This window comes from Gossypium hirsutum, chromosome A01 (assembly GCF_007990345.1).
Source record: "Gossypium hirsutum isolate 1008001.06 chromosome A01, Gossypium_hirsutum_v2.1, whole genome shotgun sequence".
NCBI classification, from domain to species: domain Eukaryota; kingdom Viridiplantae; phylum Streptophyta; class Magnoliopsida; order Malvales; family Malvaceae; genus Gossypium; species Gossypium hirsutum.
The window spans coordinates 4,727,324-4,795,312 of NC_053424.1; the positions used below are offsets into that span (position 1 = coordinate 4,727,324).

The 67,989-nt window shown below is 33.7% G+C and overlaps 3 protein-coding genes across 3 annotated transcripts; all 3 read right to left on the bottom strand.

Moving 5' to 3' along the window:
- Positions 1–4,924: 4,924 nt before the first annotated feature.
- LOC107939115 (disease resistance protein At4g27190-like) lies at positions 4,925–17,544 on the bottom strand. The gene is made up of 5 exons (XM_016872390.2): positions 17,285–17,544; positions 15,905–17,176; positions 14,786–14,886; positions 13,242–14,675; positions 4,925–5,030 (listed from the first exon to the last, which is right to left on the bottom strand). Exons 4-5 carry the CDS (start codon positions 14,663–14,665, stop codon positions 4,967–4,969), a joined length of 1,488 nt encoding a protein of 495 aa, XP_016727879.2. The 5' UTR covers positions 14,666–14,675; positions 14,786–14,886; positions 15,905–17,176; positions 17,285–17,544; the 3' UTR covers positions 4,925–4,966.
- An 18,031-nt stretch (positions 17,545–35,575) lies between these two features.
- On the bottom strand, positions 35,576–57,999 carry LOC107939116 (disease resistance protein RUN1). The gene is made up of 11 exons (XM_041074527.1): positions 57,533–57,999; positions 56,673–56,824; positions 50,610–53,348; positions 44,584–44,646; positions 42,910–43,010; positions 41,345–42,799; positions 39,365–40,881; positions 37,799–38,808; positions 36,939–37,504; positions 36,170–36,697; positions 35,576–36,036 (listed from the first exon to the last, which is right to left on the bottom strand). The coding sequence occupies exon 7, from the start codon at positions 40,809–40,811 to the stop codon at positions 39,873–39,875; it is 939 nt and encodes a 312-aa protein (XP_040930461.1). The 5' UTR covers positions 40,812–40,881; positions 41,345–42,799; positions 42,910–43,010; positions 44,584–44,646; positions 50,610–53,348; positions 56,673–56,824; positions 57,533–57,999; the 3' UTR covers positions 35,576–36,036; positions 36,170–36,697; positions 36,939–37,504; positions 37,799–38,808; positions 39,365–39,872.
- LOC107939112 (disease resistance protein At4g27190-like) lies at positions 41,332–41,886 on the bottom strand. The gene has a single exon (XM_016872387.1). The coding sequence runs from the start codon at positions 41,884–41,886 to the stop codon at positions 41,332–41,334; it is 555 nt and encodes a 184-aa protein (XP_016727876.1).
- Positions 58,000–67,989: the final 9,990 nt, after the last annotated feature.

A 67,989-nucleotide genomic window follows, 5' to 3' on the forward strand; every position in this document is an offset into this window, starting at 1 on the left:
GCAAAAAGCCTTGGAAAAACAGGCCTAAGCCTGATGCTGCAAGGAGCAATGACCAGCCCTGCAGATATTGCAAGAAGCCTGGCCATCCAGAAGACAGATGCTGGTTTAGGCCAGATGCAGTATGCCAACACTGCAAGAAGAAGGGCCATGTTGAAAGGGTCTGCAAAAACAGAAGTAAGCCAAGGCAGAATCAATTTCAGCAGTCAAAGGTTGAAGCTCGAGTAGCTGAGGACAGTAGTGACCAAGAAGAACAGGTCTTTGCTGTTTCCTGTGTAGCTTCTGAGAAGAAATGCTCAAAAGGCTGGTTGCTGGACAGTGGTTGCACTAACCACATGTCACCAGATGCCTCCTTGTTTAAAACCTTGGACAAATGTTATAAAACCAAGGTCAAGGTTGGAAATGGTCAGTTTATAAGGGCTGAAGGAAGAGGAGAAGTGCTGATATGTACTCCCACAGGCAACAAGATCATTCCAAATGTGCTGTTGGTACCACAGATTGACAGAAACCTTCTCAGCATAGCTCAACTGCTCGAGAAAGGTTATTTTGTTGTGTTCAAGGATAAACAATGCCATATTACTGATCCAAGTGGATCAAGCCTTATGACAGTCACAATGTCTGATAAATGCTTTGAGGTTCACTGGGCAAATGACTCAAACTCAGCATACACAGCCTCTGTTGAAGACTCCAAGCTTTGGCATCAAAGGCTTGGACATGCCAACTTCAGATCAATGGCTCGATTGGCCAAAGAGGGCTTGGCAGAGAACTTCATCAGCTCAGTGGAGCATGATGATGTGTGTGAAGTTTGCCAAATGGGGAAACAGGCAAGACTGCCATTTCCTACAAATTCAACCTGGAGAGCTACTGAAAGACTGCAGCTGGTGCACTCTGATGTATGTGGCCCGATGAGGACTGAATCACTCAGCAAAAACAGGTATTTCATCCTCTTTATTGATGACCTTACAAGGTTTTGCTGGATTTTCTTTTTAAAACACAAGTCTGAGGTAGCTCAAGTGTTTGTGAAGTTTAAAAATGCTGTAGAAACAGAAACAGGTTGCAAGCTGAAATCGATAAGGACTGATAATGGCACTGAGTACACTTCAACTCAGTTTCAAGCCATTTGCAATGATGCTGGTATCAAACATCAGCTTACAAATGTCTACACACCTCAGCAGAATGGGGTAGCTGAAAGAAAGAATAGAAGTCTGATGGATATGGCCAGATGTTTGCTGTTTGAGAAGAAACTGCCCAAGACCATGTGGGCTGAGGCAGTAAACACTGCTGTTTACCTTCAGAACAGGCTTCCTACTAAAGCTCTTGCATCCGAGACACCTTTCGAGGCTTGGTCTGGTTTCAAGCCTTCCTTAGCACATCTGAAGGTGTTTGGTTGCCTGTGTTATGCACAAATACCAGCAGCAAAGAGAGACAAGCTCTCTAAAAGGGCTCAACCAGGTGTTCTAGTAGGCTATAGCTCAGTCAAGAAGGGCTACAGGGTTCTGGATCCCTTGATAAACAAAGTCCAGGTGAGCAGAGATGTCATCTTTGATGAAAAAGCCTGCTGGAATTGGGAGAAAAATGAGCCAGAAGCAGTTTCAGAAGACCTAGTGCCTAACCAAGCTGAACTTGAGCAGCTAGGACCTGAAATGGATGTTGATGATGTGCCTGTGAGAGGCACAAGGCCCCTAGATGATATTTATGAAAGGGCACAGGTTGCAATAGCAGAACCTAGCAGTTTTGAAGAGGCTGAGGCAGATGAAGGCTGGAAACTAGCTATGATCAATGAAATCAACATGATTGAAAAGAACCAGACATGAGAGCTTGTTGATAAACCTGCTGGAAAGAAGACCATTGGAGTAAAATGGGTCTATCGAGTAAAACAGAATGCAGATGGCAGTCTGAACAAGCTAAAAGCCAGGCTTGTTGTCAAAGGATTTAGCCAAAGGTATGGTCTGGACTACCTGGAGACATTTGCACCAGTAGCCAGGCTTGACACAGTTAGAATGATAGTTGCCTTGGCTGCTCAACATCAGTGGACCATTCATCAGCTTGATGTTAAGTCTGCATTTCTCAATGGCTTCCTGGAAGAAGAGATCTACATCGAGCAGCCTCAAGGATTTGTGATCACTGGCAAAGAACACATGGTGTACAGACTGAAAAAGGCTTTATATGGCCTGAAACAGGCTCCTCGAGCCTGGTATGCTCGAATTGACTCTTACTTGCTCAGTTTGGAATTTGAAAGAAGTCCTAGTGAACCAACACTGTATGTGAAGAAGAACCAAGCTCAAACTCAGCTTATTCTGTCACTCTATGTTGATGATCTATTGATAACTGGAGGAGATGGAAGAATGCTGGAAGATTTCAAAAGAAGAATGATGGAAATGTTTGAAATGTCTGATTTAGGCAAAATGAACTACTTCCTTGGAATGGAAGTGAACCAAACAGAAAAGGGAATCTTTCTTTGTCAGATTTCTTTTACTATGAAGATCCTGGACAAGTTCTCTATGAAGAACTGCAAGCCAACAAGCACACCAATGGCTGTTGGAGTGAAGCTTTCGAGGCAAGGGAGTGGTGAACCAATTTGTGAGACCATGTACAAGAGTCTCATTGGTAGTCTGTTGTATTTGACTGCCACAAGGCCCGATATCATGTTTGCTGTTAGTGTGCTATCAAGATACATGAATTGCTGCAATGATCAGCACTTTCGAGCAGCTAAAAGAGTGCTGAGATACATCAAAGGCACCATTGGTCATGGTGTATTGTTCAAAATGGCCAAAAACATGAAGCTAATAGGCTATGTTGATAGTGACTGGGCTGGATCAAGTGATGACATGAGAAGCACATCCGGATATGCATTCAGTCTTGGCTCAGGCATGTTTTGCTGGAGCTCTAAGAAACAAAGTCTGGTGGCACAATCAACAGCAGAAGCTGAATATGTTGCTGCTGCATCTGCTGTGAACCAAGCCATATGGCTTAGAAAAATCTTGACTGATTTAAACCAAAACCAAAAGGAGGCAACAGAGATTTATTGTGACAACAAATCTGCTGTTGCAATTGCAAAAAATCCCATTTTTCATGGCAGAACCAAGCACTTCAATATTAAGTTGCATGTTATAAGGGAGATGGAACAAGCTCATGAAATTGAGCTGATTCATTGCAATTCAGAAGTGCAAATTGCTGATATCTTCACAAAGCCACTCAATGTGTCTAAATTTGTTAAATTCAAAAGGGAATTAGGTGTTACTAGCATGGAAACTAAGGAGGAGTGTTAAGTTTAGTTCCCATGCAAAGGTGGCCATGCACGACATGCAAAGGTGGTCATGCTTCTGGAATCGCAGCAGGCAGTGGTGCCATGGTGTGCAGCAAGCTGAAGCTATCCATTTAGTTTTCTTAATTGAATGTTTTGTATTTAGTTAGGATCAAACTTAGTTGGTAGCTGCATTTTGATGTAATTAGGTGCTGAATGACAAGTTTAGGTAGAAGCTTTTTGTTTTTCAATCAAGTTTACCAAGTTACTAGGCAATTTAGTGGTGTTAGGTATGTTATTAGGTGATTACTTGTTTGTTTTACTTGTTGACTGATATATGTAATGGCTTAATGCCTTGTTGACTTGCTTAATGAAAGATATCAGCTCATTTTCATTCAATCTTTTTCTCTCTTTTCTGTTTTTCACTTGCTAGCTTCATCTTTCTGTTTTCTGCTTCCGAGTTTGCTTCTTCACCAAGCCTCGAGGCTTACTACTCAAGCAAGACTAGAAACACCTTGCTGCTGCCTCTTGCACCAACAGAAGCACAAAGATTTATGAGAATTGATGGTCGATGATATTTCTCCCTCATCACCTTCCAATTCTACCACTATTTGCTTTAACTCAACACAGGAGCCTATGTGAAGTGTTTCCAAGAGTACGAGACTTTGAGCAAAAGAAAGTGAAAAGAGTGATTTCAAACGTGGGCAATCTTCTATCCTCAAATGAACTAAGCTTTCAAGTCTTACATGTTGGGTTGGCAATTCCCATATGCAACTCAAATCTGGCAACCTTTCGAGATGTAAAATCTTTAAATTTGAAAGAAGTGGAGCTTCATTTTCTTCCACCTCCTCCATTTGAAATACCACTTTTAGACTCTTGCAGCCTTTAATTCTCACTTGTTTTAGGTTTTGTAAGATCATTGACACTGACACCTTCTGTTGTGTTTTGTTAGTCAAGCATTCTATATACTCATCATCGATACATGACACTTCAAGGGACTCTAAATTCCCAAGTAATTGGGAAACTGCATTGTAAGGAAACACTTCATTAACTTTCAAGGATCTTGCTTCCTCAAAACGAGAATCATGCCAGCTACTTCTACGGTTTATACATATATTGTAATTTTCTAATTCAGGAAACTCAAAGTCTAGCGGTAAATGTAGAAAAGATACCTCAAGAGATAGTCTGGTCAAAAACTTTATCTTGAGAAAGATATCGTTACTTATCTCTCTATACAGTAATCCTGATAGGTACAACTCCTCTAGGTGAGATAACCTTTGAATGACATTAGGGGGAAAGATCCATTTAAGTCCAAAATTGGTTAAATCTAATACCTTCAGATTTTCCAACCTCCCTAATTCATCTTCCAAACCCTCAAAGTTTGAACCACGCAAACTTAGAATCTCAATTGTCTTTAGGTCTCCAAGGTGCGAAAAGTCCTTAAAATTCTCCAAATGCAGAGCACGAAGTTTTTCCAGGTACTTAAGAGCATACAAGGAAATAAACCCTGTAGAACCTTCTACAATTGTAAGACTTAAAACTTTTAGTTCTCTCATTTCTTGAAAACATGTACCTTGTACATTGCAGTTCTTAAGCAATAAGATCTCAAGCTTCGAATGCATTAATCCATCAGGAAATTTTTTCTCTTCACTGTCCAACAATGAGATTGCATTACAAGATTCAGAGCTTTTCTTTCGTGACGCCAATCTAGATTTGATCACAAAATTACTTTTTTTCTGATGCAATCCATAGAGCAACATCACGAACTATGTCATGTAACTTAACGTACCTAATCAAGCCAAAATAAAAGAGAATACATTGAATAATATTTTTTTATTATACAATTTTTAGAAAATTAAAAGACAAAAAGAAAGTAGAAAAAGGAACAATAGGAAGAAAATTTAAAAAAAAACAAAATGGTGGAGGAAACTATCAAATTTAACTATAGTAGACATCTTAATCAAATTTTACATTATATAAATTATACTAGTATAATTTTTGTTACTTAGCCTTGACATTTTTTTTTCTAATTTAGCACCTTTTTCCCGATTCAGTATTTATAATTTACAATTTTTCTTAATTTGGTTCCTAGGCATTTGTTTTGGTCTAATTTAGTACTTAAACTTGGCACTATTTTTTCTGGTATTCTGGTATCTAAACTTTTTTTAGGTTCAACTAGACACCCTAACTTGTTAAATGATATATAATTTACCCTTAAGCTACAAAAATATTGTTAGTATTAGAGGAAATTTGTGTTAAAAATTATGCATTGGGTTATACTTAATAAATTAATATTGAATAAGGAAACAAGAGTTCTAAAACCCCAAAATAAAAAAATTCATTATTTAAAATTAATAAAATAAAATAAAAAAGTTAAACTAAAAGTAAATGAACTTTTAAAATATAAAAAAGAAATACGATGTCATTTGTCACATGTCGACCATACATTGATTGTTTTTGCTACCTCATAAAAAAATTATTAGTATATTGAAGCAATTTGTATAATATTTGACAAGTTCAGGTACTGAATTAGACAAAAAAAAAGGTACCAAATTAGAAAAAAATAAAGTATCAAATTGGACCCCCAAAAAGAGATTAAGTGTAACATCCTAAACAATAGAAGAATCAATTCTTAGAAAGTTAATGTAATTGGAATCCTAGTCTAGTGGCTAAAGGCTTAGTTGGAAGTATAAAGAATTAAGGTTCAAATCCTCCTAAATTAACTCTTACTTATTTTCTTATTTTTCCCATTTCCAAAAGACCCAATCCACATTGGCCACCTGCTTTAATGATTTTCTTTACAAGATGGGCTAATTTCCCAATAAGACCCCAAACCTTTGCTCAACCCAATGCTCTAAAAGACTCTTCCTAATTCAACTAAAATTTCCATTTGTAATTATAGCAAATAAAAACCATACCTTACTCTTATTTTCAAATAACCTCATAAAACCCCTTTTACAAACTTGTTCTCAAAATTTTGTTGCTGGAAATTCTTTGAATTCTTGAATCTTTACAAATAAGCCCTAATCCATCATCTTCATCAAAAGAATTGGATCTTGCATCGCTTACATGTCAATTCCTTGTCAAAATAGGTAAGTATTTCGTTCCTTATCAAGTGGGACTTCTCAATTTTTAGGAAACAACGAGATTTAACTGATTTATCAACTTGCTATTAAATCTTTAAACATTTCTATAAAAAAAACCCCTTTAAATCTTGAAAACCCATCAATAATCATCATGTTTTGTCGATCAAAAGATCCTTGTAGGTGTTTGGATCAAGCTTGGATGTGGGGTGATCACTTGAAGCCTAGGGAAAGTAAGATGGGTGATTTTTTTATGAAAATCGGGTTAAAATTTGAAACTGCTCAGGGACACACAGTACACACGACCGTGCCCCTTGTTTTCCTTTCACATACGTGCTTCGCGCACGGCTTAAAAGCTTGCATACAGCCTAGACACACAGGTGTGTGGCACCTGCACCTACACTCCTCCATTTTTCACACGACTTGAGGCCACACACACGGGTCGGACACACGGCCGTGTGGCCCTTACAAACTCAAATTTTCAATTTTGCCTTACCTTCTCTTATTTTATGCAATTTAGTCACTAAGTAGATTTTTAACGGCATCTAGAGATTTAGATTTTGCAATTGGTTCTAGATTAGGATGGTATGATATATCTACATGGATGAATGATTCTATGATTTATATGTTTATGGTAATTTGTTTATTGACATAAATTTGTGAGTGATACCATGATTGTAGTTAGAACTTGATGATTTAAGTATGACTATTTAAAACCATGACTAACAATGGCATGTCTACGATTGCCAATATGACTATTTAAAACCATGATTGACAATGACATCTCTACGATTGCCAATATTATATGATTGCTTGAGGAGTTATCATTTTAATTCTTGTATGATTATGCCAAAATAAAGATTATATGAAAATACTGAGCGAGTACCTCGCTCAATAAGATGGAACTGCTACATGATAAAATTCTGAATAGTCACTAAATAAACGAACAGTAAAGATTTGGTTGTATTGCATATACATGAGGGAATATAAAAGGTGGAAGAAACGAACGGCAGTTTATACTGCGTATATATTACAAGCTCGTTGTGTACTCACTGTTTATACAAATTCTAATCATGACTAAACAAATGGAGCATCCCCGATTTTATCTGAAAACTTTTATCTACAAGAAATTATGGATTCTCAAATCAAACGGTAGCTCATCTGCACTTATGAAAAATAGGATGAAAAGGAAGACGGACTTTGGGGAACTTCTTATTTGGAAAGCTAGCGGTCGAGGGTAGGATTTCTTAATGACATATAATATGTTGAATGAATTATGTAACGCCCTGAATAATTTATTTATGTTTCTGTAAATATCTAACACAATTGTGCATCTGCTTTAGTGGTTAAGTGTTCTGGGTGTGTGTATAAGGTCTTGGGTTTAAGTCTGATAGAATTTCGGTTGAGTTAAAATTCTGAGGGAGTTGTGAGTGGTGGGATTATGGGAGAAGAATAAGGGATCTTGTTGACATATCTTTTATTTTTTTTTCAAATTTTAATTAATTTTTCCCTTTATTCCAAATTTGACGTCGGTTTTTGCTCATTTTTGGATTTTCTGTCAATTTCTTTTTGTTCCTCCTCTTTCTGGCGTAATCTTTGGTTTTCTGTTCCTTTTGATTTTCTTTGTTCTTTATTTCTGTTATTGCGTAGGTTCGGTAAGCCACTCAATTTTATTTAATAGTATAATGATTGTTGTAGGAAATCTGAACTCTGCGATCGGTTGTGTAGGTGAAGGCAGTAAAACTGTAGTTTTCACTTCGACAGCTTAATTTTCGCGTATAGTCGTTTTGCGGTGGTAAGTGTGGAATGTTGCTCAATTTAGTTTTGGTTGTGTTCGTAAATCGTTGCTAATTGGGCATTAGGATTCTATTTTTAGCTTTTGGTGGTCTCGGGGCTATTTTCGCATTGAATCGATACTAGGTGTGTACTCCTTACGCGTGAAAATTGAGTTCGGCAAAAGCTAAAAGTACAATCTGTCAATGCCACATGAACGTGTAGTCGCTTGTGTGGTTGGTCGTACGCATGAAATGGCCATGTGACGGTGTAGGTGTGGCCGTATGGGCCACATGGGTTAGGCCAAGATGGGTGTGTGGGCCACACAGGTGTGTAGGCCCACACAGTCATGCCACACAGGCGTGTTGGTTTTGGGCCAAGCGTGTGGGCTACACGAGTAAGGCCAATCTGGGCGTGTGGGCCCATACGGGCATGTGGGCCTATATTTTTTAAATTTTTCCTAGGGTCGTACGGGTCGCTTCGACCAACTGTGAGTCTATCATAGGGTCAGTAAGGACTAACCAAATCCTAAAACTATGTGATCTACTAGTCTGATATTCTGTTCTGTACATGACACGGTTATGCATGTCTGATTAATCTGATGTCTATATATTCGATATCTGTATATGAGCATGTAAGCATGATAATTCTGATTATGTATGTCTGATTGGGATGGGATTTATATATGTGAAGGAAGTGTTCTGTATGGCGTTCATTGCCTATATTTTGGCAGTTTGGCTGCACTTTATCTGATATGTGTCGTAATGGCACGATATGGTGTGTAAGGTTGAGTGGGTGTTTTTAACCCCCCATGGTGTGATGGGATGGTCGGAGTTGGTGTGTAGAGGATGGGGGTAAGATTTTGTTTATCTGATCTGCTTATCTGTATCTGAAATAGACATGGGTTTGAATCTGTATTTGACTATTTATGAGATTTTCGTATGTTTTGCATGTCTATTTCTGTTGGGTTACACACTGAGTTTACGAATACTCACGTATGTTCTGTTCAGGTAATCCACAAACTTAGGCGGATCGGTGCAGCGGAGTCTCGCGATGACCACTAGACTATGGACTGACTCTAAGTAAAGGTTTATTTTAAAATAAGGTTTAATTCTGAGAGTTTTGTAATATTTGGACTCTCCAGATTGTTTGAATTAATTTTGGGATTTGGATTTTTCGTTTAAATACTTGAATTATGTCGGTTGCCTAAAAACTTGGTATTATTAAGAGCAAAGATTTTCCAAACTCTCGAATGGGATTATAAGGAAACAACGATTACTAAAACTTTTGTTGTAAACTGTATTTTGGCAAATAAATCTGTTAAGAAACGTTTTTGACGATAGACATAAACAAATATGAGTTTTTAAGCTGAAATGATTTAACATAACGACTCCCTTTTCAAAACTCATTCTTTGTGATATCTCTAGATTTGGCCATAACGTTTAGGCTGGGTTTGGAGTGTTACAAATTATGCTTGAACACACTATGCACCCCTATCGAATAGCGTAAAAATGATTTGTTGAACTATTAAATTATGCTACGTCAGTGAATCTTTGACTTTATAATTGTGTTGCTACCATTGATTTCGTTTGAATGATAATTGTTCTACTTAACTATAGTAAGAGAAACTAAATTATCGTATTACTAGGATTTTCATGTAAACAGGATTAATAGGATCCACATGCATGTTCGAATATTGATTGGATTTATTGTAAGATGTCTCCCATTGAGCTTGTCAAGCTTATTCTGCCTTATTTTCAATCGTTCAGATAATTCAACGGATTAAGAAGTGGAATCCACATATGGAGAATCTCAACTTGTCGTGGGCTTCAATTGAATTTTTTTTATATAAATAATTATTTTTCGTTCTTATAATCATTGTCATAATTGCTTATAGGTTTCATGATTTGAGATTTAGGATTTCACAAATTATTCATTTAGGATGCATTTTACGAGTAATTAGGAAATCTTGTAATTTGCAAGTTTACTGTTTATAAATATTTTAGGGTTATATTAATACGATTGAGTATGGCTCTTATTTATGTATTCGCCTAATATGAAGTAGGTCGAGAAATCAAAAATTTGATTCGAGATGGTTCAAGCCATGTCAGTGGTTAATGTAATCTATTGAGATCGGGTCTACTATGTAGGCCGGGTTGGGGAGGTTACATTAAGTACCAAATTAAAAAAAAAGGTGTTAAATCTAGGTGTCAAATTAAGGGGAAATGTCAAGTTTAAGTATCAAATTGAAAAAAAATATTTTAAGTATCAAATTAAAAAAATTATCAAATTCAAGTACTAAAATAAAGCTTATAAATTATTAAATCATGAAATATGTAAGGGATTAAAAGATACAAAAAGTTTCTTTTTAGCTTTAATGTTTATGAGTAAGATTTACTGAATGTAAAGTTAAAGGAGACCTCTGGGTTTATGTTTTATTTATCATTAAATGACATTTTCTGAGAATGAAACAAAACAATAAATTTATAAAAAAATCTATAATTATTTACTAAAATAAAATTCTAATATATATTTTTTTTAAAAATATTTTCATTCACCCATATTGTAGTGACAAAATCCAATCATTTATAAACAAATGATATTTTTCAAGTTCAAAAAATGGAAAGTCTAAAATTGCTTGAGTTTGGTTAAGCTTGTGAACTTTGCAAGAGAACTGTATCTAGCATGTATATATCATTCCTCCTTTTAGGTTGTGTTTGTCTTGCAACAACTTCCGGAGGATGGATTGTTTTTTTTGAAAAAAAAAATGATATTTTTTAGTATTGAAATAATTTTGTATAAAATTTTTTATTTGAATTTTTTAAAATAATTTTTTATAAATTATTTTCAGTGAAATAAAAACAACATAAATTATATTTGATACAAAATATTATAGAAACGTATTTTTTAAAAAATCAAAAATTATTTTTAATAAAATAATATTTTGTAATAAATAATGTATTATAGTAAGCATTCTTCTGTTTAAGAATCGAGATATCTGTCCAAGCCCAAAAGCGTGCTCAAAGTATAGGCTTGGGCAAAAAATAGGCATGTTTAAAATATAGGTTAGACTTGAGCTTCAACATTCAAGGCTCGATCTTGTTCAATTTTATACTTTTGTAATATGATTTTATTTATTTTTATATATTATGTAATATAAATCACATAAAATAAATAATAATATAATACTATAGATAGATTAAAAAACATGTCAAGTTGTCTATGTTTAAAATTTTACTAATAAGAAAAAAATCTAAAATATTAAATATTATGAGCAAGCTAGAATAAGCATGAGGTAGTTATTTATAAACATAGGCAAAGCAAAATTTAAATTTATATTTTTAGGCTGGTCTTGACTTGGTTAAGGCAAATATAAAGTTACTAACATCATAGATAAATTAGACTTGAACCTAGCCCGACTCAAACTATGAACACTTTTAATAATAAAAATTTAATATTAACAATATCTAATTAAATCTTATTTTGAAATTATATATTATATGGGGGAGAACAAAATATATAATGACTGAATGAAATGAAATAGGACTTAAATAGATACACATATTTATTTTATTAAAATAATCACATTTTATAATATAAAATATGTATTACTAAATATTTATAAATTGTAATATATTTATTATCAAAATATTATAAAAATTTTAATATGATATTCAAATCTATATAAAAAAAGTTACTTTTTACCACTTTACTTTTAAAGGAGTTTTTATTTAGTTATTAAACTTTGAAAGTTGATAACATGATCATTAAAATTTATATTTGTCCAAAATATTATTTTATTAATATTTGTTATTCATTGTTTATATATCCTCATATCAATTTGAGTACCAACATTTTTTTTAATTTACTAGAATAAATTAGACAATTAATCATTTTATTATTCAAGAGGTTTGGACTTAGTTACCTAACTATTAAAATTATCTATTTTAACATTCAGATTATTGAGATAATAGTTTTAGAGATTAATAATTGAATGTCGTGGTATTATCATGACACATTTTAGATGATACATACGATTATCACTTCTTCTTCTAGTGTACCGCATAAATTTTGAAATCTAAAGACAAATTATAATTTTTACATTAAGAAAACCCAACTTTAAAAAATTATAATCTAGTGAACAAATTGTTTGTTAAAATTTATATGAATAATATTTGATCCATCATTAATAATTCATTGTCAAAATGACTATTATAAAATATTTTTAAATTTTTATTTATATTAAAATGTGTTGAAATAAAATTTGAATAAGCATTGAAATTTTATGTAATTAGGAAATAAAATTTACATTATTTTATTTTACTAAATTAAAATGATATTTTATTTTAATTATACCTTTTAAATTTGAAATTTTTATGAACAAATTAGATGATCCAAACTAAAAAAAGAAAAAAGAAAAAAGAAGTAGTACTTAAAGTATTTGATATACATTTCATTAATATATTGTACATCAAATATTATTAATTTGTAATTATTTATCTTTAAAATTAATAAATTTATTAAGATATTATATGAAATTTATGAAGTATGCAACTTTTACTAATAAATTCATTTAATAGAGTTTTTAACATCTAAAAACACATAATTTCAAACTTGAAAGTTTAATAATATTTGTCAATATGTTCTTATAATTTATATTAATAGCTTTTGTAAGATTTTAAACAAAATTTATCATAAAATTAAAAGTTAAGAGGATGTAACTGTAGGTTAATGAACTACATTATAATTTTATTTTATTAACATACTTCAATAGAGGACTTTTATTAATTTAAAATTAAAATAAATTAATGAGAATTTAATATTTAAATTTTATTTATCTTGAAGTAGATTAATATATGGTGAATTCTATTTTCAGATATTAATTTTAGTGTAAATTGAAATATTACTTAGATTATATATATATATATGTATTATTTTTAAAAACTTAAAAGGTATTTTGTTGTTACTTGGAAGTTTCACACTTATATGAGTATATGAAGTTTAAGCTTAATGTTTAAAATATATATTATTTATGCAGTTGTTAGTTTGAGTTTCACACTATCAACTAAAGACGATTCTACTCCTAAATGTACAAAATTATCAACTAATGAAAAGGAATAAGCTCTAGAGTTTAAGGACCATACCTTCCACCATCTCCATCTTTTAACAGCAAGCAGGAATCTTTGAGGTAATCAACGGCTTCCAAAACTTGAATCCTCACTTCTTCAACTGAGTCAGCCTTGCCAAATAACTCCAAACTCCAAGCATATCGCACCAAATTTTCCACATCAATTGAATGATCCTCTGGATATAAAGCACACAATAAGAAGCACTTCTGGTTCGTCTCTTTCTTCAAATGCTCGTAACTTTTCTTGATACACAAGTAGGCATTTTTTTCTTCTTCTCCAATGTTACCGATTTCCACTAATCTACTGCGTTCAAGTTTCTTGCGGGCCACTTCCCATCCTTTACGGATCTTTGTACTTTTTAGAGCCGTTGCTAGCGTTACAATCGCTACCGGTAGACCCTTGCATTCTTTTGCAACTTTCTCAGCCTCCTCAAGAATATCCCTTGAAACTCTTTCATGAAGGTTAGCTTTCATTCTGAATAGTGTCCATGCTTCATTATCATCCAAAACATCAATTGGAACAAAAACTTGACATTTCATAGATTCGCATACTTTCATGAGACGTGTTGTCAAAATGATTTTACATCCCTTCCCATTTTCATTTAGCGGAATGCCTATGTCATTCAAGTGGACCTCATTCCACATATCATCAAGGATTATGAGGACTTCTTCTTTTTCCATTCGAAGCCATAATTCTTCTGCTCTCCCTTTTTTAGTTTTACTCTTGAACTCTAAGAACAAGAAATCTGCTATTTTATCTTGAATATTTTCAATGATTGATTTTTGGGACACCACAACTTCAATAACTTTACTAAAACATCCTAATTCTTTGGTTTTCTTGCCGACTTGTTTGACTAAGGTGGTTTTGCCCACCCCTCCCATCCCCCACACTCCGATCATGTTAACTTTATCGTCCTTTAATGCTTCCATGATCTTGTTGAATGCAGCAGTTGAAGATTTGGAAGACAAAATATCTTTAGATGTGAAGAATTCTAAGCCAGGAAACTCCGCACGACGGCCGATTCTTTTAAAATGGGAGTCCTCTACAAGTTTGCTTATATAAACTATCTTCTTCTCAATCTCCTTGCCTAATTGATATCGCCAACACCAATTAGGACACAAACGGAAGCATCTCTTATTTTCTTCAACTCTGCTGTCCAAATTCTGTACATCTTTCAAGGCATTTTCTACATTTGTCAGCCATTCATCTACATATTCCTCAATTACTTGAGTTTGAATCTGCAATTTTGCCTCCTTAACGTCTTCTTCAACTCGAGTTTGTTCTCTATTCAGATTGTTTTGCTGTTGGTGGAGGTCATCAATTAACTTATGGAAACGAAATAAGTAGCGAAGGCGACGTTCTATTGGCTTCACCAAATAGTCAACCATCAGTGTTCCTACGGTATTAGAAGCAGCATCCGAGAAGAACTCTCCCGCCATTGTCGTGAATCTGAATTGAAATAACAATTCTGCTAAGCTTAAGCAAAATGGTAGACAATATACAGTTCACGTGAACCACAAAAAGAAATGAAAGATGGTGACGAAAAAGTTGAAGCTTACCACTTGAGATGAAGATGAAGATATAATATAGGGAATGTTTTAAAAAAGCAGAGTTGAAAGGTGGGTCTCCTTGCTTCACACAAAATGCTCCAACTTTAAATCTGATACCAAAACAATTGAAGCTGTCAACCAAAATTTCAAAATTGCAATAAAGTGCTAATGAAATAATACATATATATATATATATAATTTTTACATTTTGTAATTTAATTTAAGAGTTTAACCTAGGTTAACGTCGCCCTACAAATAAAATTTAATAAACATAAAATACAAAATACTTTTCATAATAATAATAATGTTGATACAATATTCAACAGGGAGGAAAACAAAGAGGAAATGATGGTTCGGTGGAGGCTAATTTATCTGCAAAGAGCCAAAAAAGGCAAAAGAAATAGAGAGAAAGTTAAGGTGGGGGAATAAAAGAAAAGAAAAGAGAATGGGAGTGGGAGTGGGAGTGGGAGTGGGAGTGGGAGTGGGAGTGGGAGTGAAGAAAAAGAAAATAGGAGGTAGCTTCTTCCTTTTCCTGTTAAAAGGAGGAGACTGGAAATCAAGCTAAAGGAATAACTTGATTTTGACTACCATTTCATTTTTATTTATTTATCTTTTTACATAATACATATTATTCATGTGAAATTGATGATTTAAAATAAAAATTCTTGTGTTGAATTTTTATTGGTTGGTTTAGTAATTATTATGAGTGTTGACACTAGATACCATAATAATATACATATTAATAGTTCAGATATCACATTGAACAATTCAAAGACCACTTTAGTAAACAAAAATAAAGTACAGGGGCTTAATTGGACGTTTTGAAAGTTTAGGGGCCACACTAGAACAAACCCAAAAGTATAAGGGCTTTTTAGGATATTATCTCTTTTTTGAATTTAATGGTATCTCGTAATCATGTTTGCATATAAATCTTATTTTGGTAATGGATGGTTCAAGGGATCTCAAGTGAAGCTTTGATACATTATTTATATTTTATTTTATTAAAGCTAAATGTGATTAAACTGGAAACACAAAATATGATGCAACAAAATAAGGAATTGAGTTTAATAGCTAAAACAAAAGCAGTACTTATGAGAATAAGGAAGAGATTCGTGTCTCCAAACTTACCTCAATTCATCACTGTTTATTAGCTGCTGCTGCTATAAATGGAACTTCAACTGCAGCAAAAACACAAAGTAAAAGCTGGTTTTTTTTTTGGGGGGGGGCAAATAAAAGAAAACAAAAGAGAATGGGAGTGGAGAAAAAGAAAATAGGAGGTAGCTTCTTCCTTTTCTTGTGAAAAAGGAGACTGGAAATGAAAACTAAAGGAATTTTGAGAAATTAAAGAAGAGAAAAGACCAGATTTTAATTTTTCCTAAGAGAAAAAAAGATGGTGAGAAGGGTCGCAGTGGGAACCTTAATTAAACAGAGATGACAAAATGCTGAGCAAAGAAACAATGAATACAAAGGCCCCTCAAAATACCAGGATTCAAAGTGTAAAAAAAAAAGTACCATGTGATGTCTGAAAATTATTCCAAGATTTTCGAGATATATAAAAATTATCTCAAGATTCCTGAAAATATTTTATGAGTTAGGGTTAGAGTTGACTAAAAAAAATAAAGAGCATGAAGAGCTGTCCTCTTTGTGAAATTTGTAGGAGCTTTCCTTTGACATATATTTTCATATGAATGCCATTTTAATCCTTTTATTTTATTCTGCTAATCACATGGTTTCCTCTGATTATGGGATTTCCCACGAAGTTTTATAATCATTATGAGATTTATTATAACAAACTTTATAACGTGGGAATATTATATTATTTATACTATTTTTTTTGACGAGGGAAAATATTCGTATCTTCGAATATAATTTTAAAAAATATAAAAAAAATATTTTTCATAGATACCACTGTATAGAGGTATTCATGGCCAGGTCTAACTAAATTATTAGGCCCGTTCAATAGTCCAAGACTTAATTTGACCTAAAAAATAAGTTTAAATTTTTGTTCAGACTAAGTCAAAATTATATATAATAAACCAAGCCTAACTCAATTCATACATAGCAATCAAATAGGAATGTCATCACCTTGAGGAAGAGAATTTTCGCAAAGGAAAAACAGCTTAAGAATAAATACTTATTGATCTACAACTCTTTACTTGCTATTTTTTTTTTAAAAAAACTAAATTAATCTGTTATAAATATAAAAAATGGAAGGCTGTAACCTAAGGCAAAGTAGCCTGACGCTAGATTTCTTCAAATACTGCTATTGCAAGAACAAAAAGGTTCAATAACATTATGGGTCCGATTGAAAACAAAGCAAACAAGAGATAGAACCTTCCGTAATCAGGAATTCCACATTCAGTGCTAATTCCCGCTCCACTCAATACCACAACCTTGGTGCTGCAACATACAAATAGCAGTCAAATCTTTAAGCCATTGAAATAAATTTACATCCTTTATTGTGTGTCTACAAAAGAAACAATATGCAAAACCAAGGACAAGAATAACCTTTGGTCAATGAGTTGATATAAGTGGTTTACGTCTTCAGCACTCGGAGGATCTGCTTGGGGAACCACCTTCTTGTCTGAAGGTGGTTGTGTTTCTCTAACTGGCACCCCTGGGACTGATATCCGACACGATGTCTGTAGAGCCTTGATATAATCTTATCCTTCTTCTTGAGCTAAACAATTGCCTCAACCTGTGACCTGAAACGATGCATTTGCAAGAACATCGTAACAACTATGCAAGCCACACTTACAAATGATCAAAGTAACACGTTATGTGATGTATAAGGCTAAAAGAACACCTGCCTGTCAAAAGGCTTCGAAGCTGTTAGAAATCAAACCAATTTTTCAAAGTAAAAAATTACAACCAAAGAGTTTGTATCCAAATTGACTTCTATCTAATAGAACTTGGTTTTCAAATTGAATACAACTTTGCAAATTGGATAAAGATTATCATGTTGGAAATTTCATGAAAAATCAAGATGGTAGCAACATTGAAAAGTCTTACAAGGCAAGGCACAATGGATAAGTATTATCATATACTTAAGGGATAAGAAATCATTAAGGCTTACTATGTCTATATATATATATATGTATGTATAGTTCATGTGTGTGTGCTGAAAAAAAAGTGAGTATGAAGAAAAAAAAAGGTGTTGTAAGTATAGAAAGAAAAACTAGCAGCAGCTAGTATAGAGAGAAAAAAAATTAAAAGAGAGCTTGTATTTATTTTATTTGTGTGTAATAAAATTAGTATTTGAGTTATTTTTATTATTACGCTTCCAACAAGTGGTATCGAGCTAGGTTCGTGTTGACGTTACAATGGCAAACAATGATTCAACCGCAAATCCCGAAATTAACAAAGACAAATTATGGCAACTGGAGCATCCAGATGAAGGCTTTGCTCGGTTCTTAAAATTGTTGGGACGTTGTTGAAGAAGGATATATTGAGCTCGAAAATGCAGCTGCCGAAGCGGCTTTGACAAATGAAGAAAAAAGAGTATTGAAAGAAGCTCGTAAAAAGGATAAGAGGGCGTTGTTTTTTATTTTTTCAAGGTGTTGATGAATCAACCTTTGGAAAAATTTCAGATGCGAAGACATCAAACGAAGCATGGGGAATTTTGCAAAAATCCCTTCAAGGAGCGGAAAAGGCTAAAAAGGTACGTTTACAAACCCTTAGAGCCGAATTTGAGACGTTGAAAATGAAACCATCGGAAAGTGTTGATGATTATGTTATTCGGGTGAAAGCAGTGGTAAATGAAATGAAAAGAAATGGAGAAACACTTGATGATGTCAGAGTAATGGAAAAAATTTTGCAGTCATTGACACGCAAATTTGATTATGTGGTGGTTACCATTGAAGAGTCAAAAGATTTATCACAAATATCAATCGACGAACTTGTGGGTTCCCTCCAAGCCCATGAGCATAAAATGAAGCTAAATAATGATACTGGAAATTCGGAGCAAGTCTTGCATAGCAAGTTGTCCTTTAATGAAAGTGGAGCTAGGGATAATTTTGGACAATGAACGAGCAATCATGGAGGATACCGTAGAGGATATAGAGGTAGAAATAGAGGTGGACACGTGGACGAGGCAATCAATCATATGGTAAAGTCCCAACAAGTGACGAATATCAAACATCAAGTCGTGGACAAGGAGCTCGAGGCCGAGGTCGAGGCAAAGGTAGATTTCAACAAGGAAATAAATCTCAGGTACAATGTTATAATTGCAATAAATATGGCCATTATAGTTACAAGTGTAGATCAAATCCCAAGACGGAGGAGAGAAATCATGTAGTAGCAGCTAAAGAAGAAGAAAACGAAGAATCTAGTGTATTCATCACTGATAAAGAAAGTGAAAAATCAAGAAAAAGAATTTGGTATCTTGATAATTGCGCCAACAATCACATGTGTGGCCGAAAAGACTTATTTTCAGAGTTAGATGAGAATATTCATGGACAAGTAACGTTTGGAGATGAATCGCATACCACGGTCAAAAGCAACGGCAAAGTCACTATTACAAAAAAGAATGGAAAAAAGAAGTTAATTTCAAATGTTTATTACGTACTAGCTTTGAAAAGCAACATTATCAGCTTTAGACAGCTTTTAAAAAAAAGATATGAAGTACATATGAAGAAAAAATATTTGGTATCTTGATAATTGCACCAGCAATCACATGTGTGGCCGAAAAGACTTATTTTCAAAGTTGGATGAGAATATTCATGGACAAGTAACGTTTGGAGATGAATCGCATGCCACGGTCAAAGGCAAAGGCAAAGTCACTATTACAAAAAAGAATGGAAAAAAGAAGTTCATTTAAGATGTTTATTACGTACCAGCTTTGAAAAGCAACATTATCAGCTTTAGACAGCTTCTAAAAAAAGGATATAAAGTACATATGAAGGATTCCATGCTTGCCTTAAAAAATAAAAGTGGTGAATTAATTGCCCAAGTTGATAAGACGTGTAATCGTTTGTTTACTATTGACATTGAATCTGGAGAGGTGAAATGCATGAAGAATGCAATTAAAGATGAACCATGGTTGTGGCATTTAAGGTTCGGGCTTGGATTTTCCGGTCTGAAGCTATTGTCAAAAGAAAATATGGTGAATGAGTTGCCAGAAATTAATCCTCCTGATCAACTGTGTGAAGCCTGCATTAAAGGAAAACAACACAGACAGAGTTTTGAAACGGGAAAAACTCGATGAGCCATGAGACCATTGGAGATCGTACACTCTGATATAGCAGGTCCTTTTGATATACCATCACTTGGTAGAAACAGGTATTATGTTACTTTTATTGATGAGTTTAGTAGAAAAAGTTAGATATATCTTCTTAAAACAAAATTAGAAGCATTTGACAAGTTTATCGAGTTCAAAGCCATGGTAGAAAAACAGAGTGGACATTTCATTAAAATACTCAGAACTGATAGAGGTGGTGAGTATACTTCAAAGCTATTTGAAAGCTTCTGCAAGGAACACGGAATTATTCATCAGTTGACAACTGCGTACACGCCACAACAAAATAAAGTCGCTGAAAGAAAGAACCACACTATTCTTGATATGGTAAGAAGCATGGTTAAAGGTAAGCATTTACCAAGAACTTTCTGGGCTATTTATTTATTGAACCGGTGTTCAACAAAAGGTGTGAAATACAAGACGCCAAACGAAGCTTGGAGCAATCAAAAGCCAGGAGTCAAATATCTCAAGATTTTTGGATGCATCGCATATGCTCATGTTCCTGACCAAACGAGAAATAAGCTTGACGATAAAGGAGTAAAATGTATTTTCATTGGCTATAAAAAGAGAAGCAAGGCATAAAGGTTATACAACCCTCTCATCAAGAAAGTTATTATTTCAAGATATGTTGAATTCGATGAAACTGATTACTAGAGATGGAGCGAAGAAGAGAAGAAAATTGAAGGATTATTTTTCAGTGATGACAAAGACGATGACTTCATAATCAAGAAAAAGGCGACGATCAAAGCCCTCCTCCAAGTCCTATTGCAACAACTCCTACAACATCATCATCAGCAACCAGCAGCAATACTAACAACTCAGAGGACGCACCTGCAAGAATACGTAGTTTACGCGATATTTATGAGATTACAGAACCCATAGAAACAATACTCGATTATTCATTATTCTGTTTGATAACAGAATGTGATCCAATAATATATGAAGATGCAATCAAAGATGTTAAATTGAAGAAGGCAATGGATGAAGAAATTGCAGCAATAAAAAGAAATGACTCATAACAGCTAACAACTCAACCAGAAGGACATAGTCCAATTAGAGTTAAATGGGTGTACAAGACAAAGACTAACAAAGAAGGAAAATTGGAGAAATACAAAGCAAGACTAGTTGCAAAAGGCTACAAGGAAAGATATGGTGTAGACTATGATGAAGTATTTGCTCCAATCGCCAGAATTGATACTATAAGGCTTCTCATGGCAATTGCAGCACAAAATAAATGGAAAATTTATCAGATGGACGTGAAGTCAGCATTCCTTAATGGCTACTTGGAAGAAGAAGTCTACATTGAACAACCACCTGGATATAGCAAACAAGGACAAGAAGACAAAGTTTATAGCTTAAAGAAAGCTTTATATGGACTGAAGCAAGCCTCGATAGCATGGAACACAAGAATAGATGAATACTTTCAGAAGAACGAGTTCATGAAAAGCCCATACGAACATGCTCTATATATGAAGAAAAATGAAGTTGGTGACATCATGATCATGTGCTTATATTTGAATGATATGATTTTCACAGGAAACAATCCAGGTATGTTCAATGACTTTAAGAAAGCTATGACTAAAGAATTTGAAATGACAGATATAGGTGAAATGTCATACTTTCTTGGAGTCGAAGTGAAACAAATGAAAGATAGAACATTTGTGTCTCAAAAGAAGTATACAGAACAAATTTTAAAAAAATTCAATATGAAAGATTGCAAGCCAGTAGCCACGCCAGCAGAACCAGGTACGAAATTAAGTGAAGTTTAAGGTACTTGACTATCACGCGGCCAGACATCATATACGCAGTGGGAATAGTTAGCAGATACATGGAGAAGCCAAAAACAAGATTACTTGATTGCAGCAAAGAGAATTTTGAGATACATCAAAGGTACGATGGATCAGGGTTTATGGTGGTGATTATGGTTGGTTATTCAGATAGTGATTATGGTGGTGACTTGGATGATCGCAAAAGCACATCCGGATATTTATTCCATATTGGCTCCGCAGTATTTTCATGGTCATCGAAAAAGTAACAAACAGTAGCCCTTTCAACATGTGAAGTAGAATACATGGCTGTTGCAACATGCACGTGTCAAGCAATTTGGTTGAAGAATATTTTGGGTGAATTATCTATTATACAAGAAGGTCCAATTACAATTTATGTTGACAACAAGTCCATAATATCTCTTGCAAAGAATCCAGTGTCTCATGGTCGAAGCAAGCATATCGATACAAAGTATCATTTTATTTGAGAGCAAGTGAAAAATAAAAATGTGGAGTTAGTTTACTGCAGAACAGAAGATCAACTGGCGGCCATTTTTACGAAGCCATTGAAAGCGGACATATTCCATAAACTCAAAGAAAAGCTTGGAATGAAAAGTTCGATTTGAGGGGGAGTGTTAGAAATCAAACCAACTTTTCAAAGTAAAAAATTACAACCAAAGAGTTTGTATCCAAATTGGCTTCTACCTCATACAACTTGGTTTTCAAATTGAATACAACTTTGTAAATTGGATAAAGATTATCATGTTGGAAATTTCATGAAAAATCAAGATGGTAGAAACATTGAAAAGTCTTATAAGGCAAGGCATGTACAATGGATAAGTATTATCATATACTTAAGGGATAAGAAATCATTAAGGCTTACTATGTGTATATATATGTATGTATAGTTCATGTGTGTGTGCTGAAAAAAGAGTGAGTTTGAGAGAAAAAAAAGGTGTTGTAAGTATAGAAAGAAAAACTAGCAGCAGCTAGTATAGAGAGAAAAAAAAAAATTAAAAGAGAGCTTGTATTGTATTTTATTTGTGTGTAATAAAATTAGTATTTGAGTTATTTTTATTATTATGCTTCCAACATAAGCGCCTCTGGTCTACTTGTAGAAGCCTGCATACTGAACATAGGCACTTTACGCTTAAAAGCTCCTATCAAAAATAGAAAACAACCATAATAGCAGAGGACCGCATCAAATGCAAGTTCAAAAGTGCAGGTTTGTATGCTGAGAATGGTCACTTGATGAAAAATGAAGAGTAAAAAGTAATATGAATTCAACACCTAGCTTTATCAGAATAGGATAAAAGGAAACATATATTCAATTAGGTAGACAAAAAAAAATGCAGCTATATCTGAAAACATGATCCATTTATAGACACCTCTACTGTGGATACAGCATTTAAAATATTCTAGAACAAAATATATGAACTGTGGAAGTATGGTGCATATATACCGAACAAATCAGTGGGACGGCGACCGCAATAACTGAAGGCTGGAAAACAAAAAAACAGAGAGTTGAAAGAAAAAAAAAGTTCAAAAATGGTGGAAATTTTTGCGGTTGAGAATGGACTCAAAGGAGACCCAAGGCTTCGAGCTATATCAAACGCAATAAGGGTTGTTACCTTTGGGTTCTCTGTTAAGAAGCAACAGTGGTGGTCAGTTAACGATGATGGACCGGTGGGTGCATAGTGGACCAGTGGTGATTGGAGTGGCGGAGGGTGGCTGAGGAAATCGGGAAAAGAGAAAGAAAGAAAATGAAAATGTGACCTATTTATCAATATGATTCGTGCCGGTCGGGTCGAGCCAGGCCTGGTCAAAAATATCATATATAAGGCTCAGTCTGTTTTAAAAATGAGTTTTATTTTTGTTCAAATTCATTTTTCGAGTTTATATTTTTGTTTAAATCTCTTACTTTTTGGACAAGCTTTCAAATCGAGTTCACCGTAATTACATTGAACCACACAACTAAAATGAAAAGACAAAAAATAATATAATTTTTAGATTTTTAATTTGGTAACTAGGTTCACTTTGTTATTTATATATATATTTATCTATTTTGATTCTTAAATTTGAAAACGAGATTCATTTAGGTGCTTAAATTTAGATTTATCAAGATTTGATGATATGATCAGTGTTATTAGAATATGATTGGATTGGACGAACAAAGATTAATTGATATAACAATTCGAACAGGGACGAAGCTAGAATAATTTTTTAGGGGGCTGAATAAAATTTTAAATTTTTATAGTCTATATCTTTATAATTTTTAAAGGTTTAAATTGAATTTTTATAATTTTAGGGGGTCAAATTATAATTTTACCTTTACTAATTTAAAAATTTTAAAAAAAAATCTAAAGGGCCTAAATAACAATTTTCAATTTTAGGGGGGTTGGCATGGATTCACCTCTTGGTTCAAACAAAATAGTTGAATTGATTGACTCATAAATTGCTTGGATTTGGTAAAAATTAAATACTGGGTCAAAGATTGATAGTTGAACAAGTTGAACCGATTTATTGTAGGAGGAAATCTCTCTACACCTCTATTTATTGTAAGAGGGTCCAATGGATTATGAGAACTGAATGATAGTGGTTGATTAGGTATGTTCTTAGAGAAGACAATTTAATTGTTGATTGTTTGGCTAACTTGAGTTTAAGATGGAAGATAGGCCTACTAGTTTACGATGACGTCTCTAATGAAGCATTAAGAATTCTACATCAAGATAAAGCTAGTGGTGCTTTTGATCAATTTAATTTAATGTAATTCCTTTATTTGTCTTATCACAAAAAAAAAAGTTTAGACTGAATCCGCAACTTACAAATAGTGCAATGACTAATACTCAGGTGCCACCCCTATTTCTCGAGGTAGTTTAAATTTATTTTATATAAATTTGATGGTTAGAATATGCCATAAATTTTTATATTCTTCAAAATTTTGAAATTTATTGAAATAAAAATAGAGGGGATAAGTTCCTTAAAATAAAAGTGTATTGATTTGATTTCAATTTTTTAAAAATACAAGGATTTATAACATATTTTAAAAATAATTAATTACATAAAATAATTAATTATTTAAATAATTAATATTAAATTATTTTATATATTATAAATTATGTGGCAACCACTTAGTTAGTGAAGGACAACATTATATAAAAAATATAAAATCAAATTTTCAATAATACTTATTCATTATAATTATGATAAATAATAAGTAGTTTTGGTTCATTAGTTAATTTTTTAATTCTTTCAAAAAAATTATAGACCCTAATTTGTGTCTTTTTAGTGTGTTCATTATTTTACAATATCATAATGTATTTTATATTTATATAAATTTTAATAAGTTAATAATTCGTATTGTATTCATTCCCAATTCATTATTTTTCGAATTATTACCTCTAGTATAATATTTAAATATATTTAAAATCTTTATTAAAAATTATTTTTTATAATGATAGTGAAAAATAAATATTTTTATATATTTAAAAAAAATTAAAAGAGAGAGAGAGAGAGGACTGGGGTGTTTAAAACTAACCCTTTCAATGGGTTAGTTTTGATATATAGGTATATATTTTATTGAAAGGAAATATTTCATTAATAACTCAAAAAAAAAAATAAAGCAATGATTGAAAAGAGAAAAAAGGACAGCTAAAATTCCAAGCTAAGAGGTTTGTCCCATGCGCTTAATCTTAAGTCCCATCTCTTTAATTGATTCATTATATGAGATATTCATAAGTAGAATAGGAAAAATATAATTTAGGAATTTCCCACTCACAATAATTTATATAACAAGGTAACTCTAACAAGAGTATAAGTTACATTTTTAGTACTTCTAAGAGTTTAAATGAAGTACAAAAACTGAAAATAAGATTAAATCTAGAGATAATCTTGCAACCTAGCATTCCGAATTTAGATCCATCATCGTTTCGACTGTACTTAAATTAAGGCCTCTTTGACTGCGTATAATTCAACAACTTTTGGAGCCATCATTTGATTATCACGATCCTCTACATCACAGACTATACCAAACCAGCCTACAACTTTCTCCTCATTAAATAATGTGGCATTAATATTGCACTTCAGCACCCATCCCATAGGCGGCTTTGACCAGCAACACTAGAAACTGCTCCAGGCTCTTGAATTTTATCAAAAGTTCGTTAATGATTCCAATCTTACATAAAGAGTCAGAAAAAGCAAGGATATGAGCAGTTGAAGCATTTTTCTATTGTCATGCAAAAAGGTTCCTATGGAACCAAAGACTCCACATAATGCTTAAAGCTCAACCTAATAATTTGCCATCCAGTAGCAATCACAAATAAATCTGTTATTGTTAAAATGCCATATTTGATGATTCAAGGGTCCATTAAACTGATTTTGATGATTTTTTTTTACTATTTAAACATTTTTCTATTGATTTAGTTAACATTAATGTCTTGTTTGATTACGGGTATAATAACATGAAGAAAATGTTTATTTATTATATATGTATCACAATAGTTAGACCTAAAATAAAAAGAAAATAGTTACTACAAATTTAAATTTAAATTAAGTTAAAAAGATGAATAATAACCTTTATAAAAAAATAAGACTTTTTCAAAATAAAAGAAAATTTTTCCTTCTAAAAAGGGGAAAGAAGAATAAAGTACTGATATAATAACTGTTGTATCATATGAAAGGGTCGATTGTTTATTATTCCTAATATTAATACTAAGAAGCTTTCTACCGGAAGAACTCAGCAAAGCCCAACACCTAAATACTAGGAAGCAATTAGCTATTTGCCCATATTGACAGAAGAACATTACAATAGTAACTCATCCAATTTATAATTTCAGACCAAGGCTAAATGCTCATGCAGTCAGACATCTTCTTATGGGCTTACCACATATCCATGTACGGTAGTATAGCATAAAAACAGTGTTCTTCAGAGCCATATGAATGGGTATAGCATAAATGCTTGACGATGGACTAGGATCTAATACATTAATACCAACGACATATTGTTAGTAATATATAATGAATCAAAATTGATATTGTGTGAAAATATCAAAGATAATGCACATATGTACCATCTGATTGCATCTGCAACCAATCTTGTGTGCATCCGTGTTAAGATACAGAAATTAAGGAGTAAAATGTATTCTTGATCATTAGAGAGAAGCACCAACAGAGTATTTAATACCAAAAGTGAGTAACTATCTGTTAACAGACTCATAACAATTAACTCAACTTCAACTAACTATTTTGACTTGTTTATACAATTAATATTTCTTTCATTTCATAACATGGCCCATGCTTCTCGACTTTCACTGCTTCTGCTCGTCGTCCCCTCCTGAGCAAATAACTCTAAGTTTGCTTCTGAATTTATCAAACAAACCAACTGACAAGGGCTTGGTCAGAATATTAGCAATCTGTTCCTGTCCAGATATATGGCTGACTTGAAGTGATCTATTTGCCACCTTTTCCCTGACAAAAAATAAGTCTAATTCCACGTGTTTGAACTTGGAATGGAGAACTGGATTGCTTGCAATAGCAACCGCGACTAAACTATCACACCAAACCAGTGCTGTATGAATTGAGATTCCGAGTTCCGACAGCAACGACTAAATCCAGATCATCTCTGCAGTGACATTCGCGAGGCTGCAATATTCAACTTCAGCTGTGGATCGTGATACTACTTGTTGCTTCCGAGAGCTCCAAGAAATTGGATTTCCACCAAGAAACACACAAAAACCTGATGTGGACCGGCGATCATCAATATCAGACCCCCAACTTGCATCAGAATACCCTTCAAGAAGAAGTTTTGAGCTTCAAGTAAACTGTAAGCCATAGTCTAGAGTTCCTTGTAAGTAGCGGAGAATTCGTTTGACAGCTTTGAAGTGAGCATCTAAGGGTTTATGCATATACTGACAAACCTTGTTGACAGAAAAGGCAATGTCAGGTCTTGTTATGACCACATACTATAAGGCTCCCACAATGCTTCTGAATAAGTGTTCACCCGTCGTTGGCTCTCCATGTAACACCCCCTACCCGTATCTATTGCCGGAATAGGTACGAGGCATTACCGGAGTTTACTGAATATTTTCAGATAATTCTGAGTCATTTATTATTCATATTTTGAAAATAATCATAACGTCTCTCTATTGGGCCCTCGAAGCCCCAAACATACATTAAAAACCAATTAGAATTAAATCGGGATCATAAAAAAAATTTCGCAAAATCTTAAATTTTATTTTTATGTCACACTTGAGTTTAATAATTGTCTTTACTTACATAATTTCCTTGTATCAACATATCAAATATAATCATATGTACATGTCATGAAACATATCATTCTCTTACCGTTTCTTCATAAGTATATATCAATCATTTCATTATATCAATATTTCATGTTCCATCATTTACATATATTTTATGCATATTTATTCCGATAAAGTTTATATCAAACTTAACGTAAATTATATTCCATGAGCTTATTCTTATTTCGTTTATCTATCTTCATAATTATTTCATACAACTATTTTGTACATATATTTCCATATGACCAGTTCTTGTAAACATTTCACACAACCATTTCATATAACCATTCATCATCTGATACATATTACCTGAATATCAATTGTTTAATAGATGTCATCGCGTCTCCCATCCATGGTCTTATTTATCTTTGACATGATGCCATAGTGTCTTTCAACTATGGTCTTACTCATTTTCTGTCATGTTGCCATGGTATCTTTCAACCATGGTCTTATTCATTTCATGTCACGCTGCCATGGTATCTTTCAACCATGGTCTTATTCATTTCCCGTCATGTTGCCATGGCATCTTTCAAGCATGGTCTTATTCATTTCCCGTCATGTTGCCATGGTATCTTTCAACCATGGTCTTACACATTTCATATCAGGTTGCCATGGTATCTTTCAACCATGGTCTTACACATTTCATATCAGAGAGCACACTCCCGCGAACCTCATCCTTACAGTGAGATTACCAGTCCAGGCTAAATCCCCCGTAATATAAACTCATAGAGTATTGTCGGGATTACCAGTCCAGGCTAAATCCCCTGCAACAACAATTACTCTAATGAGCTTGGATCTGAATTAGCAGTCCAGGCTAAATTCAGACCCTGATTCGGATTATCCGTCCGGGCTAAATCCATTTACACGTATTCTTCGGGAGGACTATATCAGGATAGGATCACCCATCCGGGCTAGATCCTTTTTACCGTCAATTCCTTTTCAGAGATCTATCGATTTTTCCTTTCATTCAACCGGGATTTCTTCCCCTTTTTATCAAATATGTTAACGTTTCATCAATTTTCAAACAATGAACATTCAAATCATATTCATATCAAAAAAATACATTTCAAGCATTTAATAATATAATTCAAGTTATACAAACTTACCTAGCGAAATTGCATAAATATCAAGATTCAGGGACATTTTGGTAATTTACCATTTTTCCAATTTTCACCCGATCTTAAATTGACAATTTCATTCAATTCATTAATTTAGATAATAAAACAATTCATTCCCTTCAATTTGGTTATTTTAACATTTTTACAAGATTACCCCCTGAAGTTTTACTTTTATTGAATTTAGTCCTTAAGCCTAAAACATGCAAATTAGTCATGCTAGTTGAATATTCATATATGTTTTCCTCCTCCTCCTCTCCATTCCACATCCTTAATGTATATAACACATTTGTAAGTAACATTATCTATAATCTTTATTATTTACTTTTATGAATATTCAAGCTATCCATCTGTGTCACGGTCACTAAATTATTTATATATGGAGCTTTAGAACTCCAAATTAAGATCCGATAATTTTCCCTAAAACTATACTCATATATCTTTTTACCATAAAATTTTCAGAATTTTTGGTTTAGTCAATAGGCACAGTTTATTCTTTAAAATTACCCATGTTCTGCTGTTTGACAGTTGTGACCCTTCTTCACTAAAAATTAATTATCTCCTCATACATAATTCGAATGATGTTCCCATTTATTTCTATTGAAATTAGACTCATTCAAGATTCTAAAAATATAAATTTAAGCCCATAATTATTTTATCCAATTTTTTATGATTTTTCAAAGTCAGAACAGGGAACCCAAAATCATTCTGACCTTATCTCACAAAATTTATTATATCTCATGATTTAAAATTCCATTGCTTACATAATTTCTTTTATAATAAACTAGACTCAATAATATTTAATCTCATATTTTATTCATCCTATAATTCGATTTGTACAATTTTTGGTGATTTTTCAAAGTTAGACTACTGCTACTGTCCAGAACTGTTTTAGTGCAAGATATTAATTACCATGTTTATAACACCCTTATTTTCTTTTTCTACACTATTTCTTTTTCTACACTATTTCTCATCACTTTCTCTTATTTTCTCTTCACTAACATGACAAGAACATAAGACCATATATAAGAAAACTCTAAATCAACTTCAATTCCATGCTTTTTCAACAATATTAAACTTAAAAATATATTGAAACTAGATGTTCTTACCTTTTCTTATTGACTTCAATCTTTAACTTGATTTTTCTCTCTCCTCCAGCTTCAACTTCTTGAATCCAACTTGATATTCTTGCTCCCCATCATCTCCTTGCTATATTTCTCTCTTGATGGCTATGGAAATTCTTTCAATTTTTAGGTGAAAATAATGAATTTTTGGTGGAATGACTAAATTGTAAAGAAAGAAAACTTATTTTCTTCTTCTTCTCTTCCGTTGGTTTGCATGGGAAAGGAAAGATGATGATAATTCTTCATCTTTCCTTCCTTTTATACTAAATAAATAATAATATAATAATAAATATCTCATAAAAATATTAATAAATTAATATTTATCTAATTAATTAATTTAAAATATCATCAACATAATCATTACATTCTAGAATTCTCTCTCTTACTAATTGACCATTTTTCCCTTCATGATCTTTTAGAATTCCATCCTTGAGTCATCACTTAATTTGGTAAAATTGCCATTTAGTCCCTCATAATTTTTCACCTATTTAATTTGGTCCTAATTCATCAATTTTTCTTCGTTTCTAGATCATTCCACCCTTAAAATATTTACACCATTAGTCCTTCAACTTTTTTATATTTACACTTCAACCCCTTAAATTTTAAGTATTTATTCTTGTGCAACAATACTTTTCTCATCTTTGCAATTTAGTCCTTTCTTGAATTAATATATCATAATATTATTCCCAATATTGACATAACTCAAAATTTCCCTTTTTGTCACTTTATTTCCTTATTTTACTATATCACGGATAATATTTTACTGTAAAATTTTTCGGGGTATTACACTCCATCATGAACGGATAATCTGGATGTGGTCACCATTAGCGTAGGAGAGGCCTTCGACTGATCCATGGACGCTCACTGAAGTAAATCCATGATGTACTTCCTTTGGTTCAAAAAAATTCACTCGGAGTATGAGTCACCTCAATGCCAAGAAAATAATGCAACGGACCTAAATCCTTCAAAGAAAAATTTTCATCAAGAGCCTTGACAAATTGATCAATGCCACAAGAGTCCGGGCCAGTGACTATGATGTCATCAACGTAGACTAAGACATAGATAAACCGAGACCCTATCCGTCGAATGAAAAGAGAACTGTCAGCCTTGGATGCGACAAACTGAGATGCCAGCAAGAAATCTCGCAGTTATGAAACCAAGCACGAGGTGCCTGTTTAAGGCCATAAAGCACCTTGTGCAGCTTGCAGACAAGCTGTTGACCGTCAGGGTGGTGTTGCTCAAAACCAGGCGGCTGTTGCATGTAAATTTCCTCATGTAAATCCCCATTCAAGAAGGCATTGTTGATGTCGACTTGACGGAGAGACCATCCTCTAGACACGGCAAGAGCCAAAACTACACGGATCGTCGTTGGCTTGACCACAGGGCTGAAAGTCTCTAAGAAATCGACACCTGCCTCTTGTAAATAACCCTTAACAACTAACCTCCCCTTGTAGCAGGCTACCGAACCATCTCTATGTCGTTTAACCTTGAAAATTCATTTGCAGCCAACAGCACGACGGCCTTCAAGTAATAGGACAAGATCCCATATGTTTTTAGCTAATAAGGCCCCATATTCAGCTTGTACAGTTGCAGTCCAGGCAGGACTTTTGAAAGCCTCAGCAATGGTGGACAGCTCTTTTTCATTCAAGGTAGAGCAAAACAGTTTTGGCTTAAAGATGCCATTCTTCGACCGACTTCGTATTGGGTGACTGTTAACAGAAAAAGGTGGCTGTGCAACAGTATCACCTGAAGCACTGGTTGGAGAAAAAGATGGTTGTGCAACAATATCACCGGGAGCATGGGATGGAGATGAGCTGGTCAGTGATACTGACTCCCGTGGCGAAGGTAATGGACTAGGAAAATGAGAAACAACAGGTGGCTGTGTGGAGGAGTCAAGAGAAGTAGAATTCAGCGAGGCCACCACTGGAACTGGAGAGTTTTGATGATGAAAATGGACAGGAGACCCAGCTATTGGCAGAGAAAAACCAGCCTGGAATGGAAAACTTGTTTCATCAAACAGAACATGACGGGAAACAAAAATGCGACCATCCTCAGCAAGACATTTGTAACCCTTCTGGTGAGACCCAAAATCGAGGAAAACACATGTCTGTGACCGAAACTGAAGCTTATGCTGCTGAAAAGGCCTCAAGTATAGAAAACAGGCACTCCTAAACACCTTCAGCTAAGAGTAGTCAGGGTTAGTCTTATATAGTTTCTCATAAGGAGTCTGATGATGCAAAACTGGCATTGGTAATCTGTTGATAATATGAACTACATGAGAAAATGCAAACGACCAGTATTCCAACAGTATTGATGCCCGAGCTAGCAAAGTGAGACCCATATCAACTATATGACGATGTCTTCTTTCAGCGACCCCGTTTTGTTCTGAGGTATATGGACAAGTGAGACGATACTGAACACCCAATTGAGAGAGAGTAGCGGATAAGGCACGATACTTACCCCCTCCATCTGTCTGTAGAATTTTGATAGACGCCCCAAATTGTACTTGAACCATCTTGTGAAAGTGAAGAAAACAACGAGCTACTTCTGACTTAGATTTAAGAAAATATAACCTTGTGTATCAGCTATACATATCCAAAGAAGAAACGTAGTATGAAAACCCATTTGATGACACATGGGAGGGACCCCAAACATCTAATGCCACTAATTCAAAAGGGACTGAATACACTGTTTGTGAGGAACTAAAAGGTAACTTGCGAAATTTTCCCATCTTGCAAGGTGTACACATAAACTGTAAACTATTACGTTTGAAAGAAACATTACAAGAATTCAAAACATGAGCAAGAGTATTAGAACAGGGATGGCCAAGTCTATCGTGCCAAAGTTCAACAGATGAAAGAGTCTGAATATTGCACACAAGAGGAGACCCAGAGCTTGAAGCAGATTTATTAAAAGTAGCTTGAAGCAAGTTTATTGAAAGTAGGTCGAGAGAAGTCGAACCTATACAAACCATCATGCATGTCGCCCTCCAAGAGAATCTTCCCTGTTCGAATGTTCTTCACAAAACACAAAAAAGGATGAAATTCGAAAAATACTGCATTATCTCTTTCAAACTACCCTACTGACATCAAATTTTTACAAACTGCAAGAACATGGAGAACATGTTTGAGGTGTAACAGGCGAGAACCAGCAGTAAAGGTGGAAAAGCCTATATTATCAATGGAAACGGACTCACCATTACCCATGGAGACCTCGTTTGTACCTGTGTAAGGAGAAGCATTGTTGAGACTAGCTACAGTCGGGGTGATGTGATTGGTAGCACCCGAATCAAGATACCAAGTTTGAGTAGCCACTGAAGAAGAAAAAGCCTGAGAAGAGGAATGCGTCAGACATGAGCTACAATAGTGGGATGAGGAACAATGGGACGTAGGAGCTTCACCAAGATGATGGTAGTTGACTATCATTGAAGAGCTCGAATTAGGTCTTGAAAAATTCTCATCAAAGCGATGATAACAGGTCTACACCAAATGTCCTATTTTACCACATAATTGACACTGTGGTTTAGAACGAGTCCACCCTCGACCTGAACCACGAGCACGACCACGAGACCACCCACGAGTTTGACCCCTGTATCCATGATTAGAACTACGATTAGACTCAGAACCAATCTTGTCGAGATTACCTTGCTGTGACTGAAAAACCAAGTTGGCTTGCAAAGGCATATCAGTTAGGAGAGCCAGTTGTCGTGCTTCACTGTCAAGAAGCATTTCAGTAACCAGTTCAAGACTCATTGGAGTGGCAGACACAAGAATCTGAATGGACTCAAACTCGATGGGAAGGCCAGCCAAGATAACGCTGATCTGTTCTTGCTTCGTAACCAGGCTACCAGCGGCAGTCAGACTACCCACCAAGATAACGCTGATCTGTTCTTGCTTCGTAACCAGGCTACTAGCGGCAGTCAGACTATCACTTAAACTCTTGACCTTGGAGAGGTAATCTTTAATGGTAAGACTGGCTTTCTTGATCGAGTATAGCGCATGACGCATACTGGAGAGTTTAATATTGGATTTCGAACTAAAATTTTTGTCAATGGTCGTCCAAATATCACGACTGGTCTTAGCCGCTGTTAGATGGACCAAGACTTCATCAGAAATTGTAGATAAAAGCCACGAGGACAAGTACTTATCTTGTTTTTTTATGTACAAGAAACGCAAGATTGGCTACAAGATGACCATCAGCACCAGTTACAAAGGCAGGAGGAGGAAGAATTGTGCCTAAGACAAAACCTTGAAGACCATAGCCTTCAAGAATCAGCAGCAACTGATTCTTCCATAGAAGAAAATTTCGTTCACTGAGTTTAATGGTATCATGTTTGGCAAAATAATGAACACCAGCGAGGGAAGTATACCAGGTTGATTGACTGCTTCACCAGAGTTGGTAGAATGCGGAGGTGTGTCAATAGTGGGCACAACATCAGTAGCCATGATCAGAAAAGAAAGAAAAAGAGAGAAGAAAAAAAATTATACCAAGAAAGATCTGGCTCTTGATACCACGTTAAGATACAGAAATTAAGGAGTAAACTGTATTCTTGATCATTAGAGAGAAGCACCAACAGAGTATTTAATGCCAGAAGTGAGTTATAACTACCTGTTAACAGACTCATAACAACTAACTCAACTTCAACTAACTATTTTGAGTAGTTTATACAATTAATATTTCTTTCATTTCATAACAATCCGATCGCTCTAATATTTATAAAACTTTGCTTTCATCTTTGCTGCCAATGAACTAAGAAAAGTATTAGAGCTCTTGCACAATTGATTTCAGGAAAACATAAATTTGCAGTTGGACTTTTGTTACTAGAGAAGACATTAATGGTTTTAGTAAATAGCTTGAAATAGCCATTAATGGAACTTGCCCATTCCCACTCATCATCACTTGAAGCAAGGTCTGAAATTCAGATTTATTAAAAACTTAGCGAACTATGTAGCATTGTTGTAAATATGTTTGCCCCGTAAATATGGAGCACCTACTCACTATGTACTGACCATACTTCTCTTTGATTGCAGGCAAATTAGCAACACCACCATTTCGGTAGAGTTGAGGCAGTCCCCTAAATTAGAGGGCTGGCATAGTGTGTAATCCCTCAATGTAGAATCCTACCCAATAAATGAAAAAGAATAGATATATAGCTGAACAAATCAGTACTTAGTAAATAAACTATGCCTTGGACGTACCAAATATTACTGTCAACTTTTGCTTTTAAATACCCTTTCTCATTTATTTCTGTCAAACAAATTCAACAAATTAATTTATCCATTGCAACAAAAATTAACCAATGGGTAAATCGTCCAACATTATGTTTTAGAATGCTTTTCAAGGTAGCAAATGCTTCAAACTTTGTACAAAAAATAAAGAACGAGTAGATATTCCATAAAAGAAGCAACTCGATCGATCAGACTAATTTGAAAAACAGATAAATAAGTAATAATTAGAACTGAAAAGAAAAATAAAAAGAACAAAAAAACCAGTGCGAGAAGAAAGGTAAATGGTCATGCCATATTTACCTAGTTAATTAACTAGTGTTGACTATTGGTACAATCGACGTGATTTAGGCTCAAGAATGATTTCTGCAACATTTTTCACTTAAGGGGTGAAATTTCTTCATCTTCTTCTTTATACTGAGGTAGTAAGGTAGGTCTTCTCCTTTTCCAGAATATAGCTTCTCGTGAAGGACTGGTATCATTTAGCTGAGATGCCTTCATTTCATAACAAATTAAATTTCGTTGAGAATAAAAAAAAACAAAATAAAAATTACTCAATTTCATATATATTAGAATTTAGAAACAATAGTGGAAAACTCAAGTAAAAAAGTGTTGGGAAGATAAATACCTGATCAGTTTTAGCATGCACAATCAACGTTAAATAATCTGCACTGAAACTTGTGATCAGCTTGGAACATTGCTTAATGTGAAGCAAATCCAAACATGGGAATTCCAGATGATAACCCACAGGGCTGAAGCTCTCGAGCTTTGACAAATTTTCAAGTACTATTTCCTTTAACCGAGGGAATTCTAGATGAGGACCTTGTGAAGATGATGAAGATGCTAAAATGTCATCATTTCCAATTATTTGCTTCAAGTTCACACATGACGCTATGTTTAGGATGCTTAATTGCGGTAAATATGGAAAGAGCGTAACTGGAAAGATGTATGTCAAATTATTACAGTTGTGAATAGTTAGTTCTCCAAGATTGGTTGCAACCCCTCGCAACCTGATCACATTAAAAAGATCCAATGGTTCAGAAGTCCCCAAAGGTATATTTTCGAAATCTGATGATTTTTGTCTCAACTCTGTGTTTATCATATTGCATGACTTGACATCTTCACCATCTATATCTTCCATAGAGAAGCTTAACTCCTGCACAAAAGCACAGGAAAGTGTTATTCTTATAAGTTCTTTCAATATCAACCAAGTAAGTATTGCACTCTCATATCGTGTCTTCTTTTTAACTTTTTAATTACATGAATTGACAAATTGTGCATTAGAGACTTTCCACTTTTCTAAGGAAATTAGATTTTAATTAAAATGAAAGACAACTTCTTTTTGAAATAAAAAAAAAACAAAGGAATTAAGAAAACAAAACTGAAAAGGAATGTACCTTTAAAGAAACAGACTTCTTAACTTCTTTAGGAAAAGTAAAATTTGAAAACACTGAACATTCTCGGATATGTAAAATTTCCAAAATTGGTGCTTCCAATAAGTTGTTTCCTCCAATAATACTCCTCAAGTTTCTCAATTCAACAAGTTTTATCTTTCGCAGAAGGGAAAAAACTCCAATTGAAGTATGCGGAAGACATATTCTAAACTCAAGCATCCTTTAATCTTCACAATTTCCAAGTTCGGCAAGTACTGTGCCTTTGATTCTATTCCATCATCCATTCGAAATATCTTTTGAAAAAATTCCACAATTAGCAACTCTCAAAATTTTGAGATTTTGCAAGAAACACTTGGGAGATTGGTCATTGCACTTGAAATCCATCATTATTTGTGATATATCAACCAAGCATTCACCACCCTGCCAGCTGCTATAGAGAGGGAAGTTAATCCATCTAAATGTTCCAAATCTATAAGATCTGGGACGAGATTTTTGTGATCCCCAATATCGTAGAGAATGAGATCTTTTGTATTGCATAACAATTCCTTAAATGCCGATAATCCAGTTTCCTAATTGTAATTCATCACATAAATGAAAACAAATCATTAATTAATGAAAGAATAAATTAAATATTAGATTAATTTAGTAACATATTGGTATCATAAAATATATATATATAACAACAGATTGGCATAACAATTACCAACAAGAAATATGATAATTATACACAGCGAATACAACTATTTTTATATATTTTTTAAGCTCAACTTTAAGGTTGGGAGGGGCATGGTATGAAAAAGTTTAATAATTAGAAAAATCAAATAAAAAATCCAGAAAAGGAAAAAAGAGTTAGAAAAGTGTACCTCTAACATTGACTCCAGCTGATTGTTGGCTTGTTGAATGGGAAGGTTCATCACTTTAGAACAACCCTTAGCTTTCATTCTTTTTAAATATGGTGCTTTGACAATATAGTTTTGTGGGACAAAACTAGTCAAGTTTCGTAACCGTCTAAATTTTAGATATTGTAGACTTGGAAGGAGCAGGCTACCATGGTGTTGAACACCATCTTGTTCATTTGGCATGCCGAATACTTGCTTTAACTCATCACAATAAGAAACCAAAAGCGATTCAAGAGCAGGAAGACATTGAGCCGAAGTGATTGGCACAACATATTCCAGCTTTGAACACCCTTTGATGATAAGAGTCTTCAATTTGGGCAGGCGGAGAGGAAGGGAAGAAGGCTTTCAGTCTATTTCACCATCATTTCCGGATCAGCGAAAAGAGTTTCCAATTCGTCGCAGTAATGTATGCCGAGCTGTTCTAAAAGCACTAGGTTTTGAATAAGGGAAGGTGAAAAGAGGGATTTCAAATTCCGGCATCGATTTATGTTTACATCCTTAAGACTTTGGAAGGTGAAAGAGTGGGGTGAGCCTTTGAATATCCATCTCAATTCTGGTAAATCGCAGAGATTCAAAGATTGTAAATTTGAAAGTAGGTGCTCTTGATTTTTTTCTCTATTATGAAGGAGCTCATCCACCACTTGCAACTTGTAACATTCTTTAACAAACAGATGTTTCAAGTTTTTGAGGAAACCTTGTGGAGGCTGACCCTTGCATAAGGCTTCCAACCGAGGCATTTTTGTTATAAATAATGTCTCCAAATAAGTGAATGCTGAAGTTGGCCCATTCTTTGTTGCAGTAGCGGTGGTATCAACCAAGCATTCAAGATCTGCACAATGCTTAAGTTGAAGTGAAGTTACTCCATTCAGTCCATCTTCATTAGCTTCTGGAACCAGATTATAATTCTCAATATCTGATAATAGAAGTTGTTTCGAAGTTTTGAAAGAATCCTTGAATGCTGACAATCGAACATCCTGATTGTGATTCACGTAAATCATCATCATTAAAACACAAATTATACATATATATAACAATTAGAGTAATGTACATTTAATGAAAACGTAAAAAATATAGCTTCCTTGAAAATGAAAAGCTAAAGTAATCAAACTCATAAAAAGTGTTATTCGTGTAATAAAATAATGCATTTGTGGAATACAAATAAATATATAATTGTGCATTTGGATATGCTTAACTCTCTTTTATATTTTAACTCTGTTTTAACTGAAAGTTAAAAGAATGAGATTCATTCTACTTTCTTATTCACAACCAAAAAAAGAGTAAAACTCAGTAAAATTATAAATAAATAAATAAGTGTAAAATATCTTATATAAAAAAAACTAATGATATTTTTGAACCACCAATAATTATTATTTTTGTATTATTTACTTCCACATACATAACAGTGCCAATTGTAGTATGGTTAAAATATCTTAAACATTTTGCTGTAAAATCAATATGAAAACTGAGTTATGAAAATCATAAATAAATGAAATTCAATAATGTAATTAGAAAGGGAGAAAAAGAATGTACCCATACGGCAGCTCTCTCAGCTTCTAAATGAACACCCGAATCAGTTAATAGAGGGCAACCATACACTAAAAAGGACGATAACGATCTCAAAAACTGCTCATGTTTGAGCATATTGTCATTGGCAACTCTGAACACTTGTTTTAATTGAGGGCAATACCCTATGGTAAGTCAAACCCTGAAGCCCTTGTGGTGATAGCGACATCGGAAAAATATACTCCAAACCATCACAACGAGTTACGCAGAGCTGTGTTAACTTTGGGAAACACAAAGAAGTACGAGAATTGATGGCGGACGATATTTCTTCCTCGTCACCTTCTAATTCTGTCACTATTTGCTTCAACTCATCACAGAAGCTTATATGAAGTTCTTCCAAGAGTACGAGACTTTGAGCAAGAGAAAGTGAAAAGAGTGATTTCAAACGTGGGCACTGATCTATAATCAATTCAACTAAGCTTACAAGTCTTACATGTTGGGTTGGCAATTCCCATATGGAACTCAAATCTGGCAATCATTCAAGATGTAAAATCTTTAAATTTGAAAGGAGCGGACACTGCGGACCTTCATTTTCTTCCACCTCACCCATTTGAAATACCACTTTTAGATTCCTGCAGTCGTCAATTCTCACTAGTTTTAGGTTTTGTAAGATCGTTGATACCGACACCTTTTCTTGTGTTTTATTAGTCAAGCATTTTACGCACTCATCCTTAATACGTTTCACTTGAAGAGACTCTAAATTCCCAAGTAATTGGGAAACTGCATTATAAGGAAACACTTCCGCAATTTCCAAGTATCCTGTAGCGCCAAAAATACCATTGAAGCTTGTATTATTGTTTATGTAGATTTTGTATATTTCTAATTCAGGAAACTCAAAGTTTGGTGGAAAATGTAGAGAGGATACGCAAAGATATAGTCTCGTTAATCTGGTCAAAAATTTTATCACGAGAAAGATATCATTTGTCATGTTTGATTTTGGTAGGTACAACTCCTCTAGCTGAGATAACCTTCGAATGAAATTAAGGGGAAAGCTTGAGGAAACTACACAATCGGTTAGATCCAACATCTTTAGATCTTTCAAGCTCCCTAATTCATCTGCCAAACCATTTAATTTTGAACCACGCAAACTTAGAATCTCAAGTGTCCTTAAGTTTCCAAGGAACGAAAAGTCCTCAAAATTCTCCAAATGTAGAGCACGAAGTTTTTTCAAGGACGAAAGAGCATATAAGGAAATAACCCCCGTATAATCATATGCAACTGTAAGACTTAAAACTTTCAGTTCTCTCATTCCTAGAAAACATGTACCTTGTACATTACAATTCTTAAGCAATAGGATCTCAAGCTTCGAAAGAATCAATCTATCAGGAAAATTTTTCTCTTCACTGTCCAACAATGAGATTCCTTCACAAGATTCAGAGCTTTTATTTAGTAACTCCAATCTAGATTTGATCATAAAACCACTTTTTTCTTCTGATGCAATCTATAGAGTAACATCACGAACTATGTCATATAACTTAACGTACCTAATCAAGCCAAAATAAAAGAGAATACATTTATATTATAATTTTATTTTATTTTTATAAATTATGAAATATAAATCACATAAAATAAATAATAATATAATAGTATGAAAAGATTAAAAAAATATGACAAGTTGTGTATGTTTAAAATTTTATTAAAATTTGATCCATCATCAATAATTCATTGTGAACATGACGATTATATCAATTTACTTGTCAATATTCTATTAATATTTTTTATTTGAAGAACTTAAAAGTATTTTCATCGATGACTTACAGTTGTTAATTTGAAGTTCACACTTATATGTAAATGATATTATTTATAAACAAATAATAATTCTCCAATTCAGTCTAAAGATTGTTTTGTTTGGCTGAGCTGCTGGACTTCTAAAGACAATTCTACTCCTAATTCTACAAAAATATCAATTAATCAAAAGGAATAAGCTCTAGAGTTTAAGGACCATACCTTCCACCATCTCCATCTTCATCTTCAACTTCATCTTCTAACAGCAAGCAAGAATCTTTGAGGTAATCAATGGCTTCCAAAACTTGAATCCTCACTTCTCCAATTAAGTCAGCCTTGCCAAATAACTCCAAACCCCAAGCATATAGCACCAAATCTTCCACTTTAATTGAATGATCCTCTGGATATAAACCACACAATAAGAAGCATTTCTTGTTTGTCTCCTTCTTCAAGTATTCATAACTCATCTTGATACACAAGTAGGCATTTTTTTCTTCTTCTCCAATGTTACCGATTTCCACTAATCTACTGCGTTCAAGTTTCTTGCGGGCCACTTCCCATCCTTTACGGGTCTTTGTACTTTTTAGAGCCGCTGCTAGCGTTACAATCGCTACCGGTAGACCCTTGCATTCTTTTGCAACTTTCTGAGCCTCCTCAAGAATATCCCTTGAAACTCTTTCATTAAGCTTAGCTTTCATTCTAAATAGAGCCCATGCTTCATCACTTTCCAAAACATCCATCGGAATAATAACTTGACATTCCATGGATTCGCATACTGTCTTGCGACGTGTTGTCAAAATGATTTTACATCCCTTCCCATTTCATTTAGCGGAATGCCTATCTCTTTCAAGTGGACCTCATTCCACATATCATCAAGGATTATGAGGACCTTTTCTTCTTTTTCCAATTGAAGCCATAATTCTCCTGCTCTCCCTTCTTTAGTTTTCTTCTCGAACTGTGAGTCCAAGAAATCTGCTATTTTATCTTGAATATTTTCAATGATTGAATTTTGGGACACAACAACTTCAATAACTTTACGAAAACATCCTGATTCTTTGGTTTTTTTTACCGACTTCTTTGACTAAGGTGGTTTTGCCCACCCCTCCCATCCCCCACACTCCGATCATGTTAACTTTGTCATCCTCTAATGCTTCCCTGATCTTGTTGAATGCAGCAGTTGAAGATTTAGAAGCCAAAATATCTTTAGATGTGAAGAATTCTAAACCAGGAAGCTCCGCACGATGGCCGATTCTTTTAAAATGGGAGTCCTCTACAAGTTTGCTGATATACACTATCTTCTTCTCAATCTCCTTGCCTAATTGATATCGCCAACACCAATTAGGACACAAACTGAAGCATCTCTTATTTTCTTCAACTCTGCTGTCCAAATTCTGTACATCTTTCAAGGCGTTTTCTACATTTGTCAACTATTCACCTACATAGTCCTCAATTACTTGAGTTTGAATCTGCAATTTTGCCTCCTTAACGTCTTCTTCAACTCGAGTTTGTTCTCTATTCAGATTGTTTTGCTGTTGGTGGAGGTCATCAATTAACTTATGGAAACGAAATAAGTAGCGATGACGACGTTCTATTGGCTTCACCAAATAGTCAACCATCAGTGTTCCTACGGCATTAGAAGCAGCACCCGAGAAGAACTCTCCCGCCATTGTCGTGAATCTGAATTGAAATAACAATTCTGCTAAGCTTAAGCAAAATGGTAGACAATATACACTTCACGGGAACCACAAAAAGAAATGAAAGATGGTGACGAAAAAGTTGAAGCTTACCACTTGAGATGAAGATGAAGATATAATATAGGGAATGTTTTAAAAAAGCAGAGTTGAAAGGTGGGTCTCCTTGCTTCACACAAAATGCTCCAACTTTAAATCTGAAACCAAAACAATTGCAGTTGTGAATCAAATTTCCAAATTTGCAATAAAGTGCTGATGGAGTAAAACATATTTTTTTTTGTTACATTTTGTAATTTAATTTAAGAGTTTAACCTGGGTTAAAGTGACCCTACAAATAAAATTCAATAAACATAAAATACAAAATAATTTTTACAATAATAATGTTGCTAAAATATTTAATAAGGAGCAGGGTGTAGTGGCTCAATGGAGGCTGGTTTATCTAAAGAGGCGGAGAGCAAAAAAAGACAAAAAGATAAAGAGAGAGCTGAGGAGGATAAGTGTTCAAAAGGTTGCTTAAGGGTTCAAAAAGGTCGATCCCTTATTCATCGTTGTGAGGGCATTTATACGGGAGATCATCTTGTCTACTAATGTGACATGGCAAGATAAGTGATCATCGCCATGAGGTGCATAAAAGATAGGCATAATGAGACCCATTTTATTATTCAATTCAATCAGTAGAGGTTGTTATGCTTAGGTGCGACCTATGGTCTTCAAGGATGTGTTCAAACCTAAAAAGTGGGTGCCTTTCAAGAATGTCAGCTAAGCGGGTGAATTGTCTATGGCAACAAGAGGTCCATGTTTATCAGAAGGGAGTAATTAGTTGGGCTCCTCTGTTGAGAATAGGGGCTAGATGAATAGCAAGGTTTCGTAAAGGCTGACTATTGACCGCTAGGACCTCCGAGTGGAGTCGGAGAGTTGGTCATGGGTGCCCCCTAGGTAGCCTGTCATGCCTCTTTAGGTTAACTGACCTCCATCAAACCACCACACCTTCCTCATTGTTCTCCTCCCTATTGAACATTATATCAACAAATAATAATTTCTTGACTTGACTTGACTGGACTGATAGTTAAAGCTCTTGTTAAACATTTGTTTGGCATGAGTTTGAACCATGTTACCACATCCTTAATAATAACAATAAGGGTAAATTACACCAACAATTACTCAATTTTGATGTAGCTAACAAAGTAGTCACTCTAATTTCAACTCAATTACTCAACTTTCGAAAAATAACTAATCTGTCTCTAACGTTATCAAAAAGTGACAAATCAGTCACCCATTAACATTAACCCTCACAGGCTTAACTGAACCGCTAACTTGGCCAGCTAACTTGCCATGTTAGACGAGGCAAAGTTAAGTAACTGTTTTTTTTTTGTCCTTCCTTTTCTATTTTTAATAAATGACCCAATATTTTTTACTTTTGACGTACATGGCCCAATATGCGTAATACCCCTACCCGTATTCATTATCGGAATAGGGTACGAGGCATTACCGGAGTTTACGAATTAAATTTTTTTTTTATATTCAATATAGCCCTTTTATAAATATCTAACCTTCCCTGTAATATTAAATCGAGACCAATCCACATCAACCAAATCAATTCAACATATTTTCATGATAGATTCATGCATTTATATAAGATAACGTCATCACATATCTATAACCAGGTTTGTTAACCATACTAATGGCTAACTTTACATTCATTTCACGTTAACATTTACTTAGTTAGCTTATACATGCCATTGATTTCCAAAATAAAGTTTCTTTATATACCGAAATCCTGAGGTTGACAGTGTGATGTGTCTCCGACCAAATCCGACCTCCGAGCTCTTAACACTATAAAACAGGGAAAAAGGAAACGGGGTAAGCACTTTGTGCTTAGTAAGCTCATGTAACAAGAATTATACTTACCTAATATTTTCAATACAATATAATAAACATTCATATATCCATTCAATGCATTATTACCCTAACATGCACAAACTCAACATTCAAGTTAGTACAATAATTTCCATGTATCAATAATATATATACCATGATTGCTGAGCTCGTCAATACCATGATTTCCATTTCCTTGTTATTTTTCCATATTTATCCCGTTGAATTTATTGGAATTTCGATGGATTTTCAGAGGTACACTTTTAGTGTACAATTCTGGGTCCGTCAATTCATATTCATGTGCGCACATTTCCATTTCAGAGAGCACACTCCCGCGAACCTCAACCTTGCAGCGGGATTACCAGTCCAGGCTAAATCCCCTGCAATATAAACTCATAGAGTATTGTCGGGATTACTAGTCCAGGCTAAATCCCCTGCAACGACAATTACTCTAATGAGCTTGGATCTGAATTACCAGTCCAAGCTAAATTCAGACCCTAATTCGGATTACCCGTCTGGGCTAAATCCATTTTACACATATTCTTCGAGAGGGCTATATCAGGATGGGATCACCCGTCCGGGCTAGATCCTTTTTACCGTCAATTCCTTTTCAGAGATCCATCGAATTTTCCTTTCATTCAATCGGGATTTCTTCCCATTTTATCAAATATATCAATGTTTCATTAATTTTCATACAATGAACACTCAAATCATATTCACATCAATAACATACAATCTCAAGCATTTAAGAATATAATTCAAGTTACACGAACTTACCTTGATACTTGTTTGTAAACAGTAAAAATCTACTAATCCCGAACTTTTTCCTTTCCTCGATCTAGCTTCGTATTTGAATCTTCTAGATCTAAATAAATAAATTTAATTATCAATTTAATACATTTCATGTTCATCTGCAACATTCTCTATAATTCAACTATTATTTATAGTTCATTCAGAGCTGTCTACTTGAGTCATAGTCACTAAATTATTTATAACTTCAGCTACGGAACTCCAAATTAAGATCCGTTAATTTTCCCTGAAACTAGACTCATATATATTTTTACCATAAAGTTTTCAGAATTTTTGGTTTAGCCAATCAGTACAGTTTATTCTTCAAAGTCACCTCTGTTTTGTTGTCTAACAGTTCTGACCCTTCTTCACTAAAAATAAATTATCTCTTTATACAGAATTCAAATGATGTTCTTGTTTGTTTCTATTAAAAATAGACTCATTCAGAATTCTAGACATATAAATTTAAGTCCCTAATTTTTTTATTCAATTTTTTTATAATTTTTCAAAATCAGAATAGGGGAACCCGAATTCATTCTGACCTTGTCTCACATAATTCATTATATCTCAAAATTTACAAATCCATTGCTTACAATATTTCTTCTATGAGAAACTAGACTCAATAATCTTTAATTTCATATTTTGTTCATCTTCTAATTCGATTCCTAAAATTTTTGGTGATTTTTCAAAGTTAGTCTACTGCTGCTGTCCAAACTGTTTTAGTGCAAGTTGTTTATTACCATTTTTCCCCTAAGCTTTTAATAAATGATAATTTCGTCCCTACTCAATTAGCCTCTCAATTGAGCTGATTTTTCTCAATTAATGTTTTATTCTATCACCTTAAACTAGTTTACAACCTTTAGGAATCATAATTTCAGCAATAGACTTTAATTCCAAACATTTTCACAATTAGGTCCTAAAAATCAATTTCCATTGAAATTGCCTAATAAAATCATCTCATAAACAAATTAAAGCTTTAATTTCATTCTATTTCATCATAAACTTACAGCACTCAACCATGGTGACTTTAAATTTCATCCATGAAATCAAAAACTAATGAATTTAATAGTAGTACCTAGTTGTAAAAGTCTTAGAAACACAAAAATTACAAGAAAAAGGCAAGGATTAACTCACTTGGTGCAAAAATTATGAAATACCAGCTTAGAGAACCCTCCTATGGCATTTTTAGCTGCTGGAATTGAAGAGAAATGAAGAGAAATCTAGATATTTCCTATTTAGTCCTAGTTTTACTTAGTTAATTTTGCAATATTCCAATTTTACCCTTAATTTATCAATTTTTCTGCTGATTTCATGCCCTTGCCGTCCAGCCCAAATAACTTTTGGGTCTAATTGCCTTTAAATCCTTTCTCATTAGACTCTTAAGCTATTTAATCACTCTAGCAACTTTTACACCTATTACAATTTAGTCCTTTTTATTTAATTGACTACCCAAACATTAAAATTTCCTAACGAAATTTTAATACCACACTAATAACATTTCATAAATATTTATGAAATTATTTTTGACTCGGTTTTACGAGATAGAGGTCTCGATACCTTGTTTTTACCCAATTTCTTCAATAATTTCTTTTTCTATCTAATCACTAAATTGGTAAAATTTTTCTATCAATATTTTCATACGATTTTTCTATCATATCAATTTTCAAGAAAAAATATTGCATTAAATTTCTCTTTAAATCGGATCTATGGTTACGAAACCATTGTTCCGATAACATTGAATTTAGGCCATTACAACTCTCCCCCCCTTTTAAGGATTTTCGTCCTCGAAAATCTTACCAGTAAAGAGGTTTGGGTATTGTTTCCTCATTGCCTCCTCCGGTTCCCATGTTGCTTCCTCAATCCCGTGCTTTTGCCACAATACTTTCACCAAATTTATCTTTTTATTTCTAAGCTCTTTTGTCTCCCGTGCCAATATCTTGACCGGTTCTTCACTGTAAGTCATATCCGGTTGAATCTCTACTTCTATCGGAGAAATAACATGTGAAGGATCTGATCGATATCGTCGTAACATAGATACATGAAAAACATTATGGATTCTATCAAGTTCCGGTGGTAATGCCAATCGATAAGCGACCGGTCCAATTCTTTCTATGATTTCATAGGGCCCGATAATTCTTGGACTCAATTTACCCTTTCGACCGAATCGAAGAAATTTCTTCCAAGGAGACACTTTCAGAAATACCTTGTCACCGACTTGAAATTCAATCTCTTTTTGCTTAAGGTCGGCATATGATTTTTGACAATCGGAAGCTACTTTTAGACTATCTCGAATAACCTTTACTTTTTCTTCTGTTTCCCGGATCAAATCAACCCCATGTATTTTCCTTTCACTGAGCTCTATCCAATATAACGGTGTTCTACATTTTCTACCATACAAAGCTTCATACGGAGCCATTTTAATACTGGACTGATAACTATTATTGTAAGCAAATTCAATCAAAGGTAGATACCTCTCCCAATTACCTTCAAACTCTAGTATACAACATCGGAGCATATCTTCCAATACTTGAATTACACGCTCAGATTGACCATCTGTCTGAGGATGAAATGAAGTGCTGAAATACAATTGAGTACCTAAAGCTTCTTGCAATTTGTCCCAGAAACGAGACGTAAATCGGGGATCTCTATCTGATATAATGGAGACAGGTACTCCATGTAACCTGACAATCTCAAATATGTACAGTTCAGCTAGTTTATCTAAAGAATAATCCATACGTACCGGAATAAAGTGAGCTGACTTTGTTAACCGATCAACAATCACCCAAATAGTATCTTTTTTCCTCGGAGACAAAGGTAGCCCCGATACAAAATCCATAGTGATTATTTCCCATTTCCATTCCGGTATAGTGATTGGCTGAAGTAACCCCGAAGGTACCTGATGTTCAGCTTTAACTTGTTGACATATTAAACACCTTGATACAAACTCAGAGATATCACGTTTCATTCCTGACCACCTGTACATCTTTTTTAGATTATTATACATTTTATTACTCCCCGGATGTACAGATATAATACCGCTGTGAGCCTCGCATAGAATCTTCTGTATGAGCTCTGAATTCTGAGGTACACATACCCTACCTCTGAATAATAAACAACCATCAGAACCAATCTGAAATTCATAATCATTACCTGACTCACACTGTGCCCGTTTAACTTGTAACTTCTCATCATTCTTCTGAGCTTCACATATTTGCTGTAAAAATTTCGGTTTAGCTCTAAATTCAGCTAGGATTGAACCATCATCAGTCAATGATAACCGGGTATTCATAGCTCGTAAAGCAAATAGAGATTTCCGGCTCAAAGCATCAGCTACAACATTAGCCTTACCCGGATGGTAATCAATAATCAAATCATAGTCCTTTATCAGTTCAAGCCACTTGCGCTGTCTCAAATTCAAATCTTTCTGTGTCATCAAATATTTCAAGCTTTTATGATCAGTATAAATATGACATTTCTCACAATACAAGTAATGCCACCATATCTTCATCGCAAATACAATAGCAGCTAATTCAAGATCATGTACTAGTAATTTCTTTCATGTGGTTTAAGTTGTCTTGAAGCATAGGCTATTACTTTACCTTCTTGCATCAAAACACAACCTAAACCATTTAATGAGGCATCACTATAAATAACAAATTCCTTACCCGGTTCAGGCTGCACTAATACAGGTGCTTTCGTTAATAGGTCTTTCAATCGGTTGAAACTTTGTTGACATTCATCAGTGCACTCGAACTTTACATCTTTCTGCAATAATCGAGTCATTGGAGAAGCTATCATAGAGAATCCCTGTACAAACCTCCGATAATAACCAACTAAACCCAAGAAACTTCTAACTTCAGATACATTCTTCGGTGGACTCCAATTGACAATAGCTGAGATTTTACTTGGATCTACCCTGATGCCTTCGGCAGATATAATGTGTCTAAGAAAACCCACTTCTCGAAGCCAAAATTCACATTTACTGAATTTAGCATACAACTGCTTCTCTCGTAGAATTTGCAACACAATTCTCAAATGTTCTGCATGTTCTTCTTCATCCCGAGAATAAACCAAAATATCATCAATGAATACTACTACAAATCTGTCTAAGTACGGTCTGAATATCCGGTTCATCAAATCCATGAATACTGCAGGTGCATTAGTTAGCCCAAACGGCATCACTAGAAACTCATAATGCCCGTACCTGGTTCTAGAGGCTGTTTTTGGCACATCTGACTCCTTTACCCATAACTGATAATAACCTAATCAAAGATCAATCTTTGAAAACATAGTAGCACCTTTCAGCTGATCAAATAAATCATCAATCCGGGGTAACGGGTACTTATTCTTTATGGTTACTTTATTAAGTTGCCGGTAGTCGATACACAATCTCAAAGACCCATCTTTCTTTTTCATAAACAGAACCGGAGCACCCCAAGGTGAATGACTCGGTCGGAAAAAACCCCTGTCAACAAGCTCTTGCAACTGTGTCTTTAACTCTTTTAATTCTATAGGAGCCATCCGGTACGGAGCTATGGAGATCGGAGTAGTTCCCGGAATCAAATCTATAGAAAATTCCACTTCTCTTTCTGGTGGCAATCTTGGTAATTCTTCTGGAAACACATCGGAAAATTCACATACCACTGGAACTGCCTGTATCTTTGACTCAGATACCTTAGTATCGAGTACATAAGCCAAGTAAGCATTATACCCCTTTTTGACATACCTCTGTGCTGCCATTACTGAAATCATATCAGATAACCCCTCTATCTGATCAGATTTAACTCGGAGCAACTCACCATTCTGACATTTTAGCACAATATATTTTTGTCTACAATTTATTACCGCATCATGCTGGGTTAACCAATCCATGCCCAATATCACGTCAAATTCATCAAATGGCAGTAACATCAAATCAGCCGAGAAACAATAACCTCTTACCATCAATGGACAATTTTTACAAATTTTATCCACTAACACAGACTGGCCCAGGGGGTTCGAGACTTTAACCACAAATTTAATAGGTTCAACAGATAAATTTTTAACAATTGCAAGTTTAACACATATATATGAATGCGTAGAACTAGGATCAATCAATGCAGTAATATCAGTATCAAGTAAAGAAAATGTACCAGTAATAACATCGGGTGCTGAGGCATCTTCTCTGGCACGAATGGCATATGTCCTAGCAGGTGCTCGTGCCTCAGGCCTACCTGCAGTATCTTTTGTAGCTCCTCAACAACCACTGACATTACCGGATGGTCGAGGTGGTCTACCTCTCGAAACTGGATTACTCAGCTTCGATATCTGTTCAGCTTCTTTTTCACCCCTTTCTAGACAATCTCTGAGGAAATAGTCAAAAGAACCACATCGGTAACAAGCCCCACACTTAAATCGGCATTCACAAAAATGAGCTTTATTACAGTATTGGCATCTCGGTTTAGGAGTGCCAACACTGCCAACACTGGTCACTGATGGAGTAGAAGGCCTTGGATTAGTGCATTGAGAACTTCGCCCTTTGCCCAAATACCCAATGGTTGAAGTAGAACGATCCTGATATTTCTTCAATTTCTTTGAAGCAGAAAACTGAGATTTTCCCATCGGTCTTTTACTAAAAATTCGAGCTTTCCTCTCAGCGTGTTTCTTTTCTTTGTTCAATTCTTTTGCTTTATAAGCTCTCTCTGCCAATATAGCAAACTCTCAAATTTCAAGAATTCCGATCAGTAACTTAATGTCTTCATTCAACCCTTCTTCGAATCGTTTGCACATTTCAGCTTCTGACTGTACCCATTCTCGAGCATATTTACTCAATCGAACAAATTCTCTTTCATATTCAGATACTGATCTATTGTCCTGTTTCAGCTCAAGAAATTCTTTTCTTTTCTGGTCATGGAACCTCTAGCTGATATATTTTTTTCTGAACTCGGTCTGAAAGAATTCCCATGTAATTTCTTCTTTCGGAACAACTGAAGCTTTAGTATTCCACCAATGGTAAGCTGTATCTTTTAGCAATGAGACGGCACATTTCAGACATTCTTCTGGTGTACAAGATAATTCTTCCAGAACCCGAGTAGTGTTTTCTAACCAGAATTCAGCCCGTTCGGAATCATCATCAACTGCTGCTCGAAATTCTTCGGCCCCATATTTTCGAATTTTATCTACTGGAGCTTTCCCTTTTCTGACAGATTCAGTACCTGTACCTTGTGGGCTCTCGGGAACCGGTGGAGGAGCAGGAGGGGGAACTTGAACTTGCTACACTACAAGGTTAGTTCTTAGGTATTGATTAAACCATTCATTCATCATTTGAAAGAAGGCTATTTTTGCCTCCTCCCCTCGACCCTCTGTCTCGGGCCTTCTACTGCTAGTTTCTTCTCTTTGTACTAAAGCCGGAGCATGACTCCCACCTTCCTCAGATTGAGCTCGGTCGGATGACATTACTATAAGAAAAACACATTTTAAATGGTCAGGAGATATCACACTATCAATAATAATTTAAATGGCATGTATAGCTAATCCCGTATTTGCTACATCGATCCTAGAACCGGCTAAACCGTAGCTCTGATACCAATAAATGTAATACCCCTACCCGTATTCATTATCGGAATAGGGTACGAGGCATTACCGGAGTTTACAAATTAATTTTTTTTTATATTCAATATAGCCCTTTTATAAATATCTAACCTTCCCTGTAATATTAAATCGAGACCAATCCACATCAACCAAATCAATTCAACATATTTTCATGATAGATTCATGCATTTATATAAGATAACGTCATCACATATCTATAACCAGGTTTGTTAACCATACTAATGGCTTACTTTACATTCATTTCACGTTAACATTTACTTTGTTAGCTTATACATGCCATTGATTTTCAAAATAAAGTTTCTTTATATGCCGAAATCCTGAGGTTGACAGTGTGATGTGTCTCCGACCAAATCCGACCTCCGAGCTCTTAACACTATAAAACAGGGAAAAAGGAAACGGGGTAAGCACTTTGTGCTTAATAAGCTCATGTAACAAGAATTATACTTACCTAATATTTTCAATACAATATAATAAACATTCATATATCCATTCAATGCATTATTACCCTAACATGCACAAACTCAACATTCAAGTTAGTACGATAATTTCCATGTATCAATAATATATATACCATGATTGATGAGCTCGTCAATACCATGATTTCCATTTCCTTGTTATTTTTTCATATTTATCCCGTTGAATTTATCGGAATTTTCATGGATTTTCAGAGGTACACTTTTAGTGTACAATTCCGGGTCCGTCAATTCATATTCATGTGCGCACATTTCCATTTCAGAGAGCACACTCCCGCGAACCTCAACCTTGCAGCGGGATTACCAGTCCAGGCTAAATCCCCTGCAATATAAACTCATAGAGTATTGTCGGGATTACCAGTCCAGGCTAAATCCCCTGCAACGACAATTACTCTAATGAGCTTGGATCTGAATTACCAGTCCAGGCTAAATTCAGACCCTAATTCAGATTACCCGTCTGGGCTAAATCCATTTTACACATATTCTTCGGGAGGGCTATATCAGGATAGGATCACCCGTCCGAGCTAGATCCTTTTTACCGTCAATTCCTTTTCAGAGATCCATCGAATTTTCCTTTCATTCAATCGGGATTTCTTCCCATTTTATCAAATATATCAATGTTTCATTAATTTTCATACAATGAACACTCAAATCATATTCACATCAATAGCATACAATCTCAAGCATTTAAGAATATAATTCAAGTTACACGAACTTACCTTGATACTTGTTTGTAAACAGTAAAAATCTACTAATCCCGAACTTTTTCCTTTCCTCGATCTAGCTTCGTATTTGAATCTTCTGGATCTAAATAAATAATTTTAATTATCAATTTAATACATTTCATGTTCATATGCAACATTCTCTATAATTCAACTTTTATTTATAGTTCATTCAAAGCTGTCTACTTGAGTCATAGTCACTAAATTATTTATAACTTGAGCTACGAAACTCCAAATTAAGATCCATTAATTTTCTCTGAAACTAGACTCATATATATTTTTACCATAAAGTTTTCAGAATTTTTGGTTTAGCCAATCAGTACAGTTTATTCTTCAAAGTCACCCCTGTTCTGTTGTCTAACAGTTCTGACCCTTCTTCACTAAAAATAAATTATCTCTTTATACAGAATTCAAATGATGTTCTCGTTTATTTCTATTAAAAATAGACTCATTCATAATTCTAGACATATAAATTTAAGTCCCTAATTTTTTTAATTCAATTTTTTTATAATTTTTCAAAGTCAGAACAGGGGAACCTGAATTCATTCTGACCTTATCTCACATAATTCATTATATCTCAAAATTTACAAATCCATTGCTTACAATATGTCTTCCATGAGAAACTAGACTCAATAAGCTTTAATTTCATATTTTGTTCATCTTCTAATTCGATTCCTACAATTTTTGGTGATTTTTCAAAGTTAGTCTACTGCTGCTGTCCAAACTGTTTTAGTGCAAGCTGTTTATTACCATTTTTCCCCTAAGCTTTTAATAAATGATAATTTCGTCCCTACTCAATTAGCCTCTCAATTGAGCTGATTTTTCTCAATTAACATTTTATTCTATCACCTTAAACTAGTTTACAACCTTTAGGAATCATAATTTCAGCAATAGACTTTAATTCCAAACATTTTCACAATTAGTTCCTAAAAATCAATTTCCATTGAAATTGCCTAATAAAATCATCTCATAAACAAATTAAAGCTTTAATTTCATTCTATTTCATCATAAACTTACAGCACTCAACCATGGTGACTTTCAATTTCATCCATGAAATCAAAAACTAATGAATTTAATAGTAGGACCTAGTTGTAAAAGTCTTAGAAACACAAAAATTACAAGAAAAAGGCAAGGATTAACTCACTTGGTGCAAAATTATGAAATATCAGCTTAGAGAACCCTCCTATGGCATTTTTAGCTGCTGGAATTGAAGAGAAATGAAGAGAAATCTAGATATTTCCTATTTAGTCCTAGTTTTATTTAGTTAATTTTGTAATATTCCAATTTTACCCTTAATTTATCAATTTTTCTGCTAATTTCATACCCTTGCCGTCCAGCCCAAATAAATTTTGGGTCTAATTGTCTTTTAAATCCTTTCTCATTAGACTCTTAAGCTATTTAATCACTCTAGCAAATTATTTTTAACTCGGTTTTACGATATAGAGGTCTCGATACCTTGTTTTTACCCAATTTCTTCAATAATTTCTTTTTCTATCTAATCACTAAATTGGTAAAATTTTTCTATCAATATTTTCATACAATTTTCCTATCATATCAATTTTCAAGCAAAAATATTGAAATAAATTTCTCTTTAAATCGGATCTATGGTTACGAAACCATTGTTCCGATAACCTTGAATTTAGGCCATTACAATATATTTATACTTCTTCTTCTCTATCCCAAGAATCTCGCTATTGACACCTCCGCTACAACCATCTTTGACGTCACCATCATTGACCTCCAAACCACCACTCTATCCTTTTTTTTCTTTTTCAACCCACCCAATAGATGAGCCACCACCATTGGGATCCGACTCTCTTTTTCTGCTGCCCAAAGGCATTAACTCTGAAAAAATCATATCGAAATGGGATTGGAGACAATTTGGGGTCAAACTATTAGTCCCCACAACCAAATCGGTGAGAAGAAAATCCTTCAAAGCAACATTAGCAAGTCTAGGATTGATATGGTATAAACAAAAGGGTTGTCGATTAAACTAAACAACACTAACTCCATTGCCAACATTATCAAGTTGCATAAAATAAAGTTAGAAGCAAAACAATGGGAACATTAAGACAAACCAAACAACCGATTGAACCAACGATTTTCAGGAACAAAGGAAGTGGTTCCTCTAAAGGGACAGCCAAATGCCGACAAGTGAAATTTTGGGTCGAGTTAATGATTAGCAAGATCCCAAAGTCGAAATTGAACTGGGTGTTGTAGCAAAGGAGGATGAGAGATGGATTAGAAGAAAAGCGACAGAGATGGTTGATGACGAAAATTGGGGTCGAGGTGAGGTAAGCCCAATTCTTGGAAAGAGATTTGAATTGGGTCACAGACCTAAGGGGCAATCTGGAAAGGATATCGATGCAATTGAAAAATCAGTCAAGCTATAAGGCTATGCAAAGAGATATAATAATTTTTTATATATGCTATAAGGCTACACAAAGAGATAAAAGATTATGATAATTTTTATATTTAAAAATGTAACGATGAAGTCAAGCTTATGTTTGTTTGTAGGGTAATTATTTGATACACTATTTGTAAAAAATTTTAAACTTCACAAGTGGATTAAGAGTATTACAAATGCTACATTTATTTATATATTTTTTATTTTTTATTACACCTTAAAATATACTTCTCAAATCCTCAACTTGCTTATAGAGTTTAAAACAATCTACGCATGATATATGAAATAATTTTCCTTATTTGTAACTTCGGTAACTTCAAACTTTGTTTTTTTAAAATAATCTATGTAATAAAATATGTATATAAACATGAGTTTAAAGAAATATTTAAATTAATATATCAATATTTTTAAGTATTATTATTTTAAATAATATTATTTTATATTAAATAAAATTATATAATTTAATAAACTTAAATATGTAAAATAATGTGCAAGAGATATACACTCCAACACTTCAAATGTTTCCTTGTAACGCGAACCATACTGATCCACACTGAAATCATTGTCACATAAAAGGTTGAATTAATTTTTTTTAGTAAATGATGATTTTTTGGGTACTAATTTTTAGGCTAACGGAAGTTTTTTCGTTGATGAATTTTTTGGGTAAATATTTTTTTCGAATTCCTTTTGTTCATTTTGATAAGTAAATAATTTTTTGTTATGCTTTACTTAATTTTGAAAAATAAAAAGAAAAAGAAAATATTAAATAAAAAACTGAAAAAAAGGAAAATTTTCAATTTATATAATTTGGGGAAGAAATATATATTTTTTAAAATAATTTTGTATATTTTTATTTTTAAAAGTAAAATATTTAAAATTTCTCCAGTGATTATCCAATCCAATTTCATGAAAGCTGATACTAAACATATCCCAGGAAAGAGAGCAGCTGAATCCAATCACTTTTGCAGACAAATACAGATACAAAAAGCATAGATAAATCACCTGTGCTCATTCTCATCTAGCACCTCTACTCCGTTAACCAAAATCTACACGTCTCCTCTAAAAGCAGCCGTCTGATGTTCACGCCGCATCCTGATTAGATTCTCTCAGAATTATTTCGAAACCTGTTCACACCAACAATCCTGGAACCAATACTGAAAGCCACGTCACCCCGAGAAGAAGCATGGCAAAGTTGTAATATAAGGGAATATAAAGGGCAAACTGGCAAACCAAAATTATGTTTTGTGTGTTATATGTGTCAGCGGACGCCAAACAAATTCAAATTCAGCAGAATCTTTTTATTTTATTTTATTTTTCTTATGTTTATTTTTTTCGAAGACCGAAAAAACACAGTGCAGAGAGGACCATTTTTTTTTTCTCTTTTTCTTTCGTCCCAATCATGTTAGATTTTCTCTCACTAATATAGTACATTTAATTTTAATTAATTTTTGTTTACTATAATAATTACTAATTTTTCTCGAGAGAAAAGGAAGTAGAAGTGTATAAGGAAGAAATATCTCTTTTTTAAATATTTAGTATAAGAGCCTTCAATGAAATTATCCCTTTTTCGGATTTAATACTATCTCGTAATTGTTATTGCATATTATTCTTATTTTGTAATGGATAGTGGAAGGGATCTCAACTGAAGCTTTGATACATTATTTATATTTTATTCATTAAAGCTAAATGTGATTAAACTGGAAACACAAAAAACGATCCAACAAATAAGGAATGAGTTGGGAATACCAATCTCTTTTTCACCTTTTATTTTTATCAACACTCACTGTTTTAATTGAGTTTAATAGCTAAACCAAAAGCAGTATTATTCAGAATCAGGAAGAGATTCGTGTCTCCAAACTTACCTCAATTACAATAAATCATCACTGTTTATGAGCTGCTGCTGCTACTACTTTAAAATAAATGGAACTTCAACTGAAGCAAAGACAGAAAGTAAAAGCAGGTTTTTTTTTTTTCAAAAAAAGAGACACCACGGCAGAGCTGCTGCTGCTGCTACTTTAAAATAAATGGAATTTCAACAGAAGCAAAAACACAAAGTAAAAGCAGGTTTTTTTTTTGGGCAAATAAAAGAGAATGGGATTCAAGAAAAAGAAAATAGGAGGTAGCTTCTTCTTTTTCTGTTAAAAGGAGAGTGGAAATCAAAGTGAAGGAAATGTGAGAAATTAAGTAGAAATTAAAGAAGAGAAAAGATTTTAATATTTCCTGTAGAGAAAAAAAGATGGTGAGAAGGGTTGCAGTGGGAATCTTAAACAGAGATGAGAAAATGCAGAGCAAAGAGACAAGGAACACAAAGGGCCCTCAAATAGCTGGATTGATCACAATTATTGTCAACTTTTTTAACTAGTCTTTGGGAGGGGCCCTTAGGAATTGGACTTGAGTGTATTTATACGGTAAAATATCTCTTTAATCTCTTATAATTTCAAAATTAAACAAATTAGTTCATCTAGAAAAACCAGAGCAATTTAATCGTTTATAATTTTGAAAATAACCAATTAAAGACAATTAATCACACTATTAATATCTTCCGTTAATTATATTTAATTTTAATTGATATAATAACACATTTAACCTTCGATGTTTATATATTTTATTATTTTAATTTTAATTCTAAAAAAATCAAACCTTTAAACCTTGATGCCAAACTCAAATTTTAGCATCTATGACCACTATTACCATTAACGATGTTAGAACTAAGTGACCCGAATCTTATTTAAATAAAATACAGTGGTAAAATAAAATAAAAGTAAAATTCATATAGAACTACACTTCTTTTTTTATTATTTTAGAATAAGGTTTTTTAAAACTTATTAAACTCTATCTATTTTATACTGATTAGAATAATGTGTTTCAATCTTACTACACTTTTATTAGAATATGGTTTTACGACCTATAAATAGACATAGTCTAGTTCTCTTGTAATCATTCGAATTCAACATAGTGAATTTTCTTTTCCTCTGCCCGTGATTTTTTCCCGAAAGGGTTTCCACGTAAAAATCTATGTGTTCTTTATTTTTATTTCTCTTTTCTTTGCAATATATTGTCATTATCGACATTATATTATTTTTACAAATTAGTATCTGAGCTTTTGGGTTGTTCATCTCAATCACGGTAATGACGTCTTTGAAGTATGAAATTTCATTGTTGGATCGCAACACCAGATTTGCGTTGTGGCAGATTAAGATGCAAGCAGTTCTTTCGCAGATGAATCTAGAGGATGCCTTGCTAGGGATAGATAAGATGCCTTCAACATTAACGGATGAAGAGAAGAAGCGTAAGGATCGAAAGGCATTAACACAATTACATCTACATTTGTTCAACGAAATTTTGTAGGATGTGATGAAGGAGAAGACCGCCGCTGCATTATAGAAGAGGCTAGAACAAATATGTATGTCGAAAACTCTAACAAACAAGTTGCATATAAAGCAACGTCTTTATGCTCATCGTTTGAAGGAAGGTGCGTCTGTACACGAACACTTAACAGTGTTTAAAGAAATTCTCTCAAACTTGGAGGCCATGGAGGTTCAGTATGATAAGGAAGATCTAGGGTTGATTTTACTTTGTTCGTTGCCCCCGTCTTATTCAACCTTTAGAGACACGATTTTATATAGCTGCGAGTCTCTCACAGTTGATGAGGTCTATGATTCTTTGACCTCGTATGATAAAATAAAGCATCTTGTGGTTAAACCCGACTCTCAAGGAGAGGGTCTCATTGTTCGTGGGAGATAAGATTGGAATGCTGATGATGATCGTGGAAGGACACAGGAACGGAATCCTCGCGATAAATCTAAGGGTAGATCAAAGTCTTCAAACAGAGGTAAAACTTGCAACTTCTGCAAGAAGAAAGGGCACATTAAATCTGAGTGCTACAAGCTACAGAATAAGATTAAAAGGGAGGCTGCGAATCAAAAGGGAAAACAACCAGAAAATTCCGGTGAAGCTGATGTTGTAGAAGACTACAACAATGATGAACTTCTAGTCGCTTCTGTCAATGATTCTAAAGTAAGCGAGGAGTGGATACTTGATTCAGGCTGCACCTTCCACATGAGTCCCAATCAGGATTGGTTTACAACTTATGAAACAGTGTCTGAAGGTGTTGTTTTGATGGGAAATAATGCTTTGTGTAAAATCGCAGGTGTTAGAACAGTTAAAGTTAAGATGTTTGATGGAGTTGTCAGAACACTTAGTGACGTACGACATGTTCCAGAATTGAAAAGAAATTTAATTTCGTCGAGTACTCTTGATTCAAAATGGTACAGATACACGGCTGAAAGTAGGGTTTTAAAGATTTCCAAAGGGTCTCTTGTTGTGATGAAAGGGCAAAAAAAGATTGCCAAGTTATATATTTTGCAGGGTTCTACTGTTACTGGTGATGCAGCTGTCACTTCCTCTTCCTTGTCAGATGATGATATTACTAAATTTTGGCATATGTGCCTAAGGCATATGAGTGAGAATGACATGGCAGAATTGAGCAAAAGAGGACTTATTGATGGGCAAGGAATTCGCAAACTAAAATTCTGTGAGCACTGCATTTTTGGGAAGCAAAAGAGAGTTCGATTCACCAAAGGAATCCATAACACAAAAGGAACGTTGGAGTATATTCATTCTGATCTGTGAGGGCCATCCAGAGTGCCTTCGAGAGGTAGAGCTAATTATATGCTAACTTTTATTGATGATTTTTCTAGAAAAGTTTGCGTGTTCTTCCTGAATCAGAAAAGCGATGTGTTTTTCGCATATAAGTCTTGGAAAACTATGATTGAAAAACAGACGGAAAAATAAATAAAATACCTCCGCACAGACAATGGCTTAGAGTTCTGTTCTGATGAGTTTAATGAATTATGCAAGTCAAAAGAGATCGTGACACACTTGATAGTTCGACATACTCCACAACAAAACGACGTTGCAAAACAAATGAACAGAACGATCATTCGATGTATGTTGTCAAATGCTAACTTACCGAAGTCATTTTGGGCCGAAGCAACCTCTACTGCATGTTGTTTGATCAACCAATCTCCATCCCTTACTATTGAGAAAAAGACTTCACAAGAGTTATGGTCTGGTAATCCTACTGACTATTTTGATTTAAATATCTTTGGGTGTCCTACGTATGCTCATGTTAATAATGGAAAATTGGAACCAAGATCTATTAAATGTATTTTTCTTTGTTACAAAGCTGGTGTGAAAGGGTATAAGTTATGGTGTCCTAAAAATAGAAAAGTTGTAATTAGCAGAGATGTTGTTTTTTGATGAAACTACTATGCTACCTAACTTATCTCTTAAAGACTCTTCTAATAAATAAAATCAAAAGTAGGTAAAGCATCAAATTAATCCAGAATCTACAACAGAGTCGACTCATCAAGCCAGTACAAAAATTCAGAATAGAGTTGCTTTTTCACCATAATATTTTATCGCCAAAAACAGAACTAGAAGAGAAATTAAACCTCCAAAGAAGTATGTCGAGGTTGATCTACTTGCTTATGCCTTGAATGTAGTTGAAGATATAGATGCAAACCAAAAGCCATCTAATTATTCTAAGGCGGTTAAAGTGGATGTTTGCCATGCAAAAGGAGATGAAATCACTCCACAAAAATAGAACATGGGATCTTATGAAACTTCCTGAAGGTAAAAAGGTTGTTTGTTGTAAATGGGTGTTTAAAAGAAAGAAGGAACTCTAAAAGTTGAAGAACTTAGATAAAAAGCAAGGCTTGTTACAAAGGGTTACAGTCAAATTCCAAGAGTGGACTTCACAGATGTGTTCTCCCCAGTTGTGAAGTATAGTTCAATTTGATTTTTACTTGGTCTTATGGCCATGCATGATTTGGAGCTTGAGCAGTTAGATGTAAAAACTACATTTTTGCATGAAGAACTTGAAGAGGATATTTACATGCAACAACTAAAGGGTATTACAGTCTCAGAAAAAAATACTATGTTTGCTTGTTAAAAAAATCTCTTTACGGTTTGAAACAGTCACCAAGACAGTGGTACAAGAGGTTTGATTCCTTTATGACTTTTCATGATTTCAAAAGAAGTATCTTTGACAGTTATGTTTACTTTAAGAAAAACAGTGATGGCTCTTTTGTGTATCTACTCCTTTATGTTAATGACATGTTGATAGTAGCGAAAGATAAATGAGAGATAAGAAAGGTCAAAGTCCAACTAAGTGAAGAATTTAAGATGAAAGATTTGGAACCAGCAAATAAGATACTTGGTATGGAGATTCTCAGAGATAGAAAAGTAAGTAAATTGTACCTAAGTCAGAAGGGATACATTGAGAAAGTTCTTTGCAGGTTTAATATGCAGAGTCCTAAGCATGTTAGTACTCCTTTAGCAGCCCATTTCAGACTTTCATCGGCTTTGTCTCCATAATCAAATGATAAGGTTGAGTATCACATGTTCCATACTCTAGTGCAATGGGATCTCTCATGTATGCTATGGTTTGTTCACGTCCAGATTTATCATATGCAGTCAGTGCAATTAGCAGATACATGGTGAATCCCAATAAAGAACATTGGAAATCAGTTCAGTGGATTTTAAGATACTTACAAAGTAAAACTGATGTTTGCTTACAGTTTGGAAGAACTAGAGATGGAGTCATTGGGTATGCTGATGCTGATTTTGCTGGAGACCTTGATAGAAAAAGATCTCTTACATGTTATGTCTTTACAATCGGAGGTCGTACAATCAGTTGGAAAGCCACTTTGCAAACTACAGTCACTTTGTCTACCACTAAATCTGAGTACATGGAGATTACTGAGGCTTGTAAAAAAGCTATTTGGTTGAAAAGACTCTTTAGTGAACTCAATGCAGACCTTTAAATCAGTGCAGTATTTTGTGATAGTCAGGGTGTCATCTTCCTTACAAAAGATCAAATGTTTCATGAGAGAACAAAACACATTGATGTTCGGTATCATTTTGTTCGTTATATTATTACTCGTGGTGATATTGTTGTGAGCAAAATTAGTACTTATGAAAATCCTGCAAATATGATGACTAAGTCACTTCCTATAACCAAGTTTGAGCATTGCTTAGACTTGGTTAGTGTTCATTGTTGATGTTAAACCCTTAAGGGGTTTTATGGAAGAGGTAGAGAACTTGTTCGTTGAGAGTTCGCGATGAAAAACTTGTTCATTGAGAATTTGTGTCAAGGTGGAGATTGTTAGAATTAAGTGACCCAAATCCTTATTTAAATAAAATACAATGGTAAAATAAAATAAAAGTAAAACCCATATAGAACTACACTTATTAGAATATCGTTTTACAAGCCTATAAATAGACATAATCTACTCCTCTTGTAATCATTCAAATTCGACATAGTGAATCTTCTCCTCTACCCATGGTTTTTTCCTCAAAAAGTTTCCATGTAAAAATCTATGTTCTTTATTTTTATTTCTCTTTTCTTTGTGATATATTGTCATTACTGAGATTATATTATTTTTACAAACTACACAACTACTTAACTCATTATACATACTTGAAAGACTTGAGAATATTGTACAACAAAGTCTAGCTGCTTTTCAGGACCCATATGCAATAAATGGATAAGAAGGAGAAACATATTATTGGAGAGTTGAGCAGCCATTTTTAAATCTATACATTAAAAATATGAACATAAAGTCATGAAAATCAAGTGAACGAAGGATATGTTTTCATGAGGACCCATGTCATTGTGGTAATGAAACCTTTTTTTAAAGTATTTAGATTGAAATGGAATCTTGAAATTAAGGGATAATATAAAATTAGTGGTAATTTTTTTTCAAATCACCAATTCTACGAGGATAATATAAAATTATATGAAAAACATAAATAAAGCAAAAAGTTAATTACTAAACCTAAACAACATAAGTTCGACTTTAAAAAATCATCAATTTTTAATTTAAAATTTCTTCAAATTTTTTAAAAAATAAACCTTAAGATTTCCCCATTTTTTTCAAAATTTATACAAATCAAAATTTTCTAAAATTTACATCTCTTACTTGACTTATTGAACTTGAATGAAAGATTGAATAACTTGATTTCCATTATCATTTCATTTTTTATGTTTTATTTATCTCTTCACATAATATTATATTATTAATGTGAAATTTATGGTTTAGAGAAAATTTACGTGTCAAATTTTTATTGGCTGGTTTAGTATTTATTATGGGTGTTGATTCTAAATACAATAATAATATATAGATTGATAATTCGATACCATATTGAACATTTCAATGTATAAGTATCACATTGGAACAAAACAAGCAGACCATTTTAACAAGAAGAGCACAAACAAACAAAAAAAAAAGGATTTTTTTTCTTATTCCAATAGGAAATTTTGTATATTTTAATGAATTATACAAATCTCACCTTGCTAAAGAAAGCTTCCTTTTACAATTTTAACTTAATATTTAATTGGTTTGTTTTTACTTAATTCCAATCTTCAAACCGATTAATAGAAGTTTTTGTTAAATCCCATAGGATATTTAAATCTGTGAACTATGCTTAAAGACACACACACACATATATATATATATATAAAAGAATTACACTCAAATGCCAAGATTCACCACAACTACTTCTACTGTTATAAGTGTAAGATCACGTTTGGTTCACTGTAATGGAATAGAGTTGTAATTGAACAGAGTTGTAATGAAATAAAGCTGTAATTAGTAATTCAATTGTTTGGTTGAATGAAATGGAATAGAACTATAATAGTATTCTTATGTTTGGTTGAATAGAATAGAGTTGTAATAGCATAAGAAAAGAAACAAAAATAACCAGAATACCCTTAGTCGAATTGCTTTTAGATGAATGATTATTGTTATTAAATTTTAATAATTTTATTATTAAATATAATTTAATAAAAATAAAAATAAATAATTTAATCATATTTTAATAAAATTATTATTAAATATAATTTAACAATAATTGTCGAAACCATTTTCAAATCGAGTTTTGGAAAATGGGAATCGATTTTAAAAACGAAAATGGGAGTCGCCACCAATCTTTTTAGGTGTGATTGGATCACCTTTAAAACATTTTGTTTTCAAATCATTAGTTTTGGTTCACGAAATAAAAGAACGGGTTCGGGAGTCGGTTACGTACGATGAAGGATTAGCACCCTCGTAACGCCCAAAAATTGGTACCTAATTGATTATCAAATGTCTTTAATGTCGAAAGAAAAAAAAATTTAAGATGTAGTCCTCTTTAAAATATTTTAACTTTGAAAATTGGGATTCACTAGTGTCAAAGTATTGACATTAAGTTATCCCTTTTTTGAAATTCCTATCTCGAAACAGCAAAACGCTATATCCAATAAATTAGGACATATTGCTTTGAAATTCCAAGATAGTGGCTTGCATTTAGAAAACCTCTAAAAAAAACTTAGAAGGGTACTTAATTATTCGAATTCAACGAGAAAAGTGGCAACCCAATAAGTTAGGGCACTGCTTTCTCGAAATTTCCAAACACCAAGCATTGCCTTATTTGCAAAAAATCTTATTTCGAGGTAACAAATAAATGAATAAAACGAATAAAAAGACAATAACGAATAAGCTAGGAAATATTCGAGATTAAAAAAAACTAGTAATAAATAAACAATCATTATGTAAGACTAAAGAATGATAGTATAGTGAAGATAATAATAATATTAATAGTAATAATACAAGTAAAAATTTTGGAATGATGTGTGAAATTATATATATGTATGTGAATATATAGATAAGTAAACAATATATATAGTGAGTAAAGAGTAAAAGGTAAAATAAGTCTATTTAAAGAGTAATGGGTAAAAATATAATAATAATATAATAGTAGTAATAACGTAATAGTATTAGAAATATACGATATATAATATTGAAAGTAAATACATAATATATACATATTAGAAATAATCATAATATTAGAAACAACTATTAATAATACTACATAAATAGATATATAGTAGTAGCATATACATGATATAGTTAAAAAATATGTAAAGTAAGATAATATTGGAAATAAAAAAATATATAAACGATATAATATTAGGGCATATGCAAAACAATAAAAATACAATATAAAAAGATATATATATATAAAATGTATACATAATATAATATTAAAATATTTACATGGTATATACATAATAATGTAAAAAATAAACTATTAGTAATATTATAAGTATATACATATAGTAGTAATAATAATATAAAGGTATTTCATATAAACAGGTATGCACGTGAAAAAAAAGAAAAGAGAAAAATAATAATTACAAAAGTATAAAATCAAAATAATATGTAGAAACATGTTTATTCTAAAAAGAATAACTGAAACTTAATTGAGAGAAGAAACAAAATCCAAGAGATAACTTACAAGTAAAACAAATTATTGAAACAGAATTTAGGGCTAAAATTAATTGCGTATAAATGTCCGAGATCTAAAATTAAAAATGCCGCAAATCTTAAAATACCGCGCAAATGGGGCAAATTGAAATAGCACACAGACTGCAGGGCCAATTTAAAATAATATAAAAAACTTAAATATGGCCCGATTGAAGGCTAGCACAAAGGAAGGGACCAATTGCGTAAATTACCCAATTAAATGTAACATGCATGGTCCCAAGCAAAAAGCTGATTCCATTCCCCCCATGCTACTTTGTTTTATTATTAATCAAAACCACTCCCTATGCTATTTTGTTTTATTGTTAATTAAAACCACTCCCCATGCTATTTTGTTTTATTGTTAATTAAAACTATTTCCCCATACTATTTTGTTTTATTGTTAATTAAAACTACTTCCTCATACTATTTTGTTTTATTATTAATTAAAACCATACTTTATTTTCTTTCTTTTTTTATCATAAAAAAACCCTTTTTTTTTAAAAAAACAACAAAAAAAGAGTTAAAACATCACCCTACCACCCTACATCCATTTTTCAAAATAGAGAGAAGGCTCTCAACTCTCTCAACCCTTCCCCTCCTCCGGTCATTGGACCGGCCATCAACCGTCACGCCGGTCACCAGCCACCGACGGCGCCGCCGCCGTCCACGGTGGCTGGAAAATCTTCTGAGGCCTTTTTTCGCTTCTCTTCTCGAGTAGACCCCGGATTTGGGGTTAAAACGACCCAAAAACCTTCAAAAATTAATGAGAAGCACCCTAGAACTCAAGAATCTATTCAGTTTCCGGCCACCAATCTTCGACGGTGGCTTCCTCGGTCGTCCACGATGTTGGAAAACTGAACACCGGTAAGTTCCTTCCCTCTTTCCCTTTTTTATATTTTTTTGCAAGTATTTTTTGTTAAAAATATTTGTAAAATAGATAAAACGAACGAATAGAAAGAAGATAAAAAAAGTAAATAAATAAATAAAAATAAGGACAAACACCTTTTAAACTTATTTTCTCCATTTGATTTCTCCCAAAAAAATCTCTGTAATACAACCCCCTCTAATACAATCTCTTCTCTCCAAAATACAATCGATTCCCCCTTGGTGTAAGGAACATAGGGCTTTTATATAGCCCAAAATCCAAAGAAAAAATACAAAGAATTATATTTTTTTGGTGTTTTTCTTTGCTATCCTTTTTTTTTGTCTTCTTTTGCAGGTATAGAGTGGTGGAGGCAAGTGGATGTGCTGGTGGCAGACAACTGGTAGTGGCGTAGGTGGCCAAGGTGGGGTGACGGCTAGGGTTCATCACCACTTTTCTTTGCTGAAAATTGCTTAGGTTTGGGTAGTTCTAATTTGGGCTGGTTTTGGGTATTGGGTTTGGGTAGGTTTAGTTATTGTAATTGGGTAGTTTTGATTTTTGGGCTGTTTAACATTGTAAATGGACTTGGAATTTGGTTATGTGGATTTTATTTTTTTTCTTGTTTGCTTGGGCCAAAAATTGCCTATTACAGCTGCCCCTCTTTGCTCATTGTCGTGTAATGAGAATGGAGCAAAGACTCCAAAATGGCCAATTTTTCTTAGTCTCGCTGAATTTTAATTTCTTGGTACTTGATCTTCTTTAAATGGCCTCTTAACGGCTTCAATTTGCTTCACTGCAACTCAGGAATGCGATATCTGCTATCTTTGATCTGCCCCCCGTCTACTACAGAGACGCCAAATCTATTATCTTCGATCTGCTCCCCTTCTAATACAGCGACGCCAAATTTGCTTCTTCAATCTGCTCATTGCAAACTCATGACTATTATGTTGATATCTTCAATCTGCTCTCCGTCGAACACAGAAACGCCAAATCTGCTTCTTCGATTTGTTCCCTGACAATACAGATATGCCAAATCATCTTAGATTTGCTTTAACGTAAGCACGTGAAAGCCAAATGAACTATGATTCGATTTGCTCCTTGTAAG

Excerpts from the sequence above, each read along its gene's own strand:
- LOC107939112 (XM_016872387.1), bottom strand. The coding sequence starts at position 41,886 with ATGGAATGTCAAGTTATTATTCCGATGGATGTTTTGGAAAGTGATGAA.
- LOC107939115 (XM_016872390.2), bottom strand. The coding sequence starts at position 14,665 with ATGGCGGGAGAGTTCTTCTCGGATGCTGCTTCTAATACCGTAGGAACA. Across the intron at positions 5,031-13,241 it reads AAAGATGGAGATGGTGGAAG|GTACGTTAAGTTACATGACA; the intron begins GTATGGTCCTTA and ends TGGCTTGATTAG.
- LOC107939116 (XM_041074527.1), bottom strand. The coding sequence starts at position 40,811 with ATGATCAAATCTAGATTGGAGTTACTAAATAAAAGCTCTGAATCTTGT.